The sequence below is a fragment of the Cnephaeus nilssonii genome (genome assembly GCF_951640355.1).
Source record: "Cnephaeus nilssonii genome assembly, chromosome: 24".
NCBI classification, from domain to species: domain Eukaryota; kingdom Metazoa; phylum Chordata; class Mammalia; order Chiroptera; family Vespertilionidae; genus Cnephaeus; species Cnephaeus nilssonii.
The window spans coordinates 2,717,422-2,788,867 of NC_137095.1; the positions used below are offsets into that span (position 1 = coordinate 2,717,422).

A 71,446-nucleotide genomic window follows, 5' to 3' on the forward strand; every position below is an offset into this window, starting at 1 on the left:
CGCCATCTGCAATTTATTTATAAAAAAAAAAAGTTCTGTCATTCGATGTAAGACGTTTACAGGAAGTTCGTCGGGGAACTAGTTGGCCAGCGGAGTGGATGAATAAGGATCACGCAGCGCTATACAAGGAAGACGCTGTCATTCAGTCGCTGTTGATAAGCCGTTTTGGATTGTGCTTCATTCACTCTCTTTTGTTTGTATTATTATTTTGAACACTTTTTGCCCTTCCTTATGGCTCCTAAGCATAAGGCAGATTCTTCTGATGGCAGTGCTACCAAAAGAAGGAAAGCCATGACAATGGAAGTGAAAGTAGACACAATAAGATGCTCAGAAAAGGGCTAAACACCTACGAACATCGACCGTTTGCTTGGCCAAAGTCCTACAACTGTCTCGACAATCATCAACGATCAAATGCGTGTACTTGAACATGTGAAAGGATCTGCTCCTATGAAATCAACTGTGGTTACAGAGCAGCATAGTGGTCTCATTATTGAGATGGAAAGATTATTAGTGCTTTGGCTGGATGAGCAGTATCAACGGTGTATCCCAGTTAGCCTGATGTTGATTCAGGAGAAGGCTAAAAGATTGTTTGAGGCCTTGAAAAAAGAAAAGGGTGTTGAGTTTGTGGCTAGCAAAGGTTGGTTTTTGCGTTTTAAGGCTCGTGCTAATTTGCATAATTTTAAGCTGCCAGGGGAAGCTGCTAGTGATGATGCTAAAGCAGCAGGTGCATTGGCTGAGATAATTAGGGAGGGGGTTTCTTAGTGCGTTGGCTGAGATAATTTGGGAGGGGGGTTACTGTGATCAACAAGTGTTTAATGTGCATGAGACAGGCTTGTTCTGGAAGCATATGCCTACACGTACGTACATTGCCAAGGAGGAGAAGACAGCATCAGGACATAAAGCCAGCAAGGAAAAATTGACTTTGCTACTTGGGGCTAATGCTGCTGGTGACTTCAAGCTGAAGCCCTTGGTGCGTCTGACCGAGAATCCAAGGGCAATCAAGGGCATATGGAAGGGTCCACTACCAGTCATCTGGAAATCTAACAAGAAGGCACGGGTGACACTTAGCGTATTTGAGGACTGGTTCACAAACCATTTTGTGCCAGAAGTCAAGGACTACTGTGCTTCAAGGGGGCTGCCCTTTAAGGTGTTGCTAGTGCTCGACAATGCCCCTTGTCACCCTGCCGATTTGAATGACATTCATCCAAATGTCAAGGTGGTTTACCTTCCACCTAGCACCACCTCCCTTTTACAATGGGCCAAGGTGTCATTGCCTCTTTCAAGGCCTACTACCTCCGAAGGACACTTGCTATGGCTTTTATGGCAATGGAGAAGGATAAAGAGTTGACTCTCAATGACTTTTGGAAATCTTACAAAGTTCTTGCTGCTGTAAAAAACATTTCTCATTTTTGGGATGAAGTTAAGCAGACGAACTTGAATGGTGTTTGGAAAAAAATTGTGTCCCCAGTTTGTGAACGATTTCCATGGCTTTGAGGATTCAGTTGAGGTTGTCATCAAGAATGTTGTTGAGTTGAGTAAGCAGCTTGATTTGGAGGTGGAGGCTGAGGATGTCACAGAGATGCTGGCATCTCATGGAGAGGAGCTGTCTGCCGAGGACCTCACTCAACTGAAACAGCAGTTCATTGAAGAGGAAGACACACCAACCCCAGAGCCCAGGAGTTTTACAAGCACAGAATTAGCGAGGGCCTTTGCCATGATAGAGGATGCCTTGGCAAGGTTTGAGGCTCAGGACCCCAACATTGACAGGTACACTAAGGTTGCCAGAGGGGTCATGGATAGCCTTTGGTGTTACAAGATTTGGGAGGACAAGAAGAAGGTATCCTTCCAGACTAGCCTCAAACATTATTTTAAGAAGTTGGAGAGGCCTGCAACAGATCCCCTACCCTCTATCTCATATGCTTCTCCAGAGTCACCTGACCGAGGCTCTCCAGCACCTTCTGCAGGTTTTTCCTCTCCAGACTCACCTGACCCAGGATCTCCAGCACCTTCTGCAGGTTCTCCCTTTCCGGACTCACCTGACCCAGTATCTCCAGCACCTTCTGCAGGTTTTGTCTCTCAGGACTCACCTGACCCAGGATCTCCAGCACCTTCTGCAGGACCTGCCTCTCCGGACTCACCTGACCCAGTATCACATGCATCTTCTGCAGGTTCTGCCTGTCAAACCTCCTCCCCACAGCAGCCTAGTGTAAGCATTTCTTTCCCCACTTTGCAACGTCCAGTGTGCAAGCCAACAACAGTCAAAAAGGTAAGTATAATCCAGTATTTTCCCTTATATGTACATATGTGCTTTATGCTTTTTATTTTTTATTTACCACTAGGGGCCCAGTGCACGAAATTCGTGCACGGGCGGGGTGATGGGATGTCTCTCAGCCCAGCCTGCCCCCTCTTACATACTGAAAGCACTCAGGGTATGTCCTACATCTGCTTAGGTCTGCTCCCTGTATGGAGGCAACTGGGCTGATCAGGGGAAGGCACCAGCCCCGTCACCCCACTGCTGCAGCCACAGCCAGCCAATGAAACCACCAAAGTGTTTTCATCAACATGGACTTCAGTCCATCCTGAAAAAATGACAAATTTCTTTAGGCATTTTCAAGATGTGTCTTTCATAGCATATGACATTTCGTTCTTTTTTTTTTTACTCCTCCCCTGAGGATGTTTCCATTAATTTTTAGAGAATGTGGAAGACAAAGGGAGAGACAGAGAGAAACATCAAAGTGAAAGGAAAATTTTGATTGGTTGCTTCCTGCATGATCCCTGACCTGAGCCCTGGCCAGGGAGGAGCCTGCAACCTAGGTACATGCCCTTGATCAGAATTGAACCCAGACCCTGTTGTTGGTAGGCCAATGCATTATTCACTGAGCCAATCCAGCTAGGGCAGGATATGACATTTCTTAGCCCTGCAGCAGCGGACCTTTTTTTTTTTTTCTCCACAAGTGTAGTGGAAAAACACTAGATCCCCATTTTGGATTCTTATTACTCAAGTTACTAAGAATATTACCAGTGGCATACAGGGAGCTTAGCAGATGAGCAATCAGAAAAGGTACATATATCAAGTAGATTAGAAACTCAGTTCACACTGATCTCCGGCTCTGCCCCTGCTGGGACCTAAAGTCTTGGGCCTGGGCAGGTGCCCTCCAGCACTCTCCAATCACTGGCTCTGCCCCTGCCCAGGCCTAAAGCCTATGGGGCTGTCCATCTCCCTCCAATTACTGGCTCACTTTCACTCTAATCACTGGTTCCCTCTCGCTCCAATCTCTGGCTTCCTCTCCCTCCGATGGCTGGCTCCCTCTCCCTCTGATGGCTGGCTCCCTCTCCCTCCGATGGCTGGCTCCCACTCTCTCCAATGACTGGCTCCCTCTCTCTCCAATGGCTGGCTCCCTCTCTCTCCGATTGCTGGCTTCCTCTCGCTTCGATCGCTGACTCCCTCTCTCTCCTATGGCTGGCTTGCTCTCCCTCCGATGCTGGCTCCCTCTCCCTCCTATGGCTGGCTCCCTCTCGCTCCGATGACTGGCTTACTCTCGCTTCGATAACTGGCTCTGATCACTGGCTCCCTCTCTCTCTGATTGCTGGCTCCCTCTCTCTGATGGCTGGCTCCCTCTCTCTCCGGTCACTGGATCCCTCTTGCTCCGATGGCTGGCTTGCTCTCGTTTCAATAGCTGGCTCTGATCACTGGCTCCCTCTCTCTCTGATTGTTGGCTCCCTCTTGCTCTGATGGCTGGCTCCTTCTCACTCAGATTGCTGGCTCCCTCTCGCTCTGATCACTGGCTCCTGCTGGCTCTGATTGCTGGCTCCCTCTTGCTCTGGGTGCTGAGGATGTTCCCTGTTCCCGGATGAAGACTGCTGGGTACCTACTTATGCAAATTAGCTGCCATCTTAGTTGGGTTAATTTGCATACTCATTCTGATTGACTCTGGGAGTATCGAAGGTACGGTCAATTTACATGTTTGTCTATTATTAGGTAAGATAAGTAAAGGTCAGGAATTGTTATTTTTCTTTTAAGTTTTTTTTACTGTTTCACTTCATTTCTGCTGTGTATGTGTGCCATGTGAGTGACGTAGGTGCTTATGTAGGTGGGTTTTGACTTACAGCGAAAATTGCATTATGTCGCGCCATAGGAACAGATCTCCGACGTAACCCAAAGTCCTACTATATATATATCAATTACAACAATGTATAAAATTAATGGAACAAAAAATAGATCTCTCTCTCTCTCTCTCTCTCTCTCTCTCTCTCCATATACACACACCCACCCACACACACACACACACTCACGCACAGTGGACAGATTATTATGATCCTTGAATGCATAATAATCTGGCCACTCAGTGTGTGTATATATAAGACCCCTGGTGAATGAATTCATTCATGGGTGGGTCCGGCCAGCCTGACCAGGAGGAGGGGACATGGGCAGTTGGCCAGCCTTCCTGCTGGTTGAACTCCTGGTCGAAGTGAAAGTTTGCATATTAACTTTTATTATATAGGATATATACTGAGTGGCCAGATTATTATGCATTCAGAGATCATAATTACCTGGCTACTCAGTATATATATATATATATATATATATAGTTGTGTCCCAGTGCATGCATTTCGTGCTTGGGGGCGGGGCGGTGGAATGTCCCTCAGCCTGGCCAGCACCCTCTCCAATCTGGGATCCCCTGTGGGATCAGGCCTAAACCGGCAGTAGGATATCCCTCTTGCAATCCAGGACTGCTGGCTCCTAACCACTCACCTGCCTGCCTGCCTGATCGCCCCTAACCACTCTTCTTGCTGACCTGCTTGCTCCCAACTATCCCGTCCCGCTGGCCTTTCCGCCCTCAACTGGCCCTCCTTGCCAGCCTGTTCACGCCCAACTGCCCCCTCCCCCCCGCCAGGCTGCTCACACCCAACTTCCCCCCCTACTGGCCTGCTTGTACCTAACTGTCCCCAGCCACCAGCCTACTCGCCCCCAACTGGCCCCCCTTGCTGGCCTGATCACCTGCAAATGTCCTTTCTTCCTGGCCTGATCACCCCTAACCACCTCTGCCTTAGCCCCGCCACCATGGCCTTGTCTGGAAGGATGTCCGGAATGTCTCCTGGTCTAATTAGCATACTACCTTTTTATTAGTATAGAAAGGGGCTTGGTGCATGGGTGAGGGCCAGCTCATATGCACTGAAGGAGGTCCTGTTTCAGGGTAGGTGTCCACTTGGGGAGCGGAGGTGGCCTGGGTGAGGGGCCTGGGGTGGTTTGTAAGCCGGCCATGTCCACATTGGGGTGGGGATCCCCACTTGGGTTGATGCCAGCGTGGGTGAGGAACTGGGGCAGTATGCAGGCCAGCCACGCCCCCATCGGGTTAAGGGTCTAAGATGGGGGCCATGGCCGGCCTGGGCTAGGGTCTGAGGGCAATTGCAGGCTGGTCACGCCCCCATTGGGGTGAGGGTACCTGTTTGGGGGTGTGGTCAGCCTGAGCCAGGGTCTGAGGGCCATTTGTGGGTTGTTTGCAGGCCAGCCAAACCCCCGGCTTTGTCTAAAAGGACATCCGGAAGGTCTCCAGGTTGTATTAGCATATTACTCTTTTATTAGTATACTAGGGGCCCAGTACAAGAAATTCATGCGCAGGGGGCGGCAGGGAGGGTGTCCCTTAGCCTGGCCTGCATCCTCTGCAATCTGCGACCCCTCGTGGGATAACCTGCAGTTGGACATCCCTCTCACAATTCAGAACTGCTGGCTCCTAACCGCTCATCTGCCTGCCTGATTGCCCCTAACTGCTTCTGCCTGCCAGCCTAACTGCTCCCCTGCTGGCTTGATTGCCCCTAACCACCTCTGCCTCACACCCGGTACCCAGGATTCCCTCCTCCAGCTGACCACAGGCACCCGGAATCCGGGCTTCCCTCCCTCTGGTCACCATAGACGCCCAGGCTGGCTGCAGCCTCAGGGGATGGTGGACAGGTGGCTTCGCTTGTGCTGCAGCCGCAAGTGCTAGCGCCAAGGACTGCAGGGTAGGCGGCTTCTTCGTCACCCAGGCCACAGCCAGCCGCAGGTACTGGTGTCCAGGACCGTGGGGTGGGCGGCTTCTCCGTCTACCAGGCCAAAGCCAGCCATAGGTACTGGTGCCCAGGACTGCGGGGTGGGCTGTTTCTCCGTCTCCCAGGCCAAAGTCAGCCGCAGGTACTGGTGCTCGGGACTGCGGGGTGGGCGGCTTCTTCGTCTCCCGGGCCACACCCAGCCTCAGGCACTAGGGCCCGTTTCTCAGTCTCCCCCAGGACATGGGGCAGGCAGACGTGAGGCTTCTGAGGCTGGCTGCAGCCTGGGATCACGGGGCAGGCAGCTTCTTGGTCTCTGGCTGCTGCCAGCCTCAGGCGCTGACCCCTGACTTCTCCACATGTCACAGGCCAGGAGCGGCTGGCGGGCGGGGCTGCTGCCATGGTTTTACTTTAATTTGCAAACTCACTCTGATTGGCTGTGGGTGTAGCAAAGATACGGTCAATTTACATGTCTATTATTAGGTAAGATATACTGAGTGGCCAGATTATTATGACCTCTGAACGCATAATAATCAGGCCACACATTGTGTGTGTGTGTGTGTGTGTGTGTGTGTGTATTAGAGGCCCGGTGCATGAATTATGAATTTTTGCATGGGTGATGGGTGGGGTCTGGCCAGCCTGGCCAGGGGGTGGGGACATGGCAGTTGGCTGGCCTAACTGCTGGTCAAACTCCAGTTCGAGGGGACAATTTACATATTAGCCTTTTATTATGTACGATATACACTGAGTGGCCAGATTATTATGTGTTCAGAGATCATAATAATCTGGCCACTCAGTGTGTGTGTGTGTGTGTGTGTGTGTGTGTGTGTGTGTGTGTGTGTGTGTATTAGTGAACCAGTGCATGAGTTTCATGCACTGGAGGTAGGGGGTGTTCCTCAGCCTGGCCTGCACCCTCTCTAATCTGGGATCCCTTAGGGGATGTTAGTCTGACATCCCTCTCACAATCCAGGACTGCTGGCTCCTAACCGGTCACCTACCTGCCTGACTGATCGCCCCTAACCATTCTGATGCCAGCCTGCTCGTGCCCAAATGTCCCACGCCGCTGGCCTTCTTACCCCCTACTACCCACCTTGCTGGTCTGATCTCCCCCAACTGTCCTCCCGCCAGCCTGCTCGCCCCTAACTACACCCCTCCTGGCCTGGACGTCCAACTGCCCCACCCTGTCTGCCTGATCACCCCAAATGCCCCCCCTCCTGGCATGATCACCCCTAACTGCCTCTGCCTTGGCCCCGCCACCATGGCTTTGTTCTGAAGGACATCCAGCATGTCTCCCAGTCTAATTAGCATAGTACCTTTTTGTTAGTATAGATAGAGGTCTGATGCACAGGTGGGGGCTGGCTGGTTTGACCTGAAGGGGGTCCCTGATCAGGGTGGGGGTCCCCTTCCGGGGGCGGGGCTGGCCTAGGTGAGGGGCCTGGGGCAGTTCGCATGCCGGCCATGCCCCCATCGGGGTGAGGATCCCCACTGGGAGCGGTGCCTGCCTGGGTGAGGAACTGGAGTAGTATGCAGGCCAGCCATGCCCCCATCAGGTTGAGGGTCCCGAATTGAGGGCATTGCCACCCTGGGTGAGGGGCTGAGGGCTATTTGCAGGCTGGCCACGCCACCATCGGTGTGAGGGGACCTGCTGGGTGTATGGCCGGCTAGGGCAAAGGGATGAGGGTCGTATGGCGGTGGTTTACAGGACAGCCAAGCCCCAGGTTTTATCCAGAAGGATATCCGGAAGGTCTCCCAGTTGAATTAGCTTATTACTTTTTTATTATTGTGCATATATATATATATATATATATATATATATATATATATATAGTATATCCCCATATCTCTCTCTCTGTAATCAATATATATGTTTTAATCACCTAGTCAGTCCACACACATCTGAACACGAGCACAGCCTAGGGACCTGTGAGGACAAGCAGCCAAGGTTCTCTTGAGGGCAGAGCATGCAGTGACCCAGAGAACAGTATGGGAGGTGCCATCTATGTCAGTGTGGCAGGTGGGGAACCCGGGCTGAGCTGCACAATCACACACAGGGGATGATGACATCAGTGTGGTCCCTGGCTCTAAACGCAAAGCGGCCGGACACTAACAATGACGAACAAATGAATGAAAAGGGAGTCCATCTCTGATGGTGTCTTTATGGCATGATATGGGGAATTTTAGGATAATTTCTAACAAGATGGGTTGCTGTGATGCTACATGACAGGTGTAGAGCTTAGAGGCCATATATGTGCCCACCTGCCATTTCTTGTTGAGGGCTGACCCAGTGAACACTAGGAATGAGATAGCATACATCAGTGTCACCTGCACTTGAAAATCCCCACCGGCATGGGGCAAGGAGAAGAGAGAAGGGTGAGGGAGAAATGTATCACAGAGGTGGTTAACTAGAATTTGGGTTATTGATTTAAAACAAGCTTTAATATATATATATATATATATATATATATATATATATATATATATATATATATATAGAGAGAGAGAGAGAGAGAGAGAGAGAGAGAGGGGGGGGGGGGCCCAGTGTATGAATTCGTGCATGCATCATCATCTTCTTCTCCTTCCCCTTCTTCATCACCCATGTCAGGAACCAAGTAGTAATGTAAAGGATTTAGCCAAATGTCATCTTTGATAACTTCTCCTAACTCACCTGCACCTGCATCAGAATGGTCAGTAAACCAGGTAAAGAAGCTTTCTGTTTCCTCGTGCTGTCTCTTCCTGCTGGCTTTATTCTGTGTTTGACTTGAACATTTCATCAAATCCTTTCCAGATTTCCATTTGATTTCAGTGGACTTTGAAGATGGATCACCACTCTTGTTCAGATGAAATTCTTTCTAGAGAACTTTATTTTCAAAGTAAGGATTTTCATCAAAATGAAAATCTATTCTGTAACCTGATTTAATATCTTCAAATTCTGTCACTTCAACTCTTGTCAAATAATGCAGCGCCTCTTCATTCTCTTCCCCAAGCAGTGCAGACACTTGTAGATGGTTGACAAATGTTGTTATCCAAAAATTTGGCACACCGTCTTTTTTAATGTTGGCTCTATTAAAAATAGACCCAAAGTCCCCCATCCTCATTCCCCTTTGCCTCCCTCTAACCTGCCCCCACCATTTCTAGGCACTCAGCACATTATTGTCTATGTCCATGGACTATGCATATATGTATATATTTATTTTTCGTTGTTGCATTTCACTATACTTTGCACAAAATGAATACAACCAATTGACTAAGCAGCTCCAGAACTGTTAGTGTTCATTAATTAAGAAGTAAACGATGTCAGAAGGAACATTTTTCAATTCCTCCCATACACATATTGTAAAGACAACAGACTCCTAACATGTGTGACACAGGCTGGTTTCGACACATAGAACGTCTCAGCAAGAAGGGTGAGTACTGAATATCCCCATGGTCAGACCAGGAGCCATGCTCCAGGAGCTAGACTGCACCTAGCCTGTTATTCACGTTGTCTGCATATACACGTGCCCTGTGAAGTTCACTGTCCCTTGTCAAACTGAAATACAAGCGGCTCCTTCCATTTTCAGGCTCCTCAGTTCCAAGGTGGATAATCCACACACAGAAATCCAGGCAGCTCCAATATGCTCGCTCAGCTGTATTTTACATGACACCTCCACCAGCCAGTCTCCAGTTCACATTCTGTACAGGAAGTTCCCATTGTCGTCAAAGAACTCTCGCCCCCTCTGCACTACCTTGTTGCTGAAGTTCTGCTCCCCCAGTTCTCTTCCCTTCAATGCTTCCAGCTCCTTCCCACTTGGCAATCCATCACTGTCAGAGCCTCTGGCGCCCTCACAACCACTGGTGGAGTACTTCTGCAGCTCTCTGTGCTGACCTTGGGCTGAAGAAACAGGACCAAAGCTTTTCTTCTCCTGGCTCTGGACTCCTTTATTCCTTCCCTTCTGTCTCCTCGTTGTGTTTGTACTCTGAGTATTAGGTTCTGTCACCCTCAAAGCTGTGCTGTGACCGTGGCCTTGGGATGAGGCTTCAGCTCCTGACACAGGGCGGCCTGCAGAAAGCAGCTCCCAGGCATCCCCAGGGCCTGGAAGCTGGCGGAGCGAGTGGGCAAGCCCAGCTTTCTGAAGGACCTTTTGATCCTGCTTCAGTTTCTTCTCCAATGTGGGCACAAACTTGCCTTTTAAAACCCTTCTGATCACATCGGAGCTAACATCCTAGCCTTCAGCCAATCTGGGAACTGACCAGGCCTCTGGAAATTCTTCATGGAAATACCGGATCTGCTCCCTGGCTTCCCTGTTCAGAGTCCTGGGCGGGGCCCCACAAGACTCCATTTGCCTCTGAATTTTCTGGAACAGGATGGCTTTCTTCTGTCGTCTCAGGGTGCTGGGGGAGAGAACCAATGGCAGACGCTATGCGTGGGAGTAACATGAGTGGTTGAAGCGTCTCAGCTAAAACAGGGAGCGCCCAGCCCTGGTCTCTTTGTTCATTGCCCTGGGAAATCTAACACCCACAACAGCAGCCCCTGAGCAAGGCGAGCTCTCTAAAAGGCTATGAAATACATCCCTGGTGAAGGGACCGTGGTCCCAAAGGAGCCGAACACCTGCCCCTGCGCTTCTGATGAGGGAAGAAGCAAGGCCCTGCTTCAGGCTGAGGGCCCAGGAAGGAGCCGGTACTGTTACAGAAAACTGGAGAAGAACCAAGCAACACTTAGAGAGATAGAGTTACATTTATTACACGCGGGGCCAGAGGAAAATGTCTCTCAAATTCTGGGCCCCACCATGGAGGAATTATCTCTATTTATATGTTCCCTAGCCAGGAATAGAACCAGGACCTCATGGATCATAGATCAGTGCTCAACCATTGCGCCACACCAGCTGGGCTATATTATATATTTTTTAAAATTTTAATATGTCTTTTTGATCGTTGATAGTATTACAGATGTCTCCCATTTTCGCCTGTGCATATATTCTTTGGGGGATCTCTCCCGGTTCTCCCCACACACCTGTCCTGGGAGGTCTGCCCATCTGTTCCAGTTAACCAGGCCTCTGGCCCCATCTTGTCCTTCCCCAGGGCCACTTGCTGAACCAAGTCACCTTTATTCACCAACTAGAGGCCCGATGCACGAAATTCGTGCACGGGGGGCAGCGGGGAGTGTGTCCCTCAGCCTGGCCTGCACCCTCTCCAATCTGGGACCCCTCATGGGATAACCAGCAGTTGGACATCCCTCTCACAATTCAGAACTGCTGGCTCCTAACCGCTCACCTGCCTGCCTGATTGCCCCTAACTGCTTCTGCCTACCAGCCTGATTGTCCCTAACTGCTCCCCTGCTGGCTTGATTGCCCCTAACTACCTCTGCCTCGGCCCGCACCTGGTACCCAGGATTCCCTCCTCCAGCTGACCACAGGCACCCAGTATCCGGGCTTCCCTCCCTCTGGTCAGCCATAGGCGCCCAGGCTGGCTGCAGCCTTAGGGGATGGTGGACAGGGGGCTTCGCCTGTGCTGCAGCTGCAAGTGCTGGCGCCCGGGACTGCGGGGTGGGAAGCTTCTTTGTCTCCCAGGCCACAGCCAGCCACAGGTGCTGGTGCCCGGGACTGCAGGGTGAGCGGATTCTCCATCTACCATGCTGTAGCCAGCTGCAGGTGCTGGCACCTGGACCGCAGGGTGGGCGGCTTCTCTGTCTCCCGGGCCACAGCCAGCCGCAGGTACTGGTGCCCAGGACCGCAGGGTGGGCGGCTTCTCCATCTCCCGGGCTGCAGCCAGCCTCAGGTACTGGTGCCCGGTTTCTCCATCTCCCCCAGGACGTGGGGCGGGTGGACATGGGGTGGGCAGCTTCTCCAGTTGGCTGTAGCCTGGGATCATAGGGCAAGCAGCTTCTTCGTCTCCCAGATCGCATCCACCCTCAGGTACTGGCACCCGGTTTCTTGTCTCCCCCAGGACGTGGGGAGGGCGGCTTCTCCAGCTGGCTGCGGCTTGGGATCACGGGGCAGGCGGCTTCTTCATCTCCCAGGTCGCAGCCAGCCTCAGGCGCTGAGGCCCGCTTTCTCATTCTCCCCCAGGAGGTGGGGCAGGCGGACCTGAGGTTTCTGCTGCTGGCTGCAGCCTGGGATCACAGGGCAGGCGGCTTCTTCATCTCCCGGGCTGCAGCCAGCCTCAGGCACTGGCACCTGGTTTCTTGTCTCCCCCAGGACGTGGGGTGAACCGCTTCTCCAGCTGGCTGAGGTCTGAGATCACGGGGCAGGCAGCTTCTTGGTCTCCGTGGCTGCAGCCAGCCTCAGGTGCTGGGGCCCGGTTTCTCCGTCTCCCCAGGACATGGGGCGGGCAGACCTGAGGCTTCTGAGGCTGGCTGCAGCCTGGGATCATGGGACGGCAGCTTCTTGTCTCCCGGCCGCACCCAGCCTCAGGCGCAAGGCCCGGTTTCTCCGTCTTCCCAGGACGTGGGGCAGGTGGATGTGAGGCAGGCGGACCTAAGGCTTCTGAGGCTGGCTGAGGCCTGAGATCACGGGGCAGGCGGCTTCTTGGTCTCCGTGGCTGCAGCCAGCCTCAGGCGCTGGGGCCCGGTTTCTCCGTCTCCCCAGGACGTTGGGCAGGCGGACCTGAGGCTTCTGAGGCTGGCTGCAGCCTGGGATCATGGGGCAGGCGGCTTCTTGGTCTCTGTGGCTGCAGCCAGCCTCAGGCACTGGCGCCTGACTTCTCCAATTCCCAGAGACCTGGAGAGGCTGGGGGGCGGGGCTGCCGCCATGTTTTCAGTTTAATTGCATAGGCACTCAGATTGAATGGTGGGTGTGGCTGGGGCGTGGCTGGTGGGCGTGGCTTGTGAGTGTAGCGGAGTGATGATTTGCATATTACTCTATTATTAGATAGATGTCATTGGCTGGAACTCTAGCCCTCTTGGCATTTGAGAATACTACATTACCCAGAAAGCAATGCGACCACATGGGCGGAGCCAAAGGACACTTCCTGTCAGTGCATCCGGTTAGGGCGGGACTTTCTTCTCCCTGCAGCATTTTGACCTTCAGTTTCTTCCAGGACTCACAGCTTCAGCCCACTGGTGGGGAGTAGGAGGCCTAGGAGGCAGCGTCCTTGCTGTGCAGGGTGTGTCTGAGGCTTGTTAAGCACCATCAGGCCGGTGGGGCCTCCGCTCCTCCCAGACTCCTCTCTGCTCACAGCGTTCTTTCAGCCTGACCCCATTGAACCCTGCAGCACCAGGGGAGGGGAGGTCTGGGTATATGAGATCTGACTGTGGTTCTTCATAGGTTAGATTTAAGGGAAAAAAAGTCATGGAGAGAGAGGCCTTCAGAGCAGGACTCAAGGCTGCCTCTATGAGTGTGGACTGTCAGAGTCTGGGCAATACTTGATCCTGTTTGAATTTGGCAAGCATTCTCTTGACCACACATGCTGAATAATAAGTAAGAGAGTGAGGAGATGATTATAGGGGGCGGGACTGTATTAGTGCAGGTGTGAGAGAGGTGTGGTCGAAAGAGTGATGAGCACTTGGAGAGGGAGTGTGATTTCATGGCCAGAACACCTTGACATTGACATAACAGTGAAAGTAGGGAGAGTCCATTTCTGGTGGAGTCTGGACGATAAAATAAGGGTAATTTTTGGATAATGATTGGAAAGGGTGATGTTTTGGTGCTGCCTGCCATGTTCAGGGCTTGGATGACATTTATGTACCCACCTGCCTTTTATAGTTGGGGGTGACACAGTGATGGTTTGGAATGAGAGTATACCTCAGTGTTCCCCAGGCTTGAAATTCTCCCCCGGCATGGGTAAGGGAGAAGGGTAAGAGAGAAATGGATTATGGAGATGGTAATGTATAAATTTGGAAAATAAGGTAATTATTAGTGACTGCCTATGCCAGGTGATGGTCTTTACTTACATGAACCTTGAGCTGTTCTTAAAGGATCACACTTCCCGCTGTTTGTAATATTATCTTCCTTAAATACGACTGGAAGCCAAATGGTTCTAGGCTAGTGCTGGCTGCCCATCTCTGTCATATTTCATTAATACTTGGAATATTTCTGTTGTACATACTTGTAGAGAGGAATATGCAGGATGAACCCTTATTTTTTTTTACAGGGTGAACATGCAGGATGGTCTCAGAAGAGGCCTGGCCCTGTTGAGTTGCAAATGTGGGCTAGATATGTTATAAGGGTGGTGTTTAGATCATACCAAGCACCTGCTCCTTTCCAATGGTGTTTAGGCGCAAATACCATGAGCAATACCACATTTCTTCCTTTTCTCTACCATACTTGACACTGTGCTGACTTGTCATTTCAGTTGTGACCTCCTGGCCTTTGACTACCTTCACCGTTGTGGCCTTTTTGCATCACCTGTTCCACTGCATTGCTCCGTCTTCAGTATTGTCTAACATTGACCTGTACATGTGTTATGAGATGTACATACGAGCTTAAATAGTTCTTCAACACCAGCTACTAATTTATTGAATACTAGAGGCCTGGCGCATGAAATTTGTTCATGGGGTCCCTAGGCCTGGCCAGCGATCAGGGCCAATCAGATTCCCTGCCTCCCCACCTCCTCCATCCCTCACTGCACGCTTACTGACACGACATGGTTCCCCCCACCTGCCCATCTCCTCCAACCCTCGCTGCCTCAGCGCCCTGCTGCTGCCATTGGTCACCTATCATGCTCCGCACCGTCCCCTGGTGGTCAGCGCACGTCATTGTGAGTGATTGTTCTCCTGGTTGAACTCACGAGGGGACACTTTACATATTACCCTTGTGCATGTATATATACATATAAATATAGATATAGAGATAGAGATAAGATAGAGATAGATATATAGAGAGAGAAAGAGAGAGAGAGATTACTTGCAATGAGAATAATCATATTTCAGCACAGCTTTCCATGTCAGCAGCAGACAAACCATGCTGAACACTGTTAGCAGACACTCCTGCTTCTCTTCCATGTGGTGCTTGCCATGTGTGTGTCATTTCATTTGAGGTCTTCCTTGTTTTGTGATCTTCAGTAGCTTGACCTTTATGAAGTGTAAAAAATGAGGGAAATCTTTCAGAGAAATCTTTAACCTCATTCATCATAGAAGTGTTTACACTGTAGAAAAGCCATAGGAGTGTAGTGATCATGGGATGTCCATCATCCTGAGGTCCAAACTCATTCCACAACAAAGTCCACCCTGGAGAAAGGCTGTATGAGTGTCGTGATTGCACGATGTCCTTCAATCAAAGCAGTACCATCACTCCACACCAGAGAGTTCACACTGGTGAAAACATTAGGAGTGTAGTGAATGTGGGAAAGCTTTTACCCACAATAATCACCTCCTTATCCACAGGAGAGTTCACACTGGAGAAAAGCCTTGAGCATAACGACTGTGGGAAGTCATTTATACACAGGTTTACCCTCATTCAACACCACCGAGTTCACAGTGGAGAAAAGCCCTAAGAGTGTAATGACTGTAGGAAGTCCTTTAGGCAACGCAGTAACTTCACTCAATACCAAAGAGTTCAAAGTGGTGCAAAACCTAATGAGTATAGTGAATGTGGGAAATCTTTTACCTGCAATAATCACCTCCTTATCCACCAGAGAGTTCACATTGGAGAAAAACAGTAAAATTATTGGGAAGCATGAAGATTAAACCTTTTCTAAAGATTGATTTAAGTAGAATTTATTTAAAATGGACATTAAAAAATACATTTTGTTGTTTCCCTGCATGCCTGCATTGCTGATACCAAGTTCCTACTGACCTTATCAGAGCTTCATTCTCGGCCTATAAAATAATTGACGCAATAATACAGTCTGACAGTGATATAGCTTACTTTAAATATTTCCTTGGAAAAAAGACACTTTTGAAATCCCATGAATGCTATTCTAGCCTTCCACCACTATCTAAGTCATCATGATGGTTTTGGTATCTACCTATTCTCAGGTACATTATTGGGTTGTTACTTAAAATGTCACATATATGTGGCCGAGGCCAAACAGCTAAGTGGGTCAGCCAATAATTTCAATAACGGAAGGTTGCAAGTTCCAACCTTGGTCACATCAATTACAAGAGTTAAACAATATATAAAATTAATGGAACAAAAAATAAATGCCTCTCTCTCTCTCTCTCTCTCTCTCTCTCTCTCTCTCTCTCTATATATATATATATATATATATATATATATATATATATATATTTCTCTGTCTTTCTCTCTCCAGACAGTCCTCAGGTTACTTCGGACTCGACATAAGTCGTTTTGTGGTTACGTCGCCATCTGCAATTTATTTATATATAAAAAAAGTTCTGTCATTTCAATGTAAGGCGTTTGCACGAATTTCCCCCGGGAACTAGTTGGCCAACAGAGTGGATGAATAAGGCTTCACGCGGCGCTATACAAGGAAGACGCTATCATTCAGTCGCCCTTTATAAGCCGTTTTGGATTGTGCTTCATTCACTCTCTTTTGTTTGTATGATTATTTTGAACACTTTTTGCCCTTCCATATGGCTCCTAAGCATAAGGCAGATTCTTCTGATGGCAGTGCTACAAAAAGAAGGAAAGCCATGACAATGGAAGTGAAAGTAGACATAATAAGATGCTCGGAAAAGGGCGAAACACCTAGGAACATCGACCGTTTGCTTGGCCAAAGTCCTACAACTGTCTCAACAATCATCAACGATCAAAAGTGTATACTTGAATATGTGAAAGGATCTGCTCCTATGAAATCAACTGTGGTTACAGAGCAGCTAGTGGACTTATTATTGAGATAGAAAGATTATTAGTGCTTTGGCTGGATGAGCAACATCGAGGGCGTATCCCAGTTAGCCTGATGTTGATTCAGGAGAAGGCTAAAACATTGTTTGAGGCCTTGAAAAAAGAAAAGGGGGAAGGGAGTGAAAGGGAAGAGTTTGTGGCTAGCAAAGGTTGGTTTTTGCGTTTTTAGGCTCGTGCTAATTTGCATAATCATAAGCTGCCAGGGGAAGCTGCTAGTGATGATGCTAAAGCAGCAGGTGATTTTCCTAGTGCGTTGGCTGAGATAATTAGGGAAGGGGGTTACTGTGAAAAACAAGTGTTTCATGTGTATGAGACAGGCTTGTTCTGGAAGCATATGCCTACACGTACGTACATTGCCAAGGAGGAGAAGACAGCATCAGGACATAAAGCCAGCAAGGAAAGATTGACTTTGCTACTTGAGGCTAATGCTGCTGGTGACTTCAAGCTGTAGCCCTTGGTGTGTCTGGCCGAGAATCCAAGGGCAATCAAGAGCATATTGGAGGGGTCTACAACCTGTCATCTGGAAATCTAACAAGAAGGCATGGGTGACACTTAGCGTATTTGAGGACTGGTTCACCAACCATTTTGTGCCAGAAGCCAAGGACTACTGTGCTTCAAGGGGGCTGCCCTTTAAGGTGTTGCTAGTGCTGGACAATGCCCCTTGTCACCCTGCTGATTTGAATGATTTTCATCCAAATGTCAAGGTGGTTTACCTTCCACCTAGCACCACCACCGTTTTAAAGCCTATGGCCAAGGTGTCATTGCCTCTTTCAAGGCCTACTACCTCCGAAGGACATTTGCTATGGCTTTTAGGGCAACGGAGAAGGATAAAGAGTTGACTCTCAATGACTTTTGGAAATCTTACAATGTTCTTGCTGCTGTAAAAAACATTTCTGATTCTTGGGATGAAGTTAAGCAGACAAACTTGAATGGTGTTTGGAAAAAATTGTGTCCCCAGTTTGTGAACGATTTCCATGGATTTGAGAATTCAGTTGAGAATGTCATTAAGAATGTTGTTGAGTTGAGTAAGCAGCTTGATTTCGAGGTGGAGGCTGAGGATGTCACAGAGCTGCTGGCGTCTCATGGAGAGGAGCTATCTGCCGAGGACCTCACTCAACTGAAACAGCAGTTCATTGAAGAGGAAGACGCACCAACCCCAGAGCCCAGGAGTTTTACAAGCAAGGAATTAGCGGAGGCCTTTGCCATGATAGAGGAAGCTTTGGCAAGGTTTGATGCTCAGGACCCCAACAGTGACAGGTACACTAAGGTTGCCAGAGGGGTCATGGATAGCCTGCGGTGTTACAAGGAGATTTGGGAGGACAAGAAGAAGGTATCCTTCCAGACTAGCCTCGAACGTTATTTTAAGAAGGCGGAGAGGCCTGCAACAGATCCCGTACCCTCTACCTCATATGCTTCTCCAGACTCACCTGACCCAAGATCTCCAGCACCTTCTGCAGGTTCTGCCTCTCCGGACTCACGTGATCCAGTTTCACATGCATCTTCTGAAGGTTCTACATCTCCAGTCTCACCTGACCCAGGATCTCCAGCACCTTCTGCAGGTTCTGCCTCTCCGTACTCACCTGACCCAGGATCTCCAGCACCTTCTGCAGGTTCTGCCTCTCCGGACTCACCTGACCCAGGATCTCCAGTACCATCAGCAGGTTCTGTCTCTCCGGACTCACCTGACCCAGGATCTCCAGCACCTTCTGCAGGTTCTGCCTCTCCGGACTCACCTGACCCAGTATCACATGCATTGTCTGCAGGTTCTGCCTCTCAAATCTTCTCCCGGCAGCAGCCTAGTGTAAGCCTATCTTTCCCCACTTTGCAACATCCAGTGTGCAAGCCAACAACAGCAGTAAAGGTAAGGATAATCCAGTATTTACCCTTATATGTACGTATGTGCTTTATGCTTTTTATTATTTATTTACCACAAGTAAAGGTTAGGAATTGTTATTTTTCTTTCAATTTTTTTTTTTACTGTTTCACTTCATTTCTGCTGTGTATGTATGCCATGTGAGTGACGTAGGTGCTTATGTAGGTGGGTTTTGACTTACAGCGAGAATTATATTATGTCGCACTATAGGAACAGATCTCTGACGTAACACGAAGTCCTACTATATATATATCAATTACTAGAATGTATAAAATTAATGGAACAAAAAATGGATCTCTCTCTCTCTCTCTCTCTCTCTCTCTATATATATATATATATATATATATATATATATATATATATATGTATAGCTCGCTGCCCCAGAGGCCCCTTCTGTGCCGCAGCACAGCCGTGGCGCAGACACTGAGCTCGTGCCGCTGCTGGCGACTCAGCTCAGCGTCCCGCCGGCCCAATCATGGGCAAATCGAATGTACGGTCAATTTGCATATTTGTCTATTATTAGGTAGGATATATATATATATATATATATATATATATATATATATATATATATGTATATAAAGGCCTGGTGCACCAGCGGACAGGCACCCAGCTCCCCGCGATCAAAAGCAAAAGCGTGGTGGCTGGGTGCCTGTCCACTCAGGCAGCAGGCCTTTCAGAAGCCTCCGCCATGCCAGAGGCTTCTGAAAGGCCTGGTGCACCAGCGATCGAAAGGAATGCATGGGAGCTGGGTGCATGTCCACTCAGGCTGCAGGCCTTTCAGAAGACTCCGCGGTGCCGGAGGCTTCTGAAAGGCCTGCTGCACCATCAGACAGGCACCCAGCTCCCCGCGATCAAAAGCAAAAGTGTGGGAGCTGGGTGCCTGTCCACTCAGGCAGCAGGCCTTTCAGAAGCCTCCGCCACGCTGGAGGCTTCTGAAAGGCCTGGTACACCAGCGATCGAAAGCGAAAGCGTGGGAGCTGGGTGCCTGTCCACTCAGGCAGCAGGCCTTTCAGAAGCCTCCGCCACGCCAGAGGCTTCTGAAAGGCCTGGTGCACCAGCGATCGAAAGGAAAGCATGGGAGCTGGGTGCCTGTCCACTCAGGCAGCAGGCCTTTCAGAAGCCTCCGCCACGCCAGAGGCTTCAGAAAGGCCTGCTGCACCAGTGGACAGGCACCCATCTCCCCGCGATCAAAAGCAAAAGCGTGGGAGCTGGGTGCCTGTTCACTCAGGCAGCAGGCCTTTCAGAAGCCTCCGCCACGCCAGAGGCTTCTGAAAGGCCTGCTGCACCAGTGGAGAGGCACCCATCTCCCCGCGATCAAAAGCAAAAGCGTGGGAGCTGGGTGCCTGTCCACTCAGGCAGCAGGCCTTTCAGAAGCCTCCGCCACGCCAGAGGCTTCTGAAAGGCCTGCTGCACCAGCGGACAGGCACCCAGCTCCCCGCGATCAAAAGCAAAAGCGTGGGAGCTTGGTGCCTGTCCACTCAGGCAGCAGGCCTTTCAGAAGCCTCTGCGGCGCCTGAGGCTTCTGAAAGGCCTAGTGCACCAGCGGACAGGCACCCAGCTCCCCGCAATCAAAAGCAAAAGCGTGGGGGCTGGGTGCCTGTCCACTCAGGCAGCAGGCCTTTCAGAAGCCTCCGCCACGCCAGAGGCTTCTGAAAGGCCTGGTGCACCAGCGATCGAAAGGAAAGCATGGGAGCTGGGTGCCTGTCCACTCAGGCAGCAGGCCTTTCAGAAGCCTCCGCCACTGGAGGCTTCTGAAAGGCCTGGTACACCAGCGATTGAAAACAAAAGCGTGGGAGCTGGGTGCCTGTCCACTCAGGCACCAAGCCTTTCAGAAGACTCCGCAGCGCCGGAGGCTTCTGAAAGGCCTGGTGCACCAGCGATCGAAAGGAAAGCATGGGAGCTGGGTGCCTGTCCACTCAGGCAGCAGGCCTTTCAGAAGTCTCCGCCACGCCAGAGGCTTCTGAAAGGCCTGGTGCACCAGCGATCGAAAGGAAAGCATGGGAGCTGGGTGCCTGTCCACTCAGGCAGCAGGCCTTTCAGAAGCCTCCGCCACGCCAGAGGCTTCGGAAAGGCCTGGTGCACCAGCGATCGAAAGGAAAGCATGGGAGCTGGGTGCCTGTCCACTCAGGCAGCAGGCCTTTCAGAAGACTCCGCGGCGCCGGAGGCTTCTGAAAGGCCTGCTGCACCAGCGGACAGGCACCCAGCTCCCCGCGATCAAAAGCAAAAGCGTGGGAGCTGGGTGCCTGTCCACTCAGGCAGCAGGCCTTTCAGAAGAGAGGCTTCTGAAAGGCCTGCTGCACCAACGATCGAAAGCGAAAGCGTGGGAGCTGGGTGCCTGTCCGCTCAGGCTGCAGGCCTTTCAGAAGCCTCCGCCACGCCTGAGGCTTCTGAAAGGCCTGGTGCACCAGCGATCGAAAGCAAAAGAGTAGGAGCTGGATGCCTGTCCACTCAGGCACCAGGCCTTTCAGAAGCCTCCGGCGCCTGGTGCACCAGCGGACAGGCACCCAGCCCCCCGTGATCGAAAGCGAAAGCGTGTAGGGGACCCTACACGTGCATGATTCAATCATGCACTGGGCCTCTAGTATACACACACACACACACACACACACACACACACACACACATACACACTCTCACACACAGTGGATAGATTATTATGATCTCTGAATGCATAATAACCTGGCCACTCTGTGCGTATATGTAAGACCCCTGGTGCATGAATTTGTCCATGGGTGGGGTCTGGGCAGCCTGACCAGGGGGAGGGGACATGGGCAGTTGGCCAGCATGCCTGCTGGTTGAACTCCTGGTCGAGGAGACAATTTGCATATTAACCTTTTATTATATAGGATATATACTGAGTGGCCAGATTATTATGCATTCAGAGATCATAATTTCCTGGCCACTCAGTGTATATATCAGTGATGGGCAACCTTTTGAGTTTGGTGTGTCAAACTTCGCCAAAAAACTGAGCATATCTCGGGTAGTGTGTCACTTTGAGGAAAAAACATTATTTCGCGATATTTATAGTTTAAATGACATAAATGTATAATTGTTATATATAATTGTATTTAATAAACCAAAAACTAAATATTTAACTTACCTGCTTAGTGACTTCTTTGTTCATCTGTCAGTCGGTTTCTTTTGTTGGTCTTGATATTATCTAGCTTGTGTGGGGTGCCATGAACTAAGATAAGTGAGGGGGAGGGGGAATTCTTTAACTAACCTGACTATTAGTGACTTTTTTGTTGCTGAATTTCATTGGCTAAATCTTCAATTAAAGGTTGGTATTTTGTACACTTCAGGCACAAGCAAGCACTACTAACTTCATCTGTCAATCTGTTTCTTTTGTTGATTTTGATATTATTTAACGCTGAGAATAAGCCCTCACAAAAGGGAAAAATTGTGAGTAAAGCCATTGCTATATTTTTCAGGGTGCTAAAAGTGTCTGGTAGTCAGTTCCAGGCACTCCAAATTTCCTGTTCGTAGTAGCACTCCTCTTGATTTTCCAAGCGGCACCTTTCCAGATTCTCAAGCTTTGACCTCAAGTCGACAAACACCTGAGCCCAGATACTGTCTTGAAATTCTGCAAGTTGCATCTCCAAATCATCAATTTGCATCCATTGAAAACCATTTAATTCCAAACTACTGTAGACTACTACATCAGGATACTTAATTATTTTCATGGTCTGTTCTAGACTTCTAAATTGACTAAATCTATCACTAAACTGGTCAAGTAATGAGTCTAAAACATGCTGGTACTTCATATGCAAGAGTTCCATTTCATTTTGTGTAGCTGCACTGGCCTTCTCAAAATACTTTGTTACTCGAGGAAAATACTTATAAGTTTTAGTTTCTACATCTTGCTTGAAAATTTTTACTTTCAAAAGCTTTTATGTATCCAAACATAACGTCAATACTTTTGCCAAAACCTTGTAACTTTAAGTTCAGTTCATTAATATGAACAGAGAGATCTGTAAAAAACATCACAGTGTTGACCCACTTATCATCATTAAGCTGAGGAAAGTTTCCCAGAACCTTATCGTCAAGAAATACCTTAATTTCTTCAAATCACTCCACAAAGCGCTCAAGAACTTTGCCTCGGCTCAGCCATCTTACAGTATTGTACATCAGCAGTCCACTGTAGGTGGAATCAACCTCCAGTAAAAGTGCCGAAAATTCTCGCTTGTGAAGGGGGCGAGCAGCTATTAAATTAACTATTTTTGTAACAACTGGTGAATCCTGCCTTGGCACATAAAGCCTCCTGATGGATAATACAATGAAAAGGCACAATTGGATGTCCAATAGCTTCTGTAAACAATTTGACAAATCCGACTTTTCCCCCCACCATATTTGGTGCCCCATCTGTCGTCACTGACACAACTTTAGAGATATCAATGCTTAGGTCACGAAATGTTTGTATAACAACCTTACATATTTCGCTTCCTGATTTACTTGTTGACACTGTTACTAACTTTATCAATTCTTCTCTCATTGTGAGACCATCAGAATATCCACTAATAATGGCCAACTGAGCATGTGATGTGACATCAGTAGTTTCATCAAGAGAGATCGAAAAATATTTACACTTCCTTATGTCTCTCTTTAATTGATGTTGTACATTTGTGTTCAGTCTCATTATTCGGTCTTTTATGATATTTCTACTGAGTGGTAACTCAGATATTCTCTTAATAATTGCATCTTTATTCTGCATATCATGAAATAAAACTGGTGCACATCTTAGGAGAGTTTCTTTAATAAATTCTCCCTCACTGAGTGCTTTTCCATGCTGAGCTATAGAGTGAGCAATGCTCAAACTTGCAGATGTTAAATTTGTACATCCTTTCATAAATTTAAGGATGGAATTAGATTGGCTCTTATAAAGGTGTAGCTGCCTGGAAATGTATTCCTTCCTTTCATCCTCACTTATTTCCAAGAGCTGGGAATGATTAGTTTCAAAATGTCTATTTATATTCCACGTTCTGCTTACTACCGTTTCAGTACATAGAACGCAAAATGATCTGCCATTTTTTTCTCTAAAGCCATACATCTCGGTCCATGTCTCTTGAAAGGGTCGGCCACTGCTACTACCACTTCCTTTTCTTAACCTTAGTTTTTTTATTTTTTGGGTTCTCCATCAGGGGGGCAGTGACAGAAGATAGAATTATAGATAGCTTGTTAGGCCTGCAGGCAATTAGGGGTTAACTAGCCTAACTAACCACAAAATGGTGCATATAACTGTCTTTTAGGAAAGGGCAGGGTTAATAAGCAGAAATAGGGGTTAATAAGGATGCACAGCAGTAATAGTGGTGAAATGGAGTCTGCACTATGGAGTAAGATGGTGTTCCTTATGTGAATTAAAATGGCTTCCGCTATTTCTAATGGCGGGAAACGGCACCCATAGCACACCACAAACCCTCGCCTCTCCCAGCCTCCCCCTCACTTATCTCAGTAATGATGGATTAGAAATCCATGACACCCCAGAACAGTAGATAATGGTAGCTGTGGTTAACTGTTATTTGGTTACTGGTAATGGCAGGGCCCCCAGAGATGCGTCCCCCGCTGCGTTCCGCTGCTCCCTGCTCTGCCGGAGGAAGTGAGGGCAAAGATCCCGGCTTAACCGGAAGTCCCAGAACTAGACGCTCTGTGCCGGACTTCTGTTGTTTTGGCCTAGAGACCTCCAGCACAGAGTGTCTAATAGGGGAGGATGAAACATTTGCAACTAGTCACAAATGTTTCATCCTCAGGAGCAGCAAATGTTTCATCCATCAGAAATGGCTACGCGTGTCAGTGCTGACACGCGTGTCATAGGTTCGCCATCACTGGATTAGGAGTTCCAGTATTAAAGGCCCCGTGTGAGTCCTGTCCTCTGGAAGGCTTCTCACTCCCTTGTCCCATCTCCTCAGACGGCCGCCCGTCCTCTGCACCCACTCTGGTTCCCTCTCACGCATCTGCTGTTGGTTAGTTCCGTGGTCGGCAAGCTGCGGCTCGCGAGCCACATGCGGCTCTTTGGCCCCTTGAGTGTGGCTCTTCCACAAAATACCACGGCCTGGGCGAGTCTATTTTGAAGAAGTGGTGTTAGAAGAAGTTTAAGTTTAAAAAATTTGGCTCTCAAAAGAAGTTTCAATCGTTGTACTGTTGATATTTGGCTCTGTTGACTCATGAGTTTGCCGACCACCGGGTTAGTACATTGTATGCTTCCACCCCCGTGCCTCGGAATTACTTACGGTTTTTAAAAAGTAAATGCGGATGACCGTGATTCTGTCTCCTTTTTTGTTGTGTTTTACGTGTGTGTTTTTTTTAATATAAAAATTAAAAAGATGCTTTGGGACCTCCACAGACTGCCTAACTAAAGCCCTCCACCAGTAATTTTGAGCAGGGTTGAGAGTCATTGCTCTGCCTGACAGTTCATTTGCTAGTTTGTCTTCTCATTGGATTGTGGAGTCTTTGAGGATCCCTTTGTGTCTGTGTCCCTAGCAGTAAGCCCAGAGTCTGACATGTTACTAGGTACTCAGTAAAGACTTACTGAAGAAACCACAAAACTAAGGAATGGATGAGATTGTTCAGTCAACCAGGAAAAGGATAAAGAGAAAGCTAATGGTGTTTGTATGTATAAAAGGTTTTTTAGGAAGGGGGTGGGGAGGGGAAAGGTTTTTTATAAAAAGGTCTAAGATACACTATTCTACTTTCTTTGAGAATGAGAAATAGGCCATCATGCACAACTTCATAGACTGTATTATGAAGATTTCTTTGCCCATATAGATTACTAGATGATGTCAATAGATGATTTACGAAGGGTGTGGACTCCTTTCGTCAGATGGTAGCTAGAAGTGTTCCCCTGCACACTGGTGACTTAAGCCGAAGTCACCCATGATGTGTGGTTCAGACTATTGGGCCAGGACAGAGTTGGTGAGAAAAGTTAGAATAATTGGGTCTCAGGGTGAGTTTGTCTGGGGTCCCAGGTGTAGAGATGGAGCTGAGCCTCCTGACGGGAGGCAGAGGCAGAGGCAGAGGCACGCGGACACGTGAGCTGCAGCTCCACGGCAGCAGTGCACCGTGGGCCCAGGAAGAAGGCAGCCGGAGGCGGGACTGACTGGACTTGCTGAGCTTTCTCCTTCCTGGTGGGGGCTGTGCGGGGACCGGCTGGGAGTTTGAAAGAAACTGTACAGGGCTCGGCATCTCTCTGAGAAACCGCACGGAGCTACCAGTGGCAGGAACTAAGCCAGGTGTACAAATTCATGCTGTTGTCTTTGATTTTATAATTGCATGTTTCAGAGTGAATCTAGTGGTTTTGAATTAAAATGTAATGATACAATATGACTGAAGTTAGGTCAGTTTTTATTTTAGCTGACAGTGTTCAAAATAAAACAGATTCTTTTGTTTTCGTTGGAATAGTAGAACTCTCTCCCTTCTCCAATCTTCATAAAAGGTCTGTGCGATGTATTTTACATATTCAGAATGTTGGCAGAATGACAAAGAAGGTCATAGTAAATGCAGTGGAAAAAATTAAGACTTTAATTTCTCATATAGTGTAGTTAGTATGCATTGCCTCATATAAAATGTACAAAATAATGTAATTGATATTTATTATGGACTGTAAGAAATCAGGTCCTCTGATTTAATATATTTGTTACCATGTCTCAAAATGACCTCCCTTCCATTTTGTAATCACTTATTTACATATGTAGAAATTAAAAAATGAATTTATCTGTCCTTCATGTTACAAGTCATCGTTAAGCTCTCAGTATGTGAGGCCCAGGAATACAAATGTAGGAACTGTAAACATTCATAGACTGTCATAAAAATTCAGCCAGCAAAATTCTAACATAATAATTTATAAATATAAAGTAATTTAATTGTATAACTTATCATTATAAAGCAATAGAATTTGTTCTGCAGTGCCTTCTTAATCAAAAGATAACTTCACGTCTTCCAAAGACCCGGACTGGACCGGAATAAACGACTGTGCACCTTTTCAGGAAAGCTGTGCAGAGGCCATGACAGTCATGTCCCATGGAATTGAGGACATGAAGGAATGGGATTGGAGTTAGAGGTTTTATTCCAAACTTTGCCACTTAAAATAATTGGAAAAAAAACAACACACAGAAGGTTAACATATTTTTAAATTCTGTTCCAATTAGAAATTGTCCTTTAAAGAGAAAATTTTGCCCTTTTTTCTACAGGTTTCTAATGCTTTTGTCTCTCATTTTACTTATTTTTGCCTCGACTAAGCTGCCACAGTATCTTTGGTGCATGTGCTGTGAAGACTGATGACAAACAACACTATGACCTCCCAAAGCTGCTCCCTTGGTGACCACTAATGGTTTATCTGGTGTCAAACAAGATCTTTGTTTTCTTGATTTTAGATAAATTTGCAGCCCACTGCCTCACCAGTCATGATGTCAGTTGTTTACATTTCAGCAAAATGTTTGTCGTAACTTTCAAACACAGGGGAACTGTGGACAGACGGTATTTATCACGCTGCAGAGACTGTCAGGAACGTTGGCCTCAGCGGAGCGGAGGCGAGCTCAGCGTTTCTGTTTTAATCTGCGGGGTCATGCCGCTCCCTGGGGCGCCCACTTGCAGCACGAGGACAGGACCAGCACGGGACTTCTGTACTGGTCGCCATGTGTTGCTCTCAGTTACATTTTCACAAAAGGTGTTTTATAGATGACGGTGAGGTCGAGAAGACGCCGTCCCAGCACTGGAAGTGATACCATTGCTCTTCCAAAGTGAGAGGGGAGCTCATGGGTAGACCGTTTCCTGGTGACAGTCTCTGTCAGGAGAGAGGGGGGTTCTTAGAAAGCAGGGGTGCCCTGTGCTCGCACCGTGGTCATGTCAGCTCTTACTGCCAAGTAAAGCTGCCTCTCAATTCCGGGGCTTCCCACAGTCTCTTATTGGGCAGGAGGGGGAGTGTATAAGTGAATGTAGTATTGCTTAAGATGTGTGCACACCTGGGCAGGTGCTACATAAACGTTGAGTCATTTAATGTAGGACACGACCTTCCTGCTGGAGACCCCCAGTTCGTGGCCTCTCGCCTCCCGGGGCGCACTCTCTCACTGTTGGTGAGGATGGGTCCCCGTCCCGCCTGTGCCGCTGTCCTTTCTGCGCTAACTGTGAGCTGGCTCCTGTCGTGGCCCCATGTCCTCTGCTTATCGGTGCCTGCTGTTTGCCTCACCAGGCGTTTCCTTTAGAAAACCCAGCATCAGTGCCGTCCTTGGGGCCTTAGAGAGCACGGTGAGGGGGGTGGGCCCTCAAGTGATAGATAAATCGATGAACGAAAAGTCAGCGTCCACCTGCACAGTTAAAGGAAAAATAAAGCAAAGGAAAGTCAGTGATGGGGAAATCACCGGAACGGCTTGATGACTTGTCATGTGTTCACCTCATCAGCAGTGTCATTGTCTCTCTGACATGGAGAGCAGCGTGGGAAGGAGACGCCTCAGCTTCTTCCCGGGGTGCTCGTCCCTCCGTGCCCTCCCCTTCCTTCTCCAGGAAGCACGGTCCTGAGGCTCTTCCTGCTCCCCAGTCTGGGGTCTGGGAGGTAAGTGGGTGGGACTCTTTGGAGGCTGATTGAACCTGATTGGTGGTCTGAGCCACCCTAGCAGCCCCTCCTGCTGGAACAGTCAAGGTCTTGGTCATTGACTAGAGAGCCTGGCCGTGTGGTATTTGAAGAAATACAGCCTTCAAAGAGAACTTAAACGTTTTGTTCTCTTCTGTTTGCCGCAAATCACAATTGTAGACCAGCAGACTGCAGTGGGAAGTTTTCAGCAAGCAGGATCGTGGAAGTTGGTGGGATCTTAGAACAGACGCTCTGTTTCTCCACCCCTGATAGTAACAGCACTAATGCTGGTATTTGCAGACTGCTCCGTGGTTTCCAAAGCACCTTTCCCTCTGTCTGCCCTGGGAGTCCATCTTTTTACAGAAGGTAGAGCAAAGCTCGAGGGTCAGGAGGAGGCGGAATGAGGACAAGGAGACCCACGGTGCCTGGAGGGTGGCAGGTGGGAGAGCGGGGTTCCACTTGCTCTGAAGAAGAGTGGGTGCTGTGGCTCCGGGGTGATGTGATGCCGGGGTTTCCCTGCCGGCCCGGGGCGAAGAGCGGGCATCTGCTGGGGAGCAGAGCGAGGACAGCGTCCGCGGTTCAGTGCCGTCACTAAAGGTGACAGACAGGCCAGCAGCGCTCTGTGTGCCGACGGCCGCCACTGCCCAGAGCCAGGAGACTGGGAACACGGGAAAGCAGTGCAGGCGGATGGTCGTCATGACCCTCATCCTGTGCCAGTCACCGTCCTGAGTTCCTCATGTGGAGCCACACCGCTAACCCTTCCGGAGCCTGTTCCTCTTCTCAGCCCATTTCCCAGTGAGAGAGCTGAGCCCTTGGCCAAGGCTCCTTCCGCAGCAGCCACCGGCGGGCAGGCTTTGGAAGCTCTGGGTGCCAGAGTGCGTGCCATTCGGCACTGCAGTGCCCTGGCCGAGCGGACGGACCGTCGTCCCGGCCTTGGCCTCGTGCTGGCCTCGTGCTGGCCTGTACGTGTCCCTGGAGTGGCTGTCGAGCGGGGGACGTCCTCACACACTCTCAGGGCCGTCACTGCAAAGCCGTGTTTCCGTCCGAGCAAGACACCTGGTGGTAGGGAGTGTTTTCCGGCCCAGTGAGGAAAACAGGCTGGAAATGGAGGGCATGGTGGTGACTTTCGGATCAGGTTTATAAAAGAGAAAAATAACAGGTTCCATTGTTAGGCTTGTGGGCCCTCCAAATGGGGCACGAGCTCTCAGTGGAACGTTAGCTGGGAAGACATGGGGCGCAGACACCTGGGCTGAGATACCAGATTGGCTCTTCAGCTCAGCTCAGCCAGGACAACGGCAGAAATGGATAGCAGTCTGTGGAGGAGGAGAGGAGAGACCTGAGGGGGGACCCCGAGGAGAAGCAGTATTTACTGCAGAGACTGACACACTACAGCCTGGACAAGGCTGGCCCGCTGCCGTGCTTTAATGGTCTGCAAACAGAACGGCCTTCACGTTGATGGATGGCTGGGGTGTACATCAGAGCCTGGATTTTGCCTCTTAGCCTGAAAACTTAAGAGTCTTCACTATCTGGTCCTCCAAGAAAGCTTCCTGAGCCGCCTCTGGCAGAGGAGAAGGAGCCTTCAGAGGCGGAGATGGTGCTGAGAGGGACGGTGGAGTCAGGAGAGCTGTCAGTCCGCTGGGAGGACGGGCTTTCAGCTGGGGAGACGGTCATGCTGGTGTAAGCTTATGCACCGGCACCGCTCTTCTGCGTCAAATGCTTCATGGGAGTAAAAAATACTTTAAAGGAAACTCAGGGTATAGCCAGGTTAGAAACAAAATTGGGATGTCTGTGGCCCAGAAATGGAACGAAGAGCGCCTCAAAGTGGTGTAAAGGGCAGAAGCCGCGTTCTGTGCCGCTCCCCGTCCACACGGGCTCTGGGAGCCAGGATGGGCTCCTGCGGACCTCGGGGGGCCCGGTGCTCAGAGCAGAGTCAGTGCCTCCCGGGCTCCCGGTTGGGTGCTGAGTGCACAGCTCAGTGCCTCCCGGGCTCCCGGTTGGGTGCTGAGAGCAGAGCCAGTGCTTTCTGGGCTCCCAGCAGGGTGCTGAAAGCAGAGCACGTTGCCTCCCGGGCCAATGGCAGGAGTCAGTGCCTCCCGGGCTCCCGGTTGTGTGCTGAGAGCAGAGTCAATACCTCCGGGGCTACCGGCAGGGTGCTGATGGCAGAGCATGGTGCACCCTGAGCATTTGGCAGGGTGTGAGACCAGAGTCAGTGACTTCCGGGCTCCTGGTTGGGTGCTGAGAGCAGATCACGGTGTCTCCCGGGCTCCCGGCAGGGTGCTGAGAGCAGATCACGGTGTCTCCCGGACTCCCGGTTGGGTGCTGAGAGCAGAACACGGTACCTCCTGGTCTCCCGGCAGGGTGCTGAGGGCAGAGCATGGTGCATTCTGAGCTCTTGGCAGGGACCTGAGAGCAGAGTCAGTAACTTTCAGGCTCCCTATTGGGTGCTGAGAGCAGAGTCAGTGCCTCCCGGGCTCCCAGTAGAGTTCTGAGAGCAGAGCACAGTACATCCTGAGCTCTAGACAGCGTGCTGAGAACATAGTCACTGCCTCAGGCGCACCTGGATGGGTGCTGAGAGCAGAGCACAGTACATCCCGGGCTGCTGGCAGTCTCCCGAGAGCAGAGTCAGTGCTTCCTGGGCTCCCGGTTGGTTGCTGAGAGCAGAGCACGGTGACTCCCGGGCTCTCAGCAGGGTGCTGAGAGCAGAGTCAGTGACTTCCGGACTCCCGGTTGGGTGCTGAGATCAAAGTCAGTGCCTCCAGGGCCCCTGGCAGGGTGCTGAGAGGAGAGTCTTTGCCTCCCGGGATCCTGGCAGGGTCCGAGCAGATCACAGTGTCTCCCGGGCTCCAGGCAGTGTGCTGAGAGCAGAGTCAGTGCCTCCCGGGCACCCGGTAGGGTGCTGAGAGGAGAGTCAGTGCCTCCCGGGCTCCGGGTGGGAGCTGAGAACAGAGCACAGTGCCTCCCGGGCTACCGGCTGAGTGCTTATCGCAGATTCAGTGCCTCTCCGACTCCCGGCAGGGTGCTGAGAGCAGAGTCAGTGCCTCCCGGGCTCCCGGCAGTGTGCGGAGAGTAGAGTCCACTATGATCTCTGCCTGAGTCCGAGCCTGTGGATGGAGCCCTCCATCCACAGGCCCAGCTTCAGTGGAAGGTCATGGAGGGCTCCAAACACAGGCCCAACCTCAATCAGATATCATAGACGCCTTCATCCACAGGCCCAGCCTCAGTCAGTCATAGAGGGGTCAAACCACAGACCCACCCTCAGTAAGTGGTCGTATAGGGCTCTGTACACAGGCCCATATTCAATCAGAGGCCTGAGAGGGCTCCAACCACAGGCCTGGCCTCAGTCAGAGGTCAAAGATGGCTCCAACCACAAACCCATCCTTAGAAGGAGGTCATAGAGTGCTCTGTCCGCAGGCACAGCCTCAATCACAGTTCATAGAGGGCTCTGTCCACAGTCCCATCCTCAATCAGAGGTCCTAGAGGGCTCCATCCACAGGCCCAGCCACAGTCAGAAGTCATAGAGGGCTCCATCCACAGACACAGCATCAGTCAGAGGTTAAAGAGGGCTCCAACCACAGGCCCGGCCTCAGTCAGAGGTCATGGAGGGCTCCATCCACAGGCCCAGCCTCAAACAGAGGACATACAAGGCTCTTTCCATAGACCCAGCCTCTGTAAGAGGTCTTAGAGGGCTCTGTACACAGGCCCAGCATCAATCAGAGGTCATAGAGGGCTAAGTCCACAGGCCCAGCCTCAATCAGAGCTCATAGAGGGCTCTGTCAACAGGCCCACCCTCAGGCAGATTTCATAGAGTGCTCCATCCACAGGCATGGCTTCAGGCAGAGGTCATGTAGGGCTCCAAACACAGGCCCGGGCTCAGTAAGAGGTCATAGCGGGCTCCATCCACAGGCCCAGCTTCAATCAGAGGTTATAGAGGGCTCTTTCCACAGGTATGCCTTCAGGCAGAGGTCATGTAGGGCTCCAAACAGAGGCCCGGCCTCAGTCAGAGGTCATAAAGGTCTCCAATCACAGGCCCAGCCTCAGGCAGAGGTCATAGAGCACTCCAACGACAGGCCTGGCCTCAGGCAAAGGTCAGGGAGGGCTCAATACACAAGCCCAGCCTCAGTCAGAAGTTAAAGAGGGCTCCAACCACAGCCCCAGCCTCAGTCAGTGGTCATGGAGATCTCGATCCACAGGCCCGGCCTCAATCAGAGGTCATAAAGGGCCCCGTGCACAGGCCCAGCCTCAACCAGAGGTCATAGAGGGCTCTTTCCACAGACCCAGCCTCAGTAAGAGGTCTTAGAGGGCTCTGTCCACAGGCCCAGCCTCAGTTAGAGGTCATGGGGGGCTCAGATCACAGGCCCGGCTTAAGGCAGAGATCATGGAGGGCTCCATCCACTGGCCCTGCTTCAGGCAGAGGTCATGGAGAGCTTCAACCACAGGCCAGGCTACAGGCAGAGATCATGGAGGGCTCCATCCACATGCCCAGCCTCAGTCAGAGGTCATGGAGGGCTGCATCGACAGTCCCATCCTTATTCAGAGGTCATGGACGGCTCCGTCCACAGGCTGGGCCTCAGGCAGAAGTCATAGAGGGGTCAAACCACAGACCCACCCTCAGTAAGTGGTCGAATAGGGCTCTTTACACAGGCCCATCCTCAATCAGAGGTCATAGAGGGCTCCGTCCACAGGCCGAGCCTCAATCAGAGGTCATAGAGGGCTCGTTCCACAGCCCCAGCCTTAGAAAGTGGTCGTAGAGGGCTCTGTACACACGCCCAGCCTTAGTCAGAGGTGATTGAGGGTCAGTTCACAGGCCTGGCTTCAGGCAGAGGTCATGGAGGGCTCCATCCACAGTCCTGTCTTCAGGCAGTGGTCATGGAGAGCTCCAACCACAGGCCCAGCCCCAGTCCGCAGTCAAGGAGGGCTCCATCCACAGGGCCAGCCTTAGTCAAAGGTTATAGAGGGCCCCGTCCAAAGGCCAAGCCTCAGTCAGAGATTATAGAGGGCTTGGTCCACAGGCCCAGGCTCAGTCAGAGATCATGGATGGCTCCATACACAGGCCCATCCTCAAAAAGAGATTATAGAGGGCTCTTTCCACAGACCCAGCATCAGTAAGTTGTCATAGAGGGCTCTGTATACAGGCACAGCCTCAATCAGAGGTCATAGATGGCTCCATCCACAGGCCCATTCTCAGTCAGTGGTCATGGAGGGTTCCGTTCACAGGACCGGCTTCAGTCAGAAGTCATGGAGAGCTCCAACCACAGGCCCAGGCCCAGGCACGGTCATGTTGGGCTCCATCCTCAGTCAGAGGTCAGAGAGGGCTCCATCCACAGGCCCATCCTGTCAGAGGTCATAGAGGGTTCCAACCACAGGCCCAGCCTCAGTCAGAGGTCATGGAGGGCTCCATGCACAGGCCCAGCCTGGGTCAGAGGTCATGGAGGGCTCTGTCCACAGGCCCAGCCTCAATCACAGGTCATAGAGGGCTATGTCCACAGGCCGAGCCTCAATCAGAGATCAAAGCGGCTCCATCCACTGGCCTGCCCTAAGGCAGATGTCATGGAGGGCTCCATACACAGACCTGGCTTCAGGCAAAGGTCCTGGAGGGCTCCATCCACAGGCCTGGCTTCAGGCAGTGATCATAGAGGGCTCATCCACAGGCCCAGCCTCACGCAGAGGTCATGGAGGGCTCCGTCCACAGGCCCGGCCTCAGGCATAGGTCATACATCAACAGGCCCATCCTCAGTCAGAGGTCATGATTGGCTCCATCCACAATCCCGTCTTCAGGCATTGGTCATGGAGAGCTCCAACCACAGGCCCAGGCCTAGGCACGGTCATGTTGGGCTCCATCCTCAGTCAGAGGTCATAGAAGGCTCCAACCACAGGCCTAGCCTCAGTCAGAGGTCATGGAGGGCTCCATCTACAGGCCAGGCCTCAGTCAGAAATCATAGCGGGCTCCATCCACAGGCCCAGCCTGAGTCAGAGGTCATGGAGTTCTCCATCCACAGGCCCGGCCTCAATCAGAGGTCATAGAGGGCTCCGTTCACACGACCAGCCTCAATGATAGGTCATAGAGTGCTCTTTCTACAGACCCAGCCTCAATCAGAGGTCATAGAGTGCTCCCTGCACAGGCACAGCCTAAGTCAGAGGTCATAGAGGGCTCTGTCCACAGGCCCAGCCTCAATCACAGTTCATAGAGGGCTATGTCCACAGGCCGAGCCTCAATTAGAGGTCAAAGCGGGCTCCATCCACTGGCCTGCCCTAAGGCAGATGTCACAGAGGGCTCCATCCACAGGCCTGGCTTCAGGCAGAGGTCCTGGAGGGCTCCATCCACAGGCCTGGCTTTAGGCAGTGATCATAGAGGGCTCATCCACAAGCCCAGCCTCACGCAGAGGTCATGGAGGACTCCGTCCACAGGCCTGTCCTCAGGCATATGTCATACATAGAGGCCTGGCCTCAGGCATAGGTCATACATCAACAGGCCCATCCTCAGTCAGAGGTCATGGTTGGCTCCATCCACTGTGCTGGCCTCAGGCAGACGTCATAGAGGTCTTCATCCATAGGCCTAGCCTCAGTCACAGGTCAAGGCCCGCCTTCAGGCAGAGGTAATGGAGAACTCCAACCACAGGCCAGGCTTCAGACAGAGATCATGGAGGGCTCCATCCACAGGCCTGGCCTCAATCAGAGGTCATATAAGGCTCCCTCCACAGGCCCAGCCTCTACCACAGGTTATAGAGGGCTCTGTCTGCAGGCCCAGCCTCAATCACAGTTCATTGAGGGCTCTGTCCATAGGCCCAGCCTCAATCAGAGGACCTAGAGGGCTCCATCCACAGGCCCAGCCACAATCAGAGGTCATGGAGGGTTCAATCCACTGGCCCACCATCAGTCAGAGGTCATGGAGGGCTCCAACAACTGGGCCAGCCTCAGTAAGAGGTCATGGAAGGCTCCATCCACAGACCCGGCATCAAGCAGAGGCCACAGAGGGCCCCATCCACAGGCCTGTGTGAAGGCAGAGGTCATGGAGGCTCCCATCCACAGGCCCAGCCTCAACCAGATGTCATGAAGGGCTCCATCCACAGGCCCAGCCTCAGTCAGAGGTCATGGAGGGCTCCAACCACAGGCCCAGCCTCAGTCAGAGGTTACAGACGGATAAATCGACCGGTACATCCTCAGTCAGAGGTCAATAGGGGCTCCATCCACAGGCTCAGCCTCAGATAGAGGTCATGGAGGGCTCGAAACACTGGCCCGGCCTCAGGCAGAGGTCATAGAGGGCTCAATCCACAGCCCCAGCCTCAGTAAGAGGTCATGGAGGGCTCCATCCACAGGCACAGCCTCAGTCAGAGGACATGGAGGGCTCTATCCAAAGGCCCAGCCTCAGTCAGAGGACATGGAGTGCTCCATCCACAGTCCCAGTCTTAGGCAAAAGTCATAGAGGGCTCCGTCCACAGGTCCAGCCTCAGTAAGAGGTCATATAGGTCTCCATCCGCAGGACTATACTCAGGCAGAGGTTATGGAGGGCTCCATCTACAGGCCCGGCCTCAGGCAGAGGTCATGGTGGGCTCAGTACACAGATCCAGCCTCAGTCAGAGGTCATAGCGGGCACTGTCTACAGGCCCAGCCTCAGTCAGATGTCATAGAGGGCTCCAACCACAGGCCAGGCCTCAGGTAGAGGTCATGGGGGGTTCCGTCCACAGGCCCAGCCTCAGGCAGAGGTCATGGAGGGCTCTGTCCACAGGCCCAACCTCAGCTAGAGGTTATGGAGGGCTGCATCCACAGTCCCAGTCTAAGTCAGATGTGGATGGAGCCCTCCATGATCTGTGCCTCAGGCCGGGCCTGTGGATGGATCCCTCCATTACCACTGACTGAGGGTGGTCCTGTGTATGGAGCCCTCTATAACCTCTGATTGAGGTTGGTCTTCTGGACATAGCCCACTATAACCTGTGATTGAAGCTGGTCCTGAGGAGAAAGGCCATTATGACCTGTGCCTGAGGCTTAGCCTGTAGATGGAGCCCTCTATGGCCACTGACTGAGGCCAGGACCGTGGGTGGAACCATCCATGACCCTCTCATAGAGGGCTCAATCAACAGGTAATGCCACAGTCAGAGGTCAATAGGGGCTCCACCCTCAGGCCCACCCTCAGACAAAGGTCAAGGAGGGCTCCAACCACTGGCCCAGCCTCAGTCAGAGGTCATAGAAGGCTCCATCCAAAGGCCAGGCCTCAGTCAGAGGTCATGGAGGGCTCCGACCACAGGCCCAGCCTATGTAAGAGGTCATGGAGGGATCCATCCACAGGCCCGGCCTCAGAGACAGGTCATAGAGGGCTCAATCCAAAGGCAAGGCCTCAGTCAGAGGTCATAGAGGGCTCCATCCACAGGCCCAACCTCAGGCAGAGGTCATAGAGGGCTCTATACACAGCCACAGCCTTAGTAAGAGGTCATGGAGGGCTTCATCCACAGGCCCAGTCTCAGGAAAAAGGCATAGAGGGCTCCGTCCACAGGCCCAGTCTGAATCCGAGGTCATGGAGGGCTCCATCCATATTCCCTGCCTCAGGCAGCGGTCATACAGGTCTCTGTCCACAGCCCCAGCCATAGTCAGAGGTCATAGAGGGCTCCAACCACAGGCCAGGCCTCAGAAAGAGGTCATGGAGGGCTTCGTCCACAGGCCCATCCTCTGATAGAGGTCATGGAGATCTCCGTCCACAGGCACAGGCTCAGTCAGAGGTCACAGAGGGCTCCACAGACAGGAAGAGCCTCAGTCAGAGGTCAATAGGGGCTCCATCCACAGGATCAGCCTCAGATAGCGGTCATGGAGGGCTCCAACCACTTGCCCGGCCTCAGTCACAGGTCATAGAGGGCTGTATCCACAGGCCCAGCCTAAGTAAGAGGTCATGGAGGGCTCCATCCACAAGCCCAGCCTCAGTCACAGGACATGGAGGTCTCCATACACAGGCCCACCTCAGACAGAGATCATGGAGAGCTCTGTCCTCCGGCCCAGCCTCCGTCATAGGTCATAGAGGGCTCCATCAATAGGTCCAGCCTCAGTCTGAATTCACAGAGGGCTCCATCTGCAGGACTATACTCAGGCAGAGGTTATGGAGGGCTCCATCCACAGGCCCAGCCTCAGGGAGAGGTCATGGAGGACTCAGTACATAGTCCTAGCCTCAGTCAGAGGTCATGGAGGACCCCAACCACAGGCCAGCCTCAGTCAGAGGTCATAGAGGGCTCCATCCACAGGTACAGACTCCGTCAGGGTTCATAGAGGGCTCCATCCACAAGTACAGCCTCAGTCAGAGGTCATGAGGGGCCCCATCCACAGGCCCAGCCTCAGATAGAGGTCATGGAGGGTTCCACCCACTGTCCTGGCCTCAGTCAGTGGTCATAGAGGGCTCCATCCACAGGCCAAGCCTCAGGCATAGGTCATAATGGCCTTTCTCCTCAGGACCAGCTTCAATCAGAGGATATAGAGGGCTATGTCCACAAGACCAACCTCAATCAGAGGTTATAGAGAGCTCCATACACAGGACCACCCTCAGTCAGTGGTAATGGTGGGATCCATCCACAGGCCCGGTCTGAGGCACAGATCATGAAGGGCTCCGTGCACAAGCCCAGCTTCAGGCTGTGGCCATGGATGGCTCCGTCAACAGGCCCAGCCTCAATCAAGGTCAAAGAGGGCTCCATTGACCAGCCCAGCCCCAGTCAGAGGTCATAGAATGCTCCGTCCACAGGCCCAGCTGCAGTCGAGGTCATGGAGGGTTTCATCCACAGGCCCTGCCTCAGTCAGAGGTCATAGAGGGCTCCATCCACAGGCCCAGCCACAGTTAGAGGACATGGAGGGCTCCATCCATTGGCCCAGCTTCAGTCAGTGATCATAGAGGGCTCCATCCAAGAGCCCAGCCTCAGTCAGACATCATAGATGGCTCCGTCCTTGGCCCAGATTCAGTCAGAAGTCATGGAGGGTTCCAACCACAGGACCAGCCTCAGTCAGAGGACATAAAGAGCTCCATCCAAGGGCCCAGCTTCAGTCAGCGGTCATGGAGGGCCCCATCCACAGGACCAGCCTCAGTCAGAGGTCATTGAGCGCTCCCTCCACATACCCAGCTTCAGTCAGCGATCAGTGAGGGCTCCGTCCAAAGGCCCAGCTTCAATCAGATGTCCTGGAGGGCTCAATTCACAGTCCCATCCTCAGGCAGTGGTCATAGAGGGCTCTGTCCACAGCCCCAGCCATAGTCAGAGGTCATAGAGGGCTCCAACCACAGGCCCATCTTCAGATAGCGGTCATGGAGGGCTCTGTCCATAGGCCCATCCTCAGAGAGAGGTCATGGAGAGCTCCGTCCACAGGCCCAGGCTCAGTCAGGGGTCATAGAGGGCTCCATACACAGTAAGAGCCTCAGTCAGAGGTCAATAGGGGCTCCATCCACAGGCTCAACCTCAGATAGAGGTCGTGGAGGGCTCCATCCACAGGCCGGGCCTCAGTCAGAGGTCCTAGAGGGCTCCATACACAGGCCCAGCCTCAGAAAGAGGTCATGGAGAGCTCCTTCCTCCGGCCCAGCCTCTGTCATAGGTCATAGAAGGCTCCATCAATAGGTCCAGCCTCAATCTGAGGTCATAAAGGGCTCATTCCGCAGGCCAGGCCTCAGGTAGAGGTTATGGAGGGCTCCGACCACAGGCCCGGTTTCAGGCAGAGGTCATAATGGGCTCTGTCCACAGGCCCAGCCTAAATCAGAGGTCATAGAGGGCTCTGTCCATATTCGCAGCCTCAATCAGATGTCATGGAGGGCTCCATCCACAGGCCAAGCCTTAGTCACAGGTCATAGAGGGCTCTGTCCACAGGCCAGGCCTCAGGCAGAGGTCATAAGGGGCTCCATTCATAGGCCCAGCTTCAGATAGAGGTCATGGAGGTCTCCATCCACAGTCCTTGCCCCAGTCAGAGGTCATAGAGGACTCCATCCACAGGCCAAGCCTCAGGGAGTGGTCATAATGGCCTTTGTCCACAGGACCAGCCTTAATCAGCGGTTATAGAGGGCTATGTCCACAGGACCAGACTCAATCAGAGGTTATAGAGGGCTATGTCCACAAGCCAAGCCTTAGTCAGAGATCATAGAGGGTTTCATCCACAGGCCCTGCCTCAGTCAGAGGTCATGGAGGGCTCCATCCACAGTCACAGCCTCAGACAGAAGTCATATAAGGCTCCGTCCGCAGGTACAGATTCAATCCAATGTCATGGAGGGCTCCATCCACATTTCCAGCCTCAGATAGAGGTCGTGGAGGGCTCCAACCACTGGCCCGGCTTCAGTTACAGGTCATAGAGGGCTCCATCCACAGGGCGGGCCTCAGTCAGAGATCCTAGAGTGCTCCATCCACAGGCCCAGCCTCAGGCAGAGGACACAGAGGGCTGCATCCAAAGGCCCAGCCTCAGGCAGAGGTCATTTAGGGCTCAAACCACAGTCCCAGCCTCAGTAAGAGGTCATGGAGGGCTCCGTCCACAGGTCCAGCTTCAATCAGATGTCATGGAGGGCTCCATCCACATTTCCAGCCTCAGGCAGAGGTCATAGAGGGCTCTGCCCACAGCCCTAGCCATAGTCAGAGGTCATAGAGCGCTCCAACCACAGGCCAGGCCTCAGGTAGAGGTCATGGAGAGCTCCGTCCACAGGCCCAGGCTCAGTCAGAGGTCATAGAGGGCTCCATACATAGGAAGAGCCTAAGTCAGAGGTCAATAGGGGCTCCATCCACAGGCTAAGCCTCATATAGAGGTCGTGGAGTGCTCCAACCACTGGCCCGGCCACAGTCACAGGTCCTAGAGTACTCCAACCACAGGCCCAGCCTCAGGCAGAGGTCATAGAGGGCTGCATTCACAGGGCCAGCCTAAGTAAGAGGTCATGAAGGGCTCCATCCACAAGCCCAGCCTCAGTCAGAGGACATGGAGGACCCCAACCACAGGCCAGCCTCAGTCAGAGGTCATAGAGGGCTCCATCCACAGGTACAGACTCAGTGTGAGTTCACAGAGGGCTTCATCCACAAGTACAGCCTCAGTCAGAGGTCATGAGGGGCTCCATCCACAGGCCCAGTCTCAGTCAGAGGACATGGAGTGCTCCATCCACAGTCCCAGTCTTAGGCAAAAGTCATAGAGGGCTCCGTCCGCAGGCCCAGCCTGAATCCGATGTCATGGAGGGCTCCATCCATGTTCCCAGCCTCAAGCAGCCGTCATAGAGGGCTCTGTCCACAACCCCAGCCATAGTCTGAGGTCATAGAGGGATCCAACCACAGGCCAGGCCTCAGGTAGAGGACATGGAGAGCTCCGTCCACAGGCCCAGGCTCAGTCAGAGGTCATAGAGGGCTCCATACACAGGAAGAGCCTCAATCAGATGTAAATAGGGGCTCCATCCACAGGCTAAGCCTCAGATAGAGGTCGTGGAGGGCTCCAACCACTGGCCAGGCCTCAGTCACAGGTCATAGAGGGCTCCATCCACAGGCCCAATCTCAGGCAGATGTCATTTAGGGCTCAAAGCACAGCCCCAGCCTCAGTAAGAGGTCATGGAGGGCTCCATCCACAGTCTCAGTCTCAGTCTCAGGCAGAAGTCATATAGGGCTCCGTCCATAGGTCCAGCTTCAATTCGATGTCATGGAGGGCTATATCCACATTTCTAGCCTCAGGCAAAGGTCATAGAGGGCTCTGTCCACAGGACCAGCCTCAGTCAGATGTCATAGAGGGCTCCAACCACAAGCCAGGCCTCAGGTAGAAGTCATGGAGGGTTCCGTTCACAGGCCCAGCCTCAGGCAAAGGTCATGGAGGGCTCCGTCCACAGGCCCAGCCTCAGCTAGAGGTCATAGAGGGCTCCATACATAGGAACAGCCTCAGTCAGAGGTCAATAGGGTCTCCATTCACAGGCCCAACCACAGACAGTGGTAATGGAGGGCTGTATCCACAGGCCCAGCCTATGTAAAAGGTCATGGAGGGCTCCATTTCCGAGCCCAGCCTCAGTCAGAGGACATGGAGGGCTCCATACTCAGGTCCACCCTCAGTCAGTGGTAATGGAAGGATCCATCCACAGGCCCGGCCTCAGTAAGAGGTCATAGAAGGCTCCATCCAAAGGCAAGGCCTCATTCATAGGTCATAGAGGGCTCCATCCACAGGCCCAGCCTCAGGCAGAGGTCACAGAGGGCTCTATACACAGCCACAGCCTTAGTAAGAGGTCATGGAGGGCTTCATCCACAGGCCCAGCCTCAGTCAGAGGACATGCAGGGCTCCGTCCAGAGTCCCAGTCTCAGGCAAAAGTCATAGAAGGCTCCGTCCGCAGGCCCACCCTGAATCCGATGTCATGGAGGGCTCCATCCATATTCCCAGCCTCAGGCAGCGGTCATAGACGGCTCTGTCCACAGCCCCAGCCATAGTCAGAGGTCATAGAGGGCTCCAACCACAGGCCAGGCCTCAGGTAGAGGTCATGGAGAGCCTCATCCACAGGAACAGACTCAGTCAGAAGTCAATAGGGTCTCCATTCACAGGCCCAAACACAGACAGAGGTAATGGAGGGCTCCATCCACAGGCCAGGCATCAGGCAGAGGTCATAGAGGACTCCATCCACAGGCCAAGCCTAAGGCACAGGTCATAATGGACTTTCTCCTCAGGATCAGCCTCAATCAGAGATTATAGAGGGCTATGTCCACAGCACCAACCTCAATCAGAGGTTATAGAGGGCTCCATACACAGGCCCACCCTCAGTCAGTGGTAATGGAGGGATCCATCCACAGGCCCGGCCTGAGGCACAGATCATGAAGGACTCCGTCCACAAGCCCAGCTTCAGTTAGAGGTCATGGAAGGCTCCAACCACAGGCCCAGCCTCAGTCAGAGGTCATAGACGGATCCATCCACCAGTACATCCTCAGTCAGAGGTCAATAGGGGCTCCATCCATAGGCTCAGCCTCAGATACAGGTCATGGAGGGCTCCAAACAATGGCCCAGCCTCAGTCAGAGGTCCTAGAGGGCTCCATCCAGAGGCCCAGACTCAGGCAGAGGTCATAGTCGGATGCATCTACAGGCCCAGCCTAAGTAAAAGGTCATGGCGGGCTCCATCCACAAGCCCAGCCTCAGACAGAGGTAATGGAGAGCTCCGTCCTCTGACCCAGCCTCTATCATAGGTCATAGAGGGCTGCATTCACAGGCCTATACTCAGGCAGAGGTTATGATGGGCTTTATCCACAGGACCAACCTCAGGCAGAGGTCATGGAGGGCTCAGTACACAGTCCAAGCCACAGTCTGAGGTCATGCCTGGCCCCAACAACAGGCCAGCCCCAGTCAGAGGTCATAGTGTCCTACATCCACAGGTATAGACTCAGTCAGAGTTCATAAAGGGCTCCATCCACAAGTACAGCCTCAGTCAGAGGTCATGAGGTGCTCCATCCACAGGCCCAGCCTCAGAGAGAGGACATGGAGGGCTCCAGCCACTATCCCAGCCTCAGTCAGAGGTCATGGAGGGCTCCATCCACAGGCCAGGCATCAGGCAGAGGTCATAGAGGGCTCCATCCACAGACTAAGCCTCAGGCACGGGTCATAATGGCCTTTCTCCACAGGACCAGCTTCAATCAGAGGTTACAGAGGGCTATGTCCACAGGACCAGCCTCAATCAGAGGTGATAGAGGGCTATGTCCACAAGTCAAGCCTTATTCAGAGGTTATAGAGGGTTCCATCCACAGGCCCACCTTCAGTCAGCAGTCATGGAGGGCTCCAACCACAGGCCCAGCCTCAGTCAGAGGTCATAGACGGATCCATTCACCGATACATCCTCAGTCAGAGTGCAATAGAAGCTCCGTCCACAAGCCCAGCCTCAGACAGAGGTCATGGAGTGCTCCAACCACTTGCCCGGCCACAGTCAGAGGTCATAGAGGGCTCCATCACAGCCCCAGCCTCAGAAGTCATGGAGGGCTCCAACCACAGGCCCAGCCTCATTCAGAGGACATGGAGGGCTCCATCCACAGTCTCAGTCTCAGTCAGAGAACATGGAGGGCTCCATCCACAGTCTCAGTCTCAGGCAGAAGTCATAAGGGCTCCGTCCACAGGCCCAGCCTCAGACAGAGGTCATGAAGGGCTCCGTCCACAGGCCCAGGCTCAGTCAGAGGTCATAGAGGGCTCCAACCATAGGCCAGGCCTCAGGTAGAAGTCATGGAGGGCTCCGTCCACAGGCCCAGCCTCAGACAGAGGTAATGGAGGGCTCTGTCCACAGGCCCAGGCTCAGTCAGAGGTCATAGAGGGCTCCATACACAGGAACAGCCTCAGTCAGGGGTCAATAGGGGCTCTATCCACAGGCTCAGCCTCCGATAGAGGTCATGGAGGGCTCAACCACTGGACCGACCTCAATCACAGGTCATAGAGGGTTCCATCCACAGTCCCTGCCTCAGTCAGAGGTCCTAGAGGGCTCCATCCACAGGCCCAGCCTCAGTCAGAGGTCCTAGAGGGCTGCATCCACAGGCGCAACCTAAGTTAGAGTCCTGGACGGCTTTATCCACAAGCCCAGCCTCAGTCAGAGGACATGGAGGGCTCCATACACAGGCCCAGCCTCAGACAGAGGTCATGGAGGGCTCCAGCCACAGGCGCAGTCTCAGGCAGACGACATGTAGGGCTCAGTCCACAGGCCCAGCCTCACTCAGAGATCATGGCGGGCTCCAACCACATGACTAGCCTAAGTCAGGGGTCATGGAGCGCTCCATCCACATGCCCAGCCTCAGTCAGAGGTCATAGAGGGGTCCATCCACAGCATCAGCCTCAGTCATAGGACATAGAGGGCTCCTTACAAATGACCAGCCTCAGGCAGAGGTCATGGAGGGCTCCATCCATAGGTCCAACCTCAGTCAGAGGTCAGAGAGGGCTCCATACAAAGGCCCAGCCTCAGTAAGAGGTCATGGAGGGCTCCATCTACAGGCCCGGCCTCAGACAGAGGTCATAGAGGGCTGTATCCACAAGCCCAGCCTCAGTCAGAGGCCATGGAGGGCTCCGTCCACAGGTCCAGCCTCAGTCAGGGGTCATAGAGGCTCCATCCACAGTCCATCCTCAGTTAGAGATCATAGAGGGCTCCCTCTGCAGGCGTATACTCAGGTAGAGGTCATAGAGGGATCCATCCACAGGCCCAGCCTCAGTCAGAGGTCATGGAGGGCCCCGACCACAGGCCAGCCTCGGTCAGATATCATAAAGGGCTACATCAACAGGCCCGGCCTCAGGCAGAGGTCATAGAGCACTCCAAGCACAGGCCCGGCTTCAGGCAGAGGACATGCAGGGCTTCATTCAGAGGCCCTGCGTCAGTCAGAGGTCATGGAGGGCTCCATCCAAAAAGCCGGTCTCAGGCACAGGTCATAAAGGGTTCCATCTACATGCCAAGCCTCAGTCAGAGGTCATACAGGGCTACATCCACAGGCCCAGCCTCATGCAGATGTCATGGAGATCTCTGTGTACAGGCCAAGCCTCAGTCAAAGGTCATAGAAGGCTCCATTCACAGGCTCAGCTTCATTCAAAGGTCATAGAGGCCTCCATCTGCAGGCCTATACTCAGGCAGAGGTCAAGTAATGCTCAGTCAACAGGACCAGCTTCAGTCAGAGGTCATGGAGGGCTCCATCCACATGCGCAGCCTCAATCAGAGGTCATGGAGGGCTCCGTCCACAGGCGCAACCTCAGTCAGAGGTCATAGAGGCTCCATCCACAGGTCCAGCCTCAGTCAGAGATCATACAGGGCTCCCTCCGCAGGTGTATACTCAGATAGAGGTCATGGAAGGCTCCATCCACAGGCGCAGTCTCAGGCAGACGACATGGAGGGCTCAGTCCACAGGCCCAGCCTCACTCAGAGGTCATGGCGGGCTCCAACCACATGCACAGCCTCAGTCAGAGGTCATGGAGCGCTCCATCCACAGGCAACAAACCATCAGTCACTGGAAATGAAGGGATCCATCTACATGTGCGGCCTCAGGCAGAGGTCATGAAGGGCTCCATCCACAAGCCCAACCTCAGTCAGAGACATGGAGGGTCCGTCCACATGCCCAGCCTCAAGTCAGAGGTCATAGAGGGGTCCATGCACAGGACCAGCCTCCGTCAGAGGACATAGAGGGCTCCATAAAAAGGCCCAGCCTCAGGCAGAGGTCATGGAGGCCTCCATCCACAGGTCCAACCTCAGTCAGAGGTCATAGAGGGCTCTATTCTAAGGCCCAGCCTCAGTCACAGGTCATGGAGGGTTCCATCTACAGGCCCGGCCTCAGACAGAGGTCAGAGGGCTGTATCCACAAGCCCAGCCTCAGTCAGAAGCCGTGGAGGGCTCCGTCCACAGGCCCAGCCTCAGTCAGAGGTCATAGAGGTTCCATCCACAGTCCATCCTTAGTCAGAGATCATAGAGGGCTCCCTCCGCAGGCGTATACTCAGGTAGAGGTCATGGAGGGCTCCATCCACAGGCCCAGCCTCAGTCAGAGGTCATGGAGGGCCCTGAAAACAGGCAAGCATCAGTCAGAGATCATAAAGGGCTCCATCAACAGGCCCGGCCTCAGGAAGAGGTCATAGAGCACTCCAAGCTCAGGCCCGGCTACAGGCAGAGGTCATGCAGGGCTTCATCCAGAGGCCCTGCCTCAGTCGGAGGTCATGGAGGGCTCCAACAACTGGTCCGGCCTCAGTCAGAGGTCATAGAGGGTTCCATCCACAGGCCAGGCCTCATGCAGGTCATAGAGGGCTCTATCCACAGGCCCAGCCCATTCAGACGTCATGGAGGGCTACATCCACAGGCCCAGCCTCAGTCAGAGGACATGGAGGGCTCTATCTACAGGCCCAGCCTCAGGCAAATGTCATGGAGAACTCCGTTCACAGACCAAGTCTCAATGAAAGGTCATAGAGTGCTCCATTCACAGGCTCAGCCTCAGTCAGAGGTAATAGAGGCCTCCATCTGCAGGCCTATTCTCAGTCAGAGGTCATAGATGGCTCCCACCGCAGGCGTATACTCAGGTAGAGGTCATGGAGGGCTCCATCCACAGGCCCAGCCTCAGTCAGAGGTCATAGAGCACTCCAAGCACAGGCCCGGCTTCAGGCAGAGGTAATGGAGTGCTTCATCCAGAGGACCAGCCTCAGTCAGAGGTCATGGAAGGCTCCAACCACAGGACCAGCCTCAGTCAGAGGTCACAGAGGATTTCATCCACAGATACAAGCCTAAATCAGAGGTCAATAGGGGCTCCATCCACAGGCCCAGCCTCAGACAGGGGTCATGGAGGGCTCTAACAACTGGTCCGGCCTCAGTCAGAGGTCATAGAGGGCTCCATCCACAGGCCCAACCTCAGTAAGCGGTCATAGACAATAATATCCACAGGACCAGCCTCAGTCAGAGATCATGTAGGGCTCCATCCGCAGGCCCAGCCTCAATCAGAGTATATGGAGGGCTCCATCCACAGGCCCAGACTCAGTCAGAGATCATAGAGGGCTCTATCTGCAGAACTATCTTCAGGCAGAGGTTATGGAGGGCTCCATCCACAGGCGCGGCCTCAGGCAGAGGTCATGGAGGGCGTCATCCCTAAAGCCGGCTTCAGGCAGAGGTCATAGAGGTTTCCATCCACATGCCAAGCCTCAGTCAGAGGTCATAGAAGGCTCCGTTGACAGGCCAAGCTTTAGCCACAGGTCATGGAGGGCTCCAACCACAGGACCAGCCTCAGTCAGAGGTCATAGAGGATTACATGGACCAGCCTCAGTCAGAGGTAATGGAGGGCTCCATCCACAGGCCTGGCCTCAATCAGAGGTCATGGAGGGCTCAGTCCACAGGCCCAGCCTCAGTCAGCGGTCATAGAAGATTACATCCACAGGACCAGACTCAGTCAGAGGTCATGGAGGGCTCCATCCGCTGGCCTATCCTCAGTCAGAGAACATGGAGGGCTCCATCCACAGGCCCAGCCTCAGGCAGAGGTCATGGAGAGCTCCTCCACAGGCCCAGCCTAAGTCAGAGGTCATAGAGGGCTATATCCACAGGCCCAGCCTCAGGCAGATGTCTTGGAGAGTTCTGTCCACAGGCCAAGCCTCAGTGAAAGGTCATAGCGGGTTCCATTCACAGGCTCAGCCTCACTCAGAGGTCATAGAAGCCTCCATCTCCAGGCCTATCCTCAGGCAGAGGTCCTGTAACGCTCAGTCAACAAGCCCAGTTTCAGTCACAGGTAATGGAGAGCTCCATCCACAGGCCTGCCTTCAATCAGAGGTCATAGAGGGCCCAATCCACAGGCCCGCCTCAGTCAGAGATCATAGAGGCCTCCGTCCACAGACCGAGCTTCAATCAGAGGTCATGGAGGGCTCCATTCACAGGCCTGGCCTCAGTCAGAGGTCATAGAGAGCTCCATCCACAGGCACGGCCTCAGGCAGAGGTCATAGTGGGCTCAATCCAAAGGCCCAGCCTCAGTTAAAGGTCATTTTTTGGCTCAATCCAAAAAATCGGCCTCAGGCAGAGGTCATAGAGGGTTCCATCCACATGCCAAGCCTCAGTCCGAGGTCATAGAAAGCTCTGTCCACAGGCCCAGCTTGAGCCAGAGGTCGTGGAAGGCTCCAACAACAGGACCAGCCTCAGTCAGAGGTTATAGAGGGCTACATCCACAGGCCCAACCTCAGGCAGAGGTCATAGAGGGCTCCAATCACAGCCCCACTATCAGTAAGAGGTCATGGAGGGCTCCATCCACAGGCCCAGCCTCAGTCAGAGGACATGGAGGGCTCCATTTACAGGCTGAGCCTCAGGCCAAGGTCATGGAGAGCTCCATCCCCAGGCCCAGCCTCAGTTTGAGGTGATAGAGGGCTCCATCAAGAGACCCAGCCTCAGTCACAGGTCATAGAGTGCTCCATCCGCAGTCCTATACTCAGGAAGCGGTCATGGACGGTTCCATGCACAGGCCTGGCCTCGGGAAGAGGTCATGGATGGCTCAGTCCACAGGCCCAGCCTCAGTCAGAGGTCATGGCGGGCTCCAACCACATGCACAGCCTCAGTCAGAGGTCAAAGAGGCCTCCATCCACAGGCCCACCATCAGTCACTGGTAATGGAGGGATCCATCCACAGGACCAGCCTCAGGCAGAGGTCATGGAGGGCTCTGTCCATAGGACCAGCCTCAGGCAGAGGTCACGGAGGGCTCCATCCACATGCCCAGCCTCAGTAAGAGGTCATAGAGGGGTCCATCCACAGGTCCAGCCTCAGTCAGAGGACATAGAGGGCTCCATACAAAGGCCCATCCTCAGGCAGAGGTCATGGAGGGCTCCATCTACAGGCCCGGTCACAGACAGAGGTCATAGATGGCTCTGTCCCCTGTCCCAGCCTCAGGCAGAGGTCATAGAGCGTTCCAACCACCGGCTCAGCCTCAGTCAGAGGTCATGGAGTGCTTCATCTACAGGCCCAGACAACGGCAGAGGTCATGGAGTGCTCCATCCACAGGCCCAGACTCAGACAGAGGTCAGAGCGGGTTCCAACCACTGGCCGGGCCTCAGTCAGAGGTCATGGAGTGCTTCATCTACAGGCCCAGCCTCAGTTAGAGGATATGGAGGGCTCCATTCACAGACCCAGCCTCAGGCAGATGTCATGGAGAACTCCATCCACAGGACAAGCCTCATTCAAAGGTCATAGAGGGCTCCATTCACAGGCTCAGCCTCAGTCAGAGGTAATAGAGGCCTCCATCTGCAGGCCTATTCTCAGACAGAGGACATCGAGGGCTCCATCCACAGGACCGTCCTCAGGCAGAGGTCATGGAAGGCTCAGTCAACAGGTCCAGGCTCACACAGAGGTCATGGAGGGCTCCATCCACATGCCCAGCCTCAGTCAGAGGTCATAGAGGCCTCCATCCACAGTCCCACCCTCAATCAAAGGTAATGGAGAGCTCCAACCACAAAACCAGCCTCTGAGAGGACATGGAGGGCTCCGTCCACATGCCCATCCGCGGTCAGAATTCATAGAGGGCTCCCTCCACAGGCCCAGTCTCAGTAAGAGGACATGTAGTGCTCCATCTACAGGCCCAACCTCAGTCAGGGGTCATGGAGGGCTCTAACCACAGGCCAAGCCTCAGTAATTGGACATGGAGGGCTCTATCTATAGGCCCAGCCTCAGGCAGATGTCATGGAGAACTCCGTTCACAGACCAAGCATCAATAAAAGGTCATAGAGTGCTCCATTCACAGGCTCAGCCTCAGCCTCAGTCAGAGGTAATAGAGGCCTCCATCTGCAAGCCTATTCTCAGTCAGAGGTCATAGATGACTCCATCAACAGGCCGGGCCCAGGCAGAGGTCATAGAGCACTCTAAGCACAGGCCCGGCTTCAGGCAGAGGTAGTGGAGGGCTTCATCCAAAGGACCAGCCTCAGTCAGAGATCATAGAGGCTCCATCCACAGGCCCAGCCTCATTCAGAGGTCATGGAGGGCTACATCCACAGGCCAGGCCTCAGGCAGAGGTCATAGAGGGCTCCATCCACAGGCCCAGCCTCATTCAGAGGTCATGGAGGGCTATATCCACAGGCCCAGCCTCAGTCAGAGGACATGGAGGGCTCCAACCACAGGCCCAGCCTCAGGCAGATGTCATGGAGAACTCCGTCCACAGACCAAGCCTGTATCAAAGGTCATAGAGGGCTCCATTCACAGGCTCAGGCTCAGTCAGATGTAATAGAGGGCTCCAACCACAGGCCCAGCCTCAGGCAGATGTCATGGAGAACTCCGTCCACAGACCAAGCCTGTATCAAAGGTCATAGAGGGCTCCATTCACAGGCTCAGGCTCAGTCAGATGTAATAGAGGCCTCCATCTGCAGGCCTATTCTCAGGTAGAAGACATGGAGGGCTCCCTCCACAGGACCGGCCTCAGGCAGAGGTCATGGAAGGCTCAGTCAACAGCCCCAGCCTCACACAGAAGTCATGGAGGGCTCCATCGACATGCCCAGCCTAAGTCAGAGGTAATGGAGGCCTCCAACCACAAAACCAGCCTCAGTGAGAGGTCATGGAGGGCTCCGTCCACATGCCCATCCGCGGTCAGAGTTCATAGAGATCTCCCTTCACAGTCCCAGTCTCAGTCAGAGGACATGGAGTGCTCCATCCACAAGCCCAATCTCAGACAGAAGTCATAGAGGGCTCCGTCCAGAGGCCAGGCCTGAGGCAGATGTTATTGAGGGCTACATCCACAGGCCCAGCCTCATTCAGAGGTCAGGGAGGGCTCCAACCACAGGCCCAGCCTCAGTTAGTGGACATTGAGGGCTCCATCCACAGGCCCAGGCTCAATCAACGGTCATAGACGATTATGTTCACAGGACCAGCCCCAGTCAGAGGTCATGGAGGGTTGTATCCACAAGTCTAGCCTCAATCAGAGGACATGGAGGGCTCCGTCCACATGTTCAACCTCAGTCAGATATCACAGAGGGCTCCCTCCACAGGTGTATACTCAGATAGAGGTCATGGAAGGCTCCATCCACAGGTGCAGTCTCAGGCAGAGGACATGGAGGGCTCAGTCCACAGGCCCAGCCTCACTCAGAGGTCATGGCGGGCTCCATCCACAGGCCCAGCCTCGGTCAGAGGTCATGGAGCGCTCCATCCACAGGCCCACCATCAGTCACTGGTAATGGAGGGATCCATCCACATGCCGGGCCTCAGGCAGAGGTCATGAAGGGCTCCATCCACAAGCCCATCCTCAGTCAGTGACATGGAGGGTCCGTCCACATGCCCAGCCTCAGTCAGAGGTCATAGAGGGGTCCATCCACAGAACCCACCTCATTCAGAGGACATAGAGGGCTCCCTACAAAGGCCCAGCCTCAGGCAGAGGTCATGGAGGGCTCCATCCACAAGGCCAGCCTCAGTCAGAGAACATGGACAGCTCTGTCCACAGGACCAGCCTCAGTCAGAGGACATAGAGGGCTCCATACAAAGGCTCAGCCTCAAGCAGAGGTCATGGAGGGCTCCAACAACTGGTCCGGCCTCAGTCAGAGGTTATAGAGGGCTCTATCCACAGGCTCAGCCTCATTCAGAGGTCATGGAAGGCTAAATCCACAGGCCCAGCCTCAGTCAGAGGACATGGAGGGCTCCATCCACAGGCCCAGCCTCAGGCAGATGTCATGGAGAACTCCGTCCACAGACCAAGCCTCTGTCAAAGGTCATATAGGTCTATATTCACAGGCTCAGCCTCAGTCAGAGGTAATAAAGGACAGAGAGGGTTCCATCCACAGGCCAAGCCTCAGGCAGGGGTCATAATGGTCTTTGTCCGAAGGCCCAGCCTCAATCAGGGGTTATAGAGGGCTATGTACACAAGCCAAGCCTTATTCAGAGGCCATAGCAGGCTCCATTCACAGGCCTGGCCTCAGGCAGTGATCATGGAGGGCTCCATCTACAGTCCCAACCTCAGTCAGAGGACATGGAGGGCTCCATCCACAGGTCTAGCCTCAATCAGAGGGCATGGAGGCCTCTATCTACATGCCCAGCCTCAGTAAGAGGTCATCGAGGGCTCCATCCACAGGCTCAGCCACAGTCAGAGGACATGGAGGGCTCCTTCCACAGGCTCAGCCACAGTCAGAGGACATGGAGGGCTCCTTCCACAGGCCCAGCATCAGGCAGAAGTTATAGAGGGTTCCGTCCACAGGCTCAGCCTCAATCCGATGTCATGCAGGGCTCCATCCACATTCCCAGCCTCAGTCAGAGGTAATGGAGGGCTCCATCCACTGGCCTGGCCTCAATAAGAGGTCATAGAGGGCTCCATCTACAGGCCCGGCCTCAGTCAGAGATCATAGAGGCCTCCGTCCACAGACCGAGGTGCAGTCAGAGGTCATGGAGGGCTCCATTCAAAGACCCGGCCTCAGTAAGAGGTCATAGAGGGCTCCACCCACAGGCCCAGTCTCAGTCAGAGGACATGGAGGGCTCCATCCACAGGCCCAGCCTCAGGCAGATGTCATGGAGAACTCCGTCCACAGGACAAGCCCCATTCAAAGGTCATAGAGGGCTCCATTCACAGGCCCAGCCTCAATCAGAGGACATGGTGGGCTCCATCCACAGTTCCAGCCTCAGGCAGAATTCATGGAGGGCTCTGTCAACAGGCCCAGCCTCAGTCAGAGGACATGGAGGGCTCCGTCCAAAGGTCCAGCTTCAATCAGATGTCATGTAGGGCTCGATTCACAGTCCCATCCTCAGGCAGAGATCATAGAGGGCTTTGTCCACAGGCCCAGCCTCAGGAAGAGGTCATTGAGGGTCTGACTATAGGCCCGGCTTCAGGCAGATATCATAATGGGCTCTGTCCACAGGCACAACCTCAATCAGAGGACATAGAGAGCCATGTCCACAGGCCCAGCCTCAATCAGAGGTCATAGAAGGCTCTGTCCACAGTCCCAGCCTCAGATAGAGGTCATGGAGGGCTCCATGCACTGTCCCGGCATCAGTCAGAGGTCATGGAGGGGTCCATCCACAGGACTGGCCTCAGGCAGAGGTCAATGAGCATTCCAACCACAGGCCCAGCCTCAGTCAGAGGTCATGGAGGGCTCCATCTACAGGCCTGGCCTAAGGCAGTGGTCATGGAGGGTTCCATCCAGAGGATAGGCCTCAGTCAGAGGTCATAGAGGGCTCCAACCACAGGTCCGGCCTCATGAAGAGGTCATGGAGGGCTCCATCCACAATCACAGCCTTAAGCAGAGGTCATAGAGGGCTCCTTCCAAACACCCAGCCACAATCAGATGTCATAGAGGGCTCCATCAACAGGCCAGGAATCAGGCAGAGCACATAGAGGGCTCCATCCCCCAGGCCCAGCCTCAGTCACAGGACATGAAGGGCTCCATTCACAGGGCCAGCCTTAGGCAGAGGTCATGGAGAGCTCCGTCCACAGGCCCAGCATCAATCAGATGTTATAGAAGGCTATGTCCAAAGGCCAAGATTAGAGCTCATAGAGGGCTCCATCCACAGGCCCAGCATCAGTCAGAGGATTTAGAGGGGTCCTTCCACAGGCCCAGCCTCAGTTCGAGGACATGGAGGGCTCCATCCACAGCCCCAGCCTCAGGCAGAAGTCATAGAGGACTCCGTCCACAGGCCTAGCTTCAATCTGATGTCATGGAGAGCTCCATCCACATTTCCAGCCTCAGGCAGAGGTCATAGAGGGCTCCATCCGCAGGACCAGCGTCAGTCATAGGTAATAATGGGCTTTTTCCACAGGCCCAGCATCAATCAGAGGTTATAGAGGGCTTTGTTGACAGGGCCAGCCTCAATCAGAGGGTATAGAGGGCTATATCCACAAGCCAAACCTTAGTCAGAGGCCATAGCGGGCTCCCTCCACAGGCCCGGGCTCAGGCAGAGATCATGGAGGGCTCCATTGACAGTCCCAGCCTCAGTCAGAGGACATGGAGGGCTCCGTCCACAGGCCCAGCCTCAGTCTGAGGTCATAGAGGGCTCCATCCACAGGTACAGCCACAGTCAGAGGTCAATAGGGGCTCCATCCACAGGCCCAGCCTCCAACAGAGGTCATGGAGGGCTTCAACCACTCTCCCGGCCTCAGTGAGAGGTCATACAAGGCTCCATCCAAAGGCCAGGCCTCAGTCAGAGGTCATGGAGGGCTCCATCCGCTGGCTCAACGTTATTCAGAGGTCATAGTGGGCTCCATCCACAGGCCCGGACTAAGTCAGAGATCATAGAGAGCTCTGTGCACAGGCCCAGCGTCAGGCAGAGGTCATGGAGGGGTCCATGCACAGGCCCATCTTCAGTCAGAGGTCATAGAGGGCTCCAACCATAGGCCCAGCCTCAGTCAGAGGTCATAGACAGATCCATCCACTGGTACATCCTCAGTCAGAGGGCAATAGGGGCTCCATCCACAGGCCCAGCCTCAGACAGAGTTCATTAAGGGCTCCAACCACTTGCCAGCCTCAGTCAGAGGTCCTAGTGTGCTCCTTCCAAAGGCGAGGCCTCAGTCAGAGGTCATAGAGGGCTCCATCCACAGGCCCAGCCTCAGGCAGAGGTCATGGAGGCCTCCGTCCACAGGCCCAGCCTCAATCTGATGTAATACAGAGGTCATGGGAGTCTCCAACAACTGGCCCTGCCTCAGTCACAGGTCATAGAAGTCTCCATTCATAGGACAAGCATTAGTCAGAGGTCATAGAGAGTTCAATCCACAGGCCCAGCTTCAGTCAGAGGTCATTGAGGGCTCCAACCACAGGCCCAGCCTCAGTCAGAGGTCATGGAGGGATTCAACCCCTTTCCCGGCCTCAGTCAGAGGTCATGGAGGACTCCATCCAAAGGCCAGTCCTCAGGCAGTGGTCATAGAGGGCTCCATCCACAGACCCAGCCTCAGGCAGAGGTAATAGAGGGCTCCATCCACAGCCCTAGCCTCAGTAAGAGGTCATGGATGGCTCCGTCCACAGGCCCAGCCTCAGTAAGAGGTCATTAAGGGCTGCGACCACAGTCCCGGCTTCCGGTAGAGGCCACAATGGGCTCTATCCACAGGCCCAACCTCTATCAGAGGACATAGAGTGCCTTGTCCACAGTTCCAGCCTCAATCAGAGGTCATAGAGGGCACTGTCCACAGTTCCAGCCTCAATCAGAGGTCATAGAGGGCTCCGTCCACAGGCCAGGCCTCAGGCAGTGGTCACAGAGGTCTCCATCCACAGGCCCAGTCTGAGGCAGAGGGCATAGAGGGCTCCATCCACAAGCCAGCCTCAGTCAGAGGTTATGAGGGGCTCCATTCACAGGCCCATCCTTAGATAGAGGTCATGGAGGGCTCCACCCACTGTCCTGGCCTCAGTCAGAGGTCATAGAAGGCTCCATCCACAGGCCAGGCATCAGGCAGGGGTCATAATGGCCTTTGTTCATAGGACCAGCCTCAATCAGCGGTTATAGAGGGCTATGTCCACAAGCCAAGCCTTAGACAGAGGTCATAGAGGGTTCCATACCCAGGCCAAGCTTCAGTCAAAGGTCAAGGAGGGCTCCAACCATAGGCCCAGCCTTAGTCAGAGGTCATAGCCGGATCCATTCACCGGTACATCCTCAGTCAGAGGTCTATAGGGGCTCCATCCACAGGCCCAGCCTCAGACAGAGGTCATGGAGGACTCCAACCACTTGCCCGGCCTCAGTCAGAGGTCATAGAGGGCTCCATCCACAGGCCCAGCCTCAGACAGAGGTCATGGAGGGCTCCAACTACAGGACCCACTTCAGGCAGAGGTCATGGAGGGCTCCGTCCTGAGGATACGCCTCATCAGAGTTCATAGAGGGATCCAACCACAGGCCTCGATCGGGGACTGGTTAGCGCCTGCAGCCAGTTGACCATGTCCCCAATCGGGCTTGGCCGCGGGGCAACACTGGAAGCCCCGATCACAGATCACGGACCAGGGCGGGTGGCGTGGGTTAGTGCCCTTAGCCCCCTGACGGGGACACGATCGCGGATTCTTTAGCGCCTGCAGCCGCCTGACCAAGTCCCTGATAGTGCTTGGCCGAGGCACACTGCAAGCCCCGATCACGATCACGGATAAAGGACCAGGGCTGGCGGCGAGGGTTAGCGCACGCCGGCGCCTGATGAGGCTACGATCGCGGACTCCTTAGCGCCTCCAGGCGCCTGACCAAGCCCTGGATCGGGCTTGGTGACGGCACACAGCAAGCCCCGATCATGGATCATGGACCAGGGCAGGTGGCGTGGGTTAGCGCCCGCAGCCGCCTCACCAAGTCCCCAATCGGGCTTGGCGGCGGCACACTCCAAGCCCCGATCATGGATCACGGACCAGGGCAGGCGGCATGGGTTAGCGCCCGAAGCTGCCTGACCAGTCCCCCATCGCGGACTGGTTAGCGCCTGCAGCTTGGTTCTCCAGATTTCGGGAACAGTACCAGCTCCTTCCTGGGCCCTCAGACTGAAGCAGGGCCTTGCTTCTTCCCTCATCAGAGGCACAGGGGCAGGTGTTCGGCTCCTTTGGGACCACGGTCCCTTCACCAGGGACGTATTTCATCGCTCGTTTAGAAAGCTCACCTTCCTCGGGGGCTGCTGTTGTGGGTGTTAGATTTCCGGGGCAGGGAACTGATAGATCCTCCCTTTCCCCAACTGATGGATGGAGAATGTCCTAAACTCCACCTGCAGCCCAAACACTCCTGAGCACCTAACCAGGCACCTTATATGGACTGTACATTGAACCACCAATCAGCACCTGCCAAATACCCTAACCCCCCAATCCTAAGTCCCTAATCATGTGCCTTACATGAAACCACCAATCAGCATGTGCTGAGTACCCTAAGCCCCATCCCTTCCCTTTCCTCCCCTCAAAAGGCACCTTCACCTCTGCACACGTGCTCTCTTCCTTTGGGAGGCAGCCCGGCAGGGGTCTTCTCCTCTAATAAAGCCTGTGTCCGGGTCTCCAGCCCTCTGTCTCATCTTTCATGAACAAAGAGACAGGGCTGGGCGCCCCCTGATTCAGCTGAGACGCTTCAACCACCCATGTTGCTCCCACGCATGGCTTCTGCCTTTGCTTCTCTCCCCCAGCGCCCTGAGACAGAAAAAGCCATCCTGTTCCAGAAAATTCAGAGGCAAATGGAGCCCCGAGGGGCCCCGCCCAGGACTCTGACCATGAAGCCAGGGAGCAGATCCGGGATCTACATGAAGAATTTCCAGAGTCCTGGTCAGTTCCCAGATTGGCTGAAGGCTTCGATGTGAGCACCGATGTGATCAGAAGGGTTTTAAACACCAAGTTTGTGCCCACTTTGGAGAAGAAACTGAAGCAGGATCAAGAGGTCCTTCAGAAAGCTGGGCTTGCCCACTCGCTCCGCCAGCTTCCAGCCCTGGGGATGCCTGGGAGCTGCTTTCTGCAGGCCGCCCTGTGTCAGGAGCTGAAGCCTCATCCCAAGGTCACGGTCACAGCACAGCTTTGAGGGCGACAGAACCGAATACTCAGAGTACAAACACCCTGAGGAGACAGAAGGGAAGGAATAAAGGAGTCCAGAGCCTGGAGAAGGAAAGCTTTGTGTCTGTTGCTGCAGCCCAAGGTCAGCACAGAGAGCTGCAGAAGTACTCCACCAGTGGTTGTGAGGGCACCAGAGGCTCTGACAGTGATGGATTGCCAAGTGCGAAGGAGCTGGAAGCATTGAAGGCAAGAGAACTGGGTGAGCAGAACTTCAGCAGCAAGGTAGTGCAGAGAGGGCAAGAGTTCTTTGAGGACAATGGGAACTTCCTGTACAGAATTTAAACTGGAGCCTGGCTGGTGGAGGTGTCATGTAAAATACAGCTGAGCGAGCAGATTGGAGCTGCCTGGATTTCTGTGTGTGAATGGTCCACCTTGGAAATGATGAGCCTGAAAATGGAAGGAGCCGCTTGGATTTCAGTCTGACAAGCGACAGTGAACTTCACAGGGCAGATGTATATGCGGGCAGCGTGAATAACAGGCTAGGTGCAGTCTAGCTCTTGGAGCATGGCTCCTGGTCTGACCATGTGGCTATTCAATACTCACCCTTCTTGCATATGCTTTCTATGTGATGAAACCAGCCTGTGTCACATATGTTAGGAGTTTGTTGTCTTTACAATATGTGTATGGGAAGAATTGAAAAGTGTTCCTTCTGACATCGTTTACTTCTTGATTAATGAACACTAACAGTTCTGGAGCTGCTTAGTCAATTGGTTGTATTCATTTTGTGCAAAGTAAAGTGAAATGGAGCAAAAAAAATTATATACATATATGCATAGACCATGGACATAGACAATAATGTGCTGAGTGCCTAGAAATGGTGGAGGTAGGGTAAAGGGAGGTAAAGGGGGATGAGGATGGGGGAAATTGGGGCTATTTGTAATAGAGCCAACAATAAAAATGATAGTTTGCCCTCATGGCATGGCTCAGTGGTTGGGCATGAACCCATGAAACAAGGTATCTCTAGTTGGATTTCAAGTCAGGGCACTTGCCTAGGTTGGGGAGCTCCATCCCTTGTAGGGGGCATGCAGGAGAGAGCTGATCAATGATTCTCTCTCATCATTGATGTTTCACTGTCTCCCTCTATCTCTAAAATATCAAGAAAAAAAGAAGAGTGTTAACATTGGTTTGATTCAACAACACCAATTTGAGTGAAGACCATCACGTTTTCTCCCAGGTCCTCTAAGCAAAATCATGCCTTGGTCTGTTGTGTAGAAGATGTCCCAGGCATACCTGTGTTCAGAAGCAGGAAGCAGCCTGGAAGAGGACCGCCTCACCTTGGTCTGTAGTGTTAGAGTTCATTACTTCATGTTTGAAAAGATTTCACTGCACAAGTTCAGAAGATTTTGAGGGTACATTAATTGAAACTGGGGGTAATGAAAAAACGTAGGCCTTAGGATAGAACAGGAAGCAGCAGAGAGATAGAACAGGAAACAGCTGGCTCCTTTGACTCTCTAGAAACATTGTGGGAAATAAATGAGCCAAAGCGAGGCTGCTGTTAGCTCACTGGGCTTTCAGAGGAAAGGAGGCCTTGAGCGCAGATTCAGGGGTTAGGCCAGGACGAGCTGACACTGCTCATTGCTACCCTGGTTGCAGGTTGCGTGGGATCCCAGAAAATCTTAGGAGAGCCGGGCAAGGGTGGTTCATTGGTTGAGTGTTATCCTATGACCCTGCAGGTCACTGATCAATTCCTGGTCAGGACACATGCTCAGGTGGTGGACTGGATTCATATTGTGGTGCATGCAGGAGGCAGCCTATCAGTGATTCTCTCTCATCATTCATCCTTCTCTCTCTCTCTCTCTCTCTATCCCCCTCCCTTCCTCACTGAAATCAAGAAAAATATAGTTTTGAATGTATATTTTAAATCAATTACACTTACATCAAAGTTTAAAAAATAATTAAAACTTACCTCATTCACTACACTCATATGGCTTTTCTCCAGTGTGAACTCTGTGGTGTACAGTGAGATGAAACCTGTGAGCTCCCGGTGACCTCCCATCTAGAGAGGGGACACCTTGCTGACCGGACCCTTTTCCCTTTGTCAGAAGGGCGTTGATAGAAGCCAAAACCCCTCCACATTTATTCATTATGCTAGTCCTGTATAAAGCAATTTTCTGTTATCCAACTCGGGCGAAACATTTGGGTAGTTTTTTTGTTCACCCCTCACCTTTATGCTGAGGGTTACCACGCATATCCATAGGATATCACTCATTTTCAAAAAAGTCGAGAGCAGCCGGGCTGGCGCGGCTCAGCGGTTGAGCATCGACCTATGAACCAAGAGGTCATGGTTCGATTTCCGATCAGGGCACATGCCCAGGTTGCAGGCTCGATCCCGAGTGGGAGTCGTGCAAAAGGCAACCAATGATTCTCTCTCATCATTGACGTTTCTCTCTCTCCCCCTTTACCTTCCTTTCTGAAATCAATAAAAATTTATTTTAAAAAAGAGGAAGAACAGGACAATGGGACGGGGGAGACAGAGAGGCAGAGAGCCAGAGGGAGTGGTTCCCACAGCTTCCGAACCCCGCACCTGTGGGAGGCTCTTACCGCATCAGCATCTTCCTCTGCAGCATCTGCAGGATGTTGGCCAACTGCTGGTGATAGTCTAGAGCAGCCTGGATAACCAGGGCCCACTGGCCCACTTCCTCTACCTGCAGGGAAGCGGATGTTACTCCCTAGAGGCAGGACATGAGCACAGGGACCAGGCCTTGCAGGGAGGCCCCATCCGCCTTGGCTCATTTAATGTCACAGGAGCTGGTGAGCATCACGCAGGTCCAGGTGTATAGAGCTAGCGATGCCGGCCGCGCATGTGCTCATGGAGTTCTGATTGTAAATGTGCTTTCACTCAATCAAATGCTGACTATCCCACGGAGAGGATATTCTCGGAAGATTTTCCTTTATGCTATAAAATTCATCGATCTGAGAGTGTCGGCCTGCTGACCAAAGGGTCCCGGGTTCAATTCCAGTCAAGGTCACGTGCCTTGGTTGCAGGCTCCTCCCTGGCTGGGCCCTGGTCTGTGCAACCGCAGGAGGCAACCAATCGACGTTTCTCTCACAAGGATGTTTCTCTCTGTCTCTCCCTCTCTCTTCCATTCTCTCTAAAAATCAATGGAAAAATATCCTCGGGTGTGGATTAACCAAAACTAAATAAATAAATAAAATAATGTTCCTTTAATAAAATAAAAATAAAGTCCATCGTCCATGTGGAAACAGAGATCCAGCTTTTCCTATGACAATGGAAACTGACACTGAGCGGATGAGCAGCTCCCTCACTGAAGTGTCTCTTGGGGTCCTTTCTGCTCAAGTCCAGTCAGGAGACTAAGTACATCCTGCTCTTCTCAGACAAGAGGGACCTAGGGCAGCGCCCCCTGTAGGTTCTTGCCGCTATGACAGCCTTCCGTGAGACAAAGAGCTGAAAGGAATAAACTCTAAAGATGGTGGCATCTCTCTTTCCCACCATCCACACATTTGTAAAAGCAGTGACCAAACATCAGTGGACATAAAACAATCACATTAGCCCGGCTGGCATGGCACAATGGTTGAGCATCGACCGAGGAACCAGAAGGTCAGGGTTCGATTCCCGGTCAGGGCACATGTCCGTGGTTCGGGCTCACTCTCCAGTGTGGGTGTGCAGGAGGCAGCCAACCCATTATTCTCTCATCATTAATGTTTCTCCCCTCTCCCTTCCTGTCTGAAATTTAACCTTTTGGTTTTATTAAAAAAATGAAAAGGTTAAAAAAAATCAAAAGGCCATGTCCCCTAAGGAAGCCCTGGAGATGCATCATTTGGGGAAGAGGAGTCTCCAGCAGGCCCGCCAGCTGCCCAGGTTCCCCACCTGTCCTAGGACCTGCCACGGAAAAGAGGGGCTCACAGAGCTCATTTCTGGGGGCTGCAGAGGCAATCCCTCTGGCTGGAGGTACTGGGGCCCCCAGCATGAATCCCACACACTCCAGATCCAAACAAAGACACAAAACAAGATCAATCATGTTTTGTGTTTTTGTTTTTTTGAAAAGGAGATTGGAGGAGACAGGAGAAAGGCCTAAATTTAAGAAATGAAACAAGTAAAAAACTGGGAGACGAGCAAGACAAGAGAGAAAAAAAATCAAAAGCATAGTGAAGATAAAGAAAAGAGAAGGGGAATAGAGTAGGATCAGGGAAGAGGAAATTAGATATATGAATAAACCAACAGAGACTAGAATAATAACACACCAATAAATCAGATAAAGCAGATTTATTATTTAAAAGGAGGAAAAATGAAATGAAATAGAAAACCTAAATTGGGTAAAAGGTAAAAAACGGGAATAAGAGAAGTGAGAAAGAAAAAGGTGCAAAAAAGATAAAAGTAAAAACAATAAAATTTTTTAAATAATTAAAATGAAAAGGTGAAGTGTCATTCACTTCAGCTGAGTTTTAGTGCCTCATGGCTGCTGGTGTAGGACCCCACTCTTCTATTCTGTCTGCTAATCCTGGGCTTCCTGTTAGGTACTGAGGTGATGGCTCTGTCAGTCACTGTCTTTTGGCTTTTAGCTCCCCGTTTGAAGCTGCAAGATACACATAGGTCCTCTGCTTGTGTCTGTATGCACAGGCCATGGCTGCAAGCAGGCAGGGCCAATCTGCCCTCTTTGCCTGTCCTCTGGCCGTCAGTCTTAATGACTCAAGCATCTGTTTCTGACAGGGCTTTAGGTGGGGATGGTGCTGATTTTCTTTCAGGGAATAAGATGGGTGTTTTTCCTCACCCAGAGATGCTCCTCCATGTGTGTTCCAAAATATTGCTCTGGCTTTGGTTGGTCAGAGATTCTTATATATATACCAATGGGGTTAGCTGGCAACCTGGAGTTTTTATCAGTCTGGTTGCAAAAATAGCAGGACGGACCAGTCCCTCTTCATATACAGACACTGAAGGCTCTTTGGGTCTACTCAGACCCATAAGCATGGTCTTTGCCTCTTTTTCTTCTGTTAAGCTCAAAATGCAGGGTGTGGCAGGAAGTATCTCCTGCCCTGAGCCTACTGGGAGGGGCTAGCTCTTCTGGGGAGAAATGGCCACTTAGGTTTGGAAGCTTAAGTATGTCACACTTCTAGCAATATATCCCAAAAAATCAGAAACACCAATCAGAAAGCATATATGCACCCCTATGTTCATAGCAGCACGATGGTAGTTATAAGAGCTACGATTTGGAAACAGCCTAAATGCCCATCAGCAGATGAGTCGATTAAAAACCTGTGGTACATCTACACAACGGAATATTATGCTGCTGTAAAAAAGAAGGAAATCTTATTATTTGCAACAGCATGAATGGACCTAGACAGCATTATGCTTAGGGAAATAAAGCCATCAGAGAAATATAAATACCACATGATCTCACTCATTTGTGCAATATAATGAACATAAACTGATGCACAAAAATAGAGCCGGTGTCATAGAAGCATTGAACAGACCATCCAAACTAAGAGGGAAGGCATAGGAGGGGAAGGTGTCAAAGATCAACCGAAGGACTTGTATGCTTGCATATGAGCATAACCAGTTGACCTAGACAGAAGGAGGGTGAGGGCATGTACTGTTGGGTAGGAGCAGGTAGGGAGAGGTCAATGGCGGGGCGGTGGGGGAGACGAGACTTATGTAATAATTTAAAAATAAAGAATTTAAAGTAAAAAAAAAATGTCCCAATGCAGGACTCTTGGCCATGTCTCCCCGCCCTGCTTTCCTCCTCAGCCTCTCCTCAGGCATCTTAAGGCTGTGCCTCTTTCCCTGCTCCAAAGCCCCAGGTGCGTGTTTGCAATAGAAAAGTCCCGTGTTCTGGGTTTAGAGAGTATAAAAGCAAAGACAAAACCAAACCAAAACAATGAAACTGCTCTTCTGCTCTCCCCAGCACCATGCTGTTTGGGCCCCTTTCATGGGGCAGCCTTTTGGGCCTGTTGCCTCTGGTCCAGTTTCCCCAGCAGCCATCTGCCCTGTGGCTTTTCCTTTATGCAGTTGGATGTTACCCACCTCGTGAAGGGACACAGCTTCGGTGCAAAACAGCTTTCATCTCACCTCTTGACCCACTGGCTTGCTGTCCCTCGAAAGCCCACTTCCCAGTTCTTGCCATTCTCCTCTGTCCTTCCTGTTGTAAACGGTCTGCTGAGCTGCATCTAATTTGTTAATACCAAGTGGATGTTCTTTGATTTAGTTGTATTTTCAATCGGGCTCAGGACGTGATGCACAATACTACTGCCTAATCGGCCACCATTTATTTATTTTTTACCACTTTCAGATCCTTGCTGTTAAAACCTGCCAGAGTGACTTCCATACAGCCTGCAAATGCACAGGGCATGCTCCCTGCAGGCTCCCACCTGGAGCCTGCCAGCCCTTCACAGAATTCTTCAGTGAAATCCCCACTGACCAACGCTAGTTTCACCTTCCCCCATACTGCTGTTACCAATCACAGGTATCCTGGTCCATTCTTTGTGGACTGTCCTCCTCTAGATGCCAGTTCCCAAGAACAGGGGACTCTGAATTTACAGCATCTGAAACAGTTGGGCTCAACAGTATCCACAGCTTCGGTCTTTACATGTGTCCCTTATGCCCACCATGGCTGCTGACCCTCCATTCAGCCTGATTCAAATCCTCATCCCTACAGCCTTCCCTCAGCCCACCCACTCCAGGAACCTGGCCCATGAGGTGGTAGGAACACCTTCACAGGCATCCGAACTCTCTGCCCGTCAACAACACAATCCAGCAACACACTATTCCCCAGAATCCAGGAACTATCACCTAATTTCAGGTCTTCTAAGCACAGGAAAAACTTAGGGAGTGGACACACCAACTACAACTCATCATCCGAAAGTGGAATTATATTGAGACCAAGCCTCTCCTTCTGGAAATGCTTCTACCAGATACAGAAGAATGTTCTCACCATTGAAAATACACAGCACTATTTCCTGTAGCATCCATGCTACCTCCAGGACTGTTTGGGTAAGGGGATGGAGAGAGGAGTGCTTTATTTTTGATAAAATTAAAGTGCAAAATAACCCCTAAAATGGAAAAAAAGAGACTTAAACACCAGTGGGTCTCAGGGGTGTGAGTGGGTTAGCTGGAGGCAGGACTCTCTAAAGGTGAACTGATTTGGGGGTCCAAAGTATCAAGGGGCTTCCCCCAGATACAGAAGCAGTTTCATTTGCAGCAGGCAGGTGCCTAGCGGGTGGGGAGAAGCAGTCTGGATGGAGATAGAAGAGCCCTGGACAGCACATCTCAGGCAGACACAGAACCCAAATCCCTCCCAGGGCCTAGACTGGGCCTCCTCTCTTCCAAACCCTGGGAAGGACACAGTGTGCCCAGCTACAGTGGGAACATCCCAGGCAAAGGCAGGGAAGAGTGAGGAAAGGGGGGCTGTGCAGGCAGAGGCCCCATCTCAGGGCACCGGAGTGAATGTTTGGATTTTCTGGTAATCCTCATCTGAGGATGTTTTGAGAGAGAGTACTTGGGAAGCGGGAGAAGAAGAGAGATATTGAGAGAGACATCAATATGAGAGAGAAAAAAAATTAGATGCCTCCCACATCCCCATATGTGCTGGGATCAAACATGCAAACTGGAACCAAAAATTCAAGCAGTCTTTCTTTCAAGGCCTTGGCTAGCAACGCACTATAAGCCAATATTGGCCAAAGAGCAATTTTCTAGTAATATGCTGTCCCTCCTAAAGCATAGAAAGATTGGGATTCAAACAATATCTGTTAATTCTATGAAGATAGATCATAATTGTGCTTGACAATCATCCCTGGAAGTGAAAATAACCAAAACAGTTAAGGTACTAAAGAGAAATATCTTTACTAAAAAAATCATAAACCACAACAGAGTACAGTAAGCAATTTGCAGGCTGGTGAGTTAGAAAGTAAAACAGTTCATAAAAGCATAATTCAATAAAAAAATCTCTTCAACTACAAATGTATCAGGTAGTAGATCTTGGCATGTCCTTCAAGACTCACTTGTACTGGAAACACATGAGGAATATAGTACAATGCATGTTCCATTAAAAGGGTTTAAATTCAGAAAAATAGGTCCCAAACAGTCGCATTCAGTGTTGTTACTCTAAGTGAATAAAATAAAACATTCCCTGCACATTTAACACTTCTCTCCAATGTGAACTCTCAGATGTGTAATAAGACTAGATTTTTGGCGAAAAGACTTCCCACATTCAGTACACTCATATGGCTTCTCTCCAGTGTGACCTCTCTGGTGATTAATGAGTGTACTTCTTGCACTGAAGGCCTTTCCACATTCACTACACTCATATGGCTTCTCTCCAGTGTGGACTTTGAGATGTTTAATAAGGTTAGATTTTTGACTAAAAGACTTACCACATTCAGTACACCCATCTGGCTTCTCTCCAGTGTGACCTCTCTGGTGTTCAATTAATGTACTTCTTTCACTGAAGGACGTCCCACATTCACTACACTCATATGGCTTCTCTCCACTGTGAACTCTCTGGTAATGAATGTGTATCTCTTGCACTGAAGGACTTCCCGCATTCAGTACACTCATATGACTTCTCTCCAGTGTGAACTCTCCGGTGATTAATGAGTGTACTTCTTGCACTGAAGGACTTCCCTCATTCACTACACTCATATGGCTTCTCTTCAGTGTGGACTTTCAGATGTTTAATAAGGTTAGATTTTTGGCTAAAAGGCTTCCCACATTCAGTACACTCATATGGCTTCTCTCCAATATGAACTCTCTGATGTTTAATGAGTGTACTTCTTTCACTGAAGAAATTCCCACATTCAGTACACTCATATGGCTTCTCTCCAGTGTGTACTCTCTGGTGTTTAATAAGGTTAGATTTTTGGCTAAAAGACTTCCCACATTCACTACAGTCATATGGCTTCTCTCCAGTGTGTACTTTGCAATGTATAATAAGGTTAGATTTTTGGCTAAAAGATTTCCCACATTCAGTACACTCATATGGCTTCTCTCCAGTGTGAACTCTCTGGTGATTAATGAGTTTACTTCTTGCACTGAAGGACTTCCCACATTCAGTACAGTCATATGGCTTCTCTCCAGTGTGGACTTTCAGATGTTTAATGAGGTTAGATTTTTGGCTAAAAGGCTTCCCACATTCACTACACTCATATGGCTTCTCTCCAGTGTGTACTCTCTGGTGTTTAATAAGGTGAGATTTTTGGCTAAAAGGCTTCCCACATTCAGTACACTCATATGGCTTCTCTCCAGTGTGAACTCTCTGGTGATTAATGAGTGTACTTCTTTCACTGAAGGACTTCCCACATTCAGTACACTCATATGGCTTCTCTCCAGTGTGTACTCTCTGGTGTTTAATAAGTTGAGATTTTTGGCTAAAAGACTTCCCACATTCAATACACTCATATGGCTTCTCTTCACTGTGACCTCTCCGGTGTTTAGTTAATGTACGTCTTTGACTGAAGGACTTCCCGCATTCAGTACACTCATATGGCTTCTCTCCAGTGTGGACTTTCAGATGTTCAATGAGGTTAGATTTTTGGCTAAAAGACTTCCCACATTCACTACAGTCATATGGCTTCTCTCCAGTGTGTACTTTGCGATGCATAATAAGGTTAGATTTTTGGCTAAAAGATTTCCCACATTCAGTACACTCATATGGCTTCTCTCCACTGTGACCTCTCTGGTGTTTAATTAATGTACCTCTTTGACTGAAGGACTTCCCACATTCAGTACACTCATATGGCTTCTCTCCAGTGTGAACTCTCTGGTGATTAATGAGTGTACTTCTTGCACTGAAGGACTTCCCACATTCACTGCACTCATATGGCTTCTCTCCAGTGTGGACTTTCAGATGTTTAATGAGGTTAGATTTTTGGCTAAAAGGCTTCCGACATTCAGTGCACTCATATGGCTTCTCTCCAGTATGGACTTTCAGATGTTTAATGAATGTACTTCTTTCACTGAAGGACTTCCCACATTCAGTACACTCATATGGCTTCTCTCCTGTGTGAACTCTCCAGTGTTTAACTAATGTATTTCTTTCACTGAACGGCTTCCCACATTCACTACACTCATACATCTCTTCTCCAGGGTGAACTCTCTTATGTCCAGTGAGGTTAAGGAATCGTCTAAACACTTTCCTACATTTCTTACACTCATAAATCACTTCTCCAGAAAATTCACCCTGACACTGAACAACTTTCAGGATGTGGCTCGTAGCATTTTCACAGTCACCCCACTGGTGATGACTTTTACAATCAATAAATTCCTGTGAAATCTCGTTGCCAAAATGTAGCTCTTCGGTGTTAAGAGTGGCCTGATGCTGGGGAAGCTCTGAGTTGTATCGCAAATCTTCCCCAACCTCCCTGTGGGTTGAAGGCAACACTGATAAGTAGAAGCTGCACTTGCTCACATAGGATGCCCTGTCCATAGCTTGTTTCCAGGGCTCCGCTCCACATTCATTCTTCTGTTGCTGGTGAGGGTTTGCACTGAAACAGAAGTCTACAACACATGCATCACTACAGAAGGCTTTCTGCTCAAAGCATGCTGAATGTGACTCAGTCAGGTGCAAAATATCTTTTAACAAAGAGAAACACCACTTACACAGAAGGGTCTTCTGGGTGGCTAGAGCTGTCTTAGAAGCCCTGTCCTGTGACTCTCCTTGTATAGATACACTCTGATCAGAACAGACCACCTCATCATCCATTTTATGCCAACAACCTGAAAAGTGAGAAAGGGTGAGGAAATGAATGTTGAATGTGGTGACAGTGGGAAATCCCACTGCAAAAGTGTGTTACACATCACACGTTGGTTCCATGAAAATATCTGAAAATAAGAGATGTGCAGGAAGGATTAATAAGAGGCTCTTGTGACTCTTTGGGCTAATGAAGATCACAACACAGAGAGGCCTCTCCAGAAATATGACATAAACAAGGCAAGCACCATAAGGATTAGAATATGAATCTCCAGCTAATCCTTCAACTAACAGCATTCAGCAGGGCTTGCCTGCTGAAGATGAGTGTGAGCTGTGTAAGAGGTTGCTTCCATCTTACTCCAAGTAAAATTCAATAAAGGAGTAGCTGGATTCAAAGAATACTTAGCACGTATGTGCTTCTCTTAACATATGTGCAAGTCAATGTTGCAGAATACTGCGTAGGCACCAGTGCAGAGGAACAGGGGAAGAGGTGAGCAGTCAGCACTGGGCCAGAGAAACACAGCTTGCTATAGTATTCAGGGAAGAAAATATTAGAAACATATGAATGAGGGTGTTACAAAAACAGCACATGGTTCATGTAAGTACAGACCATAACACGGCACAGGCTGCCACAAAGAACCCTTACCTAGAGGAAGAGGGCAGAAGCTGAAGCCATGCATGTGGACACTGTCAGCCTCCCATGAAAAGGAAGTGAAAGCTGGGACCCATTACCCATGAAAAGGAAGTGAAAGCTGGGACCCATTAAGCTCACTGCAGGACGTCTGACTCCCTGACACTTCCTGTACTTTTTGAGGTTACGGGTGTAAGGGTTGTTTGTGGAGTCCTTTGCGCAGGGCTCCCCATCCAGCTCATCCCTGGCAGCCACAGCACTTTTGACAGGACAGTGGGGGACATTAGCAGACACCATGTTCTGCCTGTGGGAGAGAGAAAGCTACGGCTGAGCCATAAAGGAAGAGAGGTCATCACCGCAGGACACTGGGAGAATGTGAAGGTCTTACCTACAGATGACACAAGTGCAAACACTTCCACCATCACCTCGCAGTACAGAAGTCTCTGAGCCTCATCAAGGAGCCCCCATTCCTCCTGAGAGAAGGCAATGGCCACGTCCTCAAAGTTCACATCCTGTCATAATGGGGACAGTACAACCATGATCAGATTCACTCCTAACATTATAAGTCTATCCTACTACCCACCCTCCATATACATCTGCTCCTTCCACTCCACACATCAGAGAAAATACCAGCCCTTCATCCCATGAAACCCACTGTCTTCTTATTTTCCTGCTGATATTTTTCTTCCAACAACAATTAAGGCAGTTGAGCAGATAGAAGATACCTGAGCTCTGGACCTCCCATGTACGCCATACTGCCTCTTATCAATACAGTGGGTGTCCATATATAGGTTAGAGATATGTTGGCCATAAAGAGAGTGTGAGTGATTTGATACGGTTTTCTCAGGAAATAGCATTATAGTCCCTCAGATTGTTCCTCTAAGACACCAAACACATGGCATCACACTTCACCCTCTTGATCCCAATCCCAATGTGCTGAGGCCATTGCTTTGTACTACCCGCTGTACATAGTTCCTTGAACAACACTTCTCTCACACAGCTTCATTCCTGGAGGTACAACTTCAAATGAAATGCAAATATGCCATAATGTGGATAAATTATTTCCTAATCACATTCTTTTCCAAAATTATAGTTCACCACCTCCATAATCTATTTCTCTCTTACCCTTTTTCCTTACCCGTGCCAGTGGAGGTTTACAAGCATGGATAACACTGATTAATGCTATGTCATTCTTTTCAACCAGTGTGTTACAACCAACCACAAAAGACAGGTGGTTAGTTAAATAGCACCTAAGCTCTTAACCTAGAAAGTAGCACCCAAACTCCTTTTTTTACAGGCAATTACCCTAAAGTTCACCTTATTGTTACATCCAGGGACCACCAGAAACAGACTCTTCCTTCATTCACTCTATGTCAATGTCATGGTGCTGTGGCCATGAATTCACCTTCCCTCTCTGAGTGCACATCACTCTTTCTACCACACCTCTCTCAAACCTGCACTTCCACAGGCCCAGACCCCATCCTCATCTCCTGGCCTTTTACTTATTACTCAGCATGTGTGGTCAGAGGATGGTTGCATATTGAATCAGGATCAAGCACTGCCCAGACTTTGATAGTCCACACTCATAGAGGCAGCCTTGATTCCTGCTACATAGGCCTCTCTTCATGACTGTTTATTTCCTTCAACCTCAACTATTAAGAACAACAATCAGATCTCAGATATCCATAGCCCACCTCTTGTGATGCTGCACTTGATGTCCCTTCACTAGTCACAGCCAACAACTCTCACTTAACCTTCACTCAAGTCCCAGCCCTGATGGCCCTCTGCACCATGCCCAGTGAGTCTCACAGATGACCATCAAGCCTCTTAGATAATCCACAACACTGACTACAGCTCCCCACAGCCAGGCCACACCAAGAGTCACAAGAAAATCCTGGTGAGAGTTTAGAAAAGTTGATATGTACCAGCCTCAGTCTCATCTTGCTTGAATTACTCTTTGGCCTCCAATTAATCTCAGGTCCACTCATCTTTTAAAGGCTTTGGCCACTGCTAAACGATTATCTCTCCCGCACACTCTACAGGACAACTTCTGTCCCTAAGCTGTGTTGTGACACCCCCTTCTCACAAACAGTGGCCCCAGGAAGAAAGCCATTGCTCAGGCTCACACTGTCCCTTCTGAACTACTACTACCATTAACAATCTGACCATGATCCCCTGTATTAAAGTGATATACTGTCCTAGGTGATGTGTCTCATTTTGTTGAGCATAGACCCATGCACTGGTGTGAGGTCACATGCCTGGGTTGTGTGCTGGATCCACAGTAGAGATTGTGCAGGTGGCAACCAATCCCTATTTTTCTCATCCCTGTTGCTCTGTCTCTCTCACCTCCCCCCACCCCATCCTTTCTACATCTAAAATCAATAAAAATATAGATGTATTTAAAAAACATATCTACAGGTTCCTGATTCGGCTCCCTCTTTACTCCAAGCCTTTGCACATTCTGGAACCTATGTCTGGAGGACCTCGCACTGATTACACTGGTTGCCAAAAACAAGGTCCACTCCATGTAGCTCTCCTCCTGGCCTTAGGAGTCTGGGCTCAGTGTCTGTTCAAAGTCCCCAGGTCCCCGGGATACAAGAGTGGCTGACAGTCCCAGGACTCTACTATCTCAGAGGCCACAAGTGTTTTAGGCCCTGAAATAAGCTCCACAAACCCGCAAACCTGATCGATTCCGCATTTGCAGGAATTTGTGAAAAGATAATGGTCTGTTGGGAGCCTGGCAACCACCAGGCTCTATGGGCTCAGGCTGCTCAGTGCCCTTGCCCAGCCCGGAGGCCAGGTGCCCTCCAGATGCCTGTGTGATCTCGTGGCTCAGTCCTCAGTGCTCACTCTTCCAGTTCCCTTGTCATTTACAGGACTTCCCCTTCCTGTCCACAATGCTGTCCTCTGTCTTCTAGTCTGTTCTTCCTCTGAGCAATGTCAGGAATAGTTAGAATCCTGCCTCAGAAAAATGTCCCTCTTTTTTTTTTTTTCTTCACAACCATCTATGGTCCATGCGTTCTGAGAAAGAACGAAAACTCCTCACGCAAAACCACACCTCATCTCTTTGTTACCTTTAGATCCCAAACAAACCCGGATTTCGGAATCCTCCAAGCTCAGTGTCACCATCACGTCCTCACAAGGTGGCATTGCAGCCTTCCACCCTCTTCC

General features: G+C 51.5%; 3 pseudogenes across 3 annotated transcripts; 1 reads left to right on the top strand and 2 right to left on the bottom strand.

Annotated features, from left to right (window-relative positions):
• Positions 1–7,937: 7,937 nt before the first annotated feature.
• LOC307095006 (protein SET-like) lies at positions 7,938–9,113 on the bottom strand (annotated as a pseudogene). The gene is made up of 2 exons: positions 8,579–9,113; positions 7,938–7,945 (listed from the first exon to the last, which is right to left on the bottom strand). The product of its transcript is annotated as a protein SET-like (transcript).
• Positions 9,114–9,689: 576 nt separating this feature from the next.
• On the bottom strand, positions 9,690–11,067 carry LOC307095007 (neugrin-like; annotated as a pseudogene). Its single transcript has 2 exons — positions 11,015–11,067; positions 9,690–10,395 (listed from the first exon to the last, which is right to left on the bottom strand). The product of its transcript is annotated as a neugrin-like (transcript).
• Positions 11,068–16,963: 5,896 nt separating this feature from the next.
• On the top strand, positions 16,964–57,286 carry LOC307095008 (neugrin-like; annotated as a pseudogene). Its single transcript has 3 exons — positions 16,964–16,993; positions 17,704–18,075; positions 56,587–57,286. The product of its transcript is annotated as a neugrin-like (transcript).
• Positions 57,287–71,446: the final 14,160 nt, after the last annotated feature.